Source organism: Motacilla alba, chromosome 2, assembly GCF_015832195.1.
Source record: "Motacilla alba alba isolate MOTALB_02 chromosome 2, Motacilla_alba_V1.0_pri, whole genome shotgun sequence".
In the NCBI taxonomy this organism is placed as follows: Eukaryota; Metazoa; Chordata; class Aves; order Passeriformes; family Motacillidae; genus Motacilla; species Motacilla alba.
The window spans coordinates 15,844,676-15,916,607 of NC_052017.1; the positions used below are offsets into that span (position 1 = coordinate 15,844,676).

Consider the following 71,932-nt stretch of genomic DNA (forward strand, 5'->3'; position numbering starts at 1 on the left):
AATAAATGTTTGTTGATAGCATATAAAAAGTAACCAGAACAACAGACAAAAGCAGCATTTTTCTGGAAGTGGACACCGGAATCAAAAGATGTATTTAGGAGCATAGATGGAACCCTACTGAACTGGTTTTGGATTTTCCCCTGCTCATGGCTAGAGAAGGGGGAAGCAGGCAGAGCAGCACTCATAGCCAGCCCCAGTGGTGCCATCTGTGGCATGGCTGCCCACCCCAGGCAGTGGGGCTGGGGCTGCAGCCCCTCCAAGGGCTGGAGCAGCGCTGGCACTCAGGAGCTCCATCAGTTGCAGCCTCAGGAGCATATTCTCCTCTCAGCTTGACAGTACAGCTGATTTTTTCCTGGCTCCTCCAGTGGGACCCATTAAGTCCCAAAGCACCGCTTTTAGGCTCTTTCTGCATGATATCCCTTGGAAATGTGCCTTGCTGCCCGTTTTTGGCATGCCAGCCTGGCCTACCAGCTGTCTGGAGCTGGCACATGAGCATGGGCCAATAGAGGGGTGTTGCAAAGAGTGGCAAGGAGTTTTTTGCAGTTCCAGCCTGGCAGGTGCCTGAAGTCCTGCTGTGCCCCGGGCTCCTGTCCCACTGTGGGATGCAGGGGAGCCACAGAGCTCCCATCAGCCGGTGCTGCATCCTCAAGGGAGCCGGCTGCAGGCTGCGGTATGCGGCCAGCAACTGTTGACTTCTTTTTCCGTGCATGGAAGGGTAAGAAACCTTAATTAAAAACATGAAGCCCACAGTTTGTATCACATTCACGATGTTAAACAAGCTCTGGAAATAGAAACACTGTTTTCATTTAAGCTTTCCAACTGTGATCTATGTAATAAAATATGGAGGGGGCGGGCGTGTGTGAGATTTACATGTGATGATTTGGGAGATCTCACTGCTTTAGAGGCTTGTGAGGCGCCGCAGTGCCAACTGCTCCTGCCACTGCCTCACCACGTTTGGTAATGCCTGCCCCACACACGCTTTTGTTTTGTTCCAGAACTGCTTTCCAAATGGTGATTTCTGCCCTCAGCTCTTGCTGCTGTGACTTATTCTGGGTGTGGGTGTGGGATCTGCCAGGCCCTCAGCGACCTGCTGCCCTGGCTGCCCATGCCCTGCCCAGCTCTGCACCGGCAGACGGAGCAGAGCACATTTCCACCACTCCTGGGGACCACACGTGTCCTTGGGGACAGCCACATACCCCGCAAGTGCAACGATCCTCCAAGCCCATACCCAAGCAGCGCCAACATCAGTGGACACAGGAAAGGAATATTCCTGCCTTCCCAGATCCTCCTGAGTCATCACACAGGGAATGAGCATGCATTCCACCATGGTGGACAGGCAGAGGGAAGGCTCTTCCGAAGGCACTTGCTCAGTACCCTGACAGTGCATGGATTGCCCCTTCTCCAGAGCCTGCCTCAGCCTGCAGGGCCCATAGAAACATGCCATGCCCCATCTGCACCTCCCCTCAGGCTCTGGGGACCAGAACCTGCGCCTGACCTAGCAGAGAGGATCACCCCTGCTGTGCTAGGGGGGTTTGGGGAGGGGAGTGGGATGACAACAGAGCAAACAATTGTCTGAGACTGTGAACGACTGAGATCACCTTTCCGTGGGAGCTTGATTTTGGTCAAACCTGTCACTTTCTAAGACTCCTTTTGCTGTGACATTTATAACAATGCTTCCCACATCATAAACAGTTCATCTGGGCATGGCAGTGTTCAGAGCCGCACGTTTTTCGTGAAGCTCCTAATCAGCATGTTAGCTCGGTCTAACAGGAGGCATTTGTCTCACACTGTTCCCCTATGCCTGTTTCTCCCCCACTGGTTCCTGAATGCTCTGGCCAAGTCATGTCCTCGGGGCAGCCTCACCAGGGCTTTGACCAAAAGTCTGTGGAAGAGCAGGATGCACAGCCTGCACAGGAGCACTCATGTGGTTATTTACATTTTTACACCTTCTGTTTTCTCAGCAGGGGACTGGCAGCAAGTTGTTCGTGTCCTTTCCTCCCGTTTTGGGGACAGTAATTTTTCTCCCTGGACATTGGAGCATCTTCAATGCATTGCCCTTCCCCATTGCAACCTCTTCCCTGCTTCCCATCAGCAAATGGAGAAATTACAATCGGGTCGGTGAATCCCGACGCCAAGCTGCCCCTCTTCCAGGAATCCTTTCCCCAGTGCGTGTGGCTGTGTGACGTCACCGAGAGCGGCCGTGACGTCACGCACCAGTGACGGCGGGGTGCGGGGATGGGGGTGAGCCCCAGCAAGGACCCACGGCGGCTGAGCCCCGAGGGACGGGGGTCCACGGACCACAGCATGTTGCCCCCTCCGTCCCCACCGCTGCAGCGCCAAGCCAGCGGAGAGCGGCGCAGCCTCCGCGGGGGCCTCTGCAGCCCAGGAAAGCGGGAGGGAACGAGGCCAGGCTGGTGGCAGGGGGCGGGGGGATACGAGTGGTAGCGGTATGCAGACTCAGGTACTTTGGGGCCACGCTTGCGGGGACAAGGACAGGGACAGAGAGGTGCCCTGGGGAGCGTGGAGTCGCGGCCGGTGCCCGCACAGGGATCCGCGCCGCGCACGTCCCGCCGGGCTCGCAGGCGCAGACGGCTGCTCCCGTTCACCCGCGGCGGTCAAACAACGTCTGAATTACATCCTTGTAAATATTGACTGTGGCCATCTTCTTCGTTCCTGCGCACACAAAACCAAAACGCTAAGCCCGGCGGGGCCGGGCCGCTGCTCCGCAGGGCTGCGGGGGTGCAGGGGGTGTGGAGCGGCGGGGCCGAGGGAACAGGGGCACATCCGTGGGAGCGGGCCGGGGGCGACCGTAGACATCGCCGGTAACTGAGCATCGTGTCTCCGCGGGAGCGCGCCGGCCGCGCCGGGGATGCTAAAGGCAACGGGCTGTCTCCCGGCTGGGACTGCGGGCTGATTTACAGCCCTTGGGCTTGCAGGGGGGACACACGACTCACAAGAGAAGACGGGGAAGCGTGGTGGGAGATGGTTCCTGGCGTGGCATCATTATACACCGCTGTTAATGAGCCGCACGGGGCTGTGGCTACGCCTCGCGCCCCCGACGGGGGTCTCTCCTGCGGTCAGCGTGACACCAGCCGGTGTCCTCAGCCGCCTTCCCCGGGAGGCTCCCCCGTACAGACGGTGAACTGCCCGGCCGTGCACTGCCGTACCCTCAGATGCCCCTGGCCGGACTCCTACCGCCCCTCCACGCAGCGCCCCTCGTCGCCGCTCTGCCCGGGCGGAGCCCGAGCCCTGGCTGGGGCTGCCGGGGTCCCCTGGCCAGCCGTGCCTCCCCCCGGGGATGGCGAGCGACAGTCCCGACAGTTTGAGTGGCTGCGCGGCGGCTGTGCCTCCGGGCGCCGGCTCTGCGCATTTGGTGGTCGTTAAAAACAATTTGTTTCCCTCCCCGTTCGGGGAGGGGGAAGGGGAAAATCATTTCGGGGGAGGGGAAGGGAGGAAAAGGGAAGGGAAAAGGGGGGAAAAAAGGAGTGAGAGAGAGAGCAAGCGAGACAGAAACACCAAAGCCGACAGAAAACCCGCGCTCCCAACTATTGCGACACAGAGCGAAGAGCACGGCGAAGGCTGGCGGCGAGGTGCGAGCGGGAGCGGGCCGGGCCGTGGGAGCGGGCCGGGCCGAGGAAGCGGACCGGGGCTGGGTGGGGGGGGGCCGTGAGAGCGGGCCGGGCCGTGGGAGGAGCGGGCTGCCTCCCCCCCGTGGGTGGGCAGGCGGCGCCCGGTGCCTCCGCGCTGCCCCCCCGCCGGGCGGGTCTCGGCCGTTCGGCGCGGCTGCCCGGTGACCGCTGCCGCCTCCCCGCAGCGCACAGCGAGCCCCCGCACCTCGGAGCCGGCGGCCAGCACGACGGCGGCCCCCAGCCCCCCACCATGAACACCATCGTCTTCAGCAAGCTCAGCGGCCAGGTGCTTTTCGAGGAGGACGCCAAGGAGCGGGAGCGGAGCGGCCGGTCCTACGTGGGGGTGGTGGAGGGCCCGCACCACGCCGAGGTGCTGCTCCCCGACAGCCCGTCCATCAAGGAGAGCCTCATCCTGCGCAACCGGCGGACGGGGTATGCCGTGCGCTCGTCTCCGCGCCGCGCACCGGCTTCGGGGGCGGCCCTGCCCGCGCTGCCGGCGCTGCCGGCCGCCGCGTCGCCGATCTGGGGTTGAGAGATGGGTTTCTAGCTGGGTCTTTGCCCGCGGCCCCGGGTTCGTGTTTTCTGGGCTTCTCATTCCACAGCTGCGGTGGGAAATTCCGGCAATAGGTGATGCAGGGGCGTGCGATTGGGCTGGAATGTACCAGACAGAGCGCTCCTGTCCTGCTGTGCTTGACCTCCCCCTCTGCCTCCGAACAGAAAGAAACCGGGTACACCGGGGCTCCACCGGCTTGTTCGGGCGCTTCATCTGATAAAAGTCTCCAGAACGGAGGCGCCAGGCGGGACGTGTGAGACCTGGGGGACGGGGCGGCGGCGCGGCCGATCCCCGCCGGCGGTGCCGCGGCAGCGGGGCTGAGGCGGGCGGGCACCGCGCGGCCCCGGCACTTGTTCCGCCGTTCCGCGGGTTCGCAGCGCGCCGAGCGAACGGGCGGGAAGGAGCTGCGTTGCCCGCGCGTTCCCAGGGATGGGATTTAGAATGATCTAGCGCGATGCCAGTCGGGGGCTGGATAACATGATATTAGGATCGGGTTTGCTAAAACGGCAGCTCAGGGTAAGCCGCCCGAAGCCTTTTATGTTTTGGGTTTTTTTGGGAGGGGGGTTTGGTTTGTTGGGTTTTTTGGGGTCAGGTTTTTTGGGGTTTTTTTGATGCTGGAACAGGTGAAATAGAAGGTGATGAGAGGACGTGCGAGCTCTGGCTCGTTGACAGCCGTAGCTCGGAGGGTCGATCGGGAGTGCGCTGACCAGACATTTCGGGTCAGCGTTACAAAGTAAAGATCGAGGACCACAGTCAGGCGGCTGCGAAACCGAGGAGTCCGGGGGAGTCGCTTGTGCTGACCAACTTCCACCGTAGCGATTGCGTCAGCTCGCAGTTTTACCGGCCGTGCTGGCCGAGAGGTCGCAGGTGTGTGTCACCGGGGCGCTGTCGCAGCCGATCGCGGCGGAGCGCGGCTGCCGCGGGAGCGGGGAGAGCGGCGCGGCCCAGCCCGGCCCCGTGGCGCCCCCTGCCGCCTCCAGGCGCACCCAGCGCCGCCCGGAGCCCCCTCCGCCCGCGCCGCGCTGCCGCCGGCCCCAGCCCACCTCTGGGCTTTCCTCAGCATTCCTCCGATTTTGTTCACTCACTTTTTATTGTAGGCCTTCATCTTCAAAGGGACTCTTTTTTTTTTTTTTTTTTTTTTTTTAACGGAACCCGGGTTTCGTTCCCCCGGCATACGCTGTTGCTCGGCAGGCGCGGGGCTTTGCGGGCTGACTCGCGTCGCTGCCGGCGGCATTGGGAGCGGCATGCCGGCTCCCCCAGGAGCACGGCTCGCCGCCGGCTCCGAGGGGGAAAACGATCCAGGAACTGCTCGGTGCCGCGGGTAACTCTTGAGCATCAGCGGGAAATAAAGCCGGGCGGGGGAATCAGGCTGGGCTGGCCCCGGGGTAACGCGCACCGCAGCCGCGGGATGAGCGGCGGCCGTGCGAGATGCGGCCTGGCCGCGCTGGGAAGCCCCTCTGTAGACAGACCGGCCACACTCCGGTCAGGAGCCGAGCACCGAAAACATCGGGACACTCGCACCGGCGGAGCCCTGAAATCCCCGCGGCGCCGCCGCCCGGGCCCGCATCATAACCGCGGCCATTCACCAGCTCCGAGTCCGCTCGCCCAGAGCCTCCGCGAGGAGTTCGGGGTGGCATCACCTTCTCTTGAGCAGTCGTCCGGGCCGAGGGTTGCGGCTGTGGAAATCCCCGAACACCCCCGAAGCGAGCTCAGGGCTCGGCTTCTCCGGGCAGGGCTCAGCCCGGGGCCGGGCACCCGAGCCGGGTGCCCCCTGGGACGGGGCGCATCCACCGCAGCCGGGCAGGGGAGCCCGGGGCCGGGCGGGGCAGCGGGCAGGGCCCGGGGCCGGGCAGCGGGCAGGTCCCGCCGCTCCGCTCCTCAGCGCCCCTTCTCCGCGGCAGGGCGCGGCAGAGCGGCGGGAAGGTGCGGCACAAGCGGCAGGCGCTGCAGGACATGGCGCGGCCGCTCAAGCAGTGGCTCTACAAGCACCGCGACAACCCATACCCCACCAAGACGGAGAAGATTCTGCTGGCCCTCGGCTCCCAGATGACCCTGGTGCAGGTAAGGACGGGAACCCCTTACCCCCACCTCTAAAAGCCGCTCCGAGGCGTTTCGTGGACGGGAGGGATGGGGACAGCATCTGCCAAAGCGCCTCTGTGAGCTGAGCAAAGGACATTGCTGGGTATCAGGGAGCATCGTGGCAGCCAGCAAGACCGGGGTCCTGTGCACATCCTTCTTCCATTCTCCCCTGGGCTCCCCCACCCCAGCAGAGCTGTCTCTCTCAAACAAGAGTTACCACATCTTAGCTGTCTTGGCTGTAAAAATGCTGAAGACAATCAGCAAAAAGTGTGTGCTTGCAGTCCTAGGAATAGATGGTCTCATCCTTTCATCTCATTCATAAATACAATGAAAAAATTTTTGCTTGTCTTTAAAAATTCTCAAGTAAAAAGTATAAGTAATGGGAGAATTCAGCACAGAACAGAAATTGTTGAGGAAATAATTTCAGGGAGCTACTCTTCCCTTTTGAAAAGGGGGTAGGATGGAAACTGCTCTAATATTCTGATAATAATTGTCATCACCTGTTGCACAGTCATCAGCGTTACCATACGCACTGTGTGCAGTGGCTCAGCACACACAGTCTTGCAGGAGTTATCATTGTGATGTAGTTAGACATGGGGAGTAATTGTTTTGCTCTCAGGTAATTCTCCCCTGAAAACTGGCAGTTTTCTTGCTGTAAGAGGCATAAATTTTGCTGCAAATGTCTATAAATCTCACTTCTTTGTTCTCTTTGCCATCTGGTACTCTACTGAAATACGAGGTTAAATGCTATCAGTTGCTGAGTGATGCTATCTCAGGTCTGGATGCTGCAAAGATTTATGCATTGTGAATAATCTAATTTCCTTACTGCAAGCTACTGCTAGGTGTGTAAAATGAAACCCATGTGTTTGCAGGATTGGGTCCTCATCACTCTGCCTAACACATTATGTGTCACTTTGCAAAGAGCACAAAGAGATCAAAGTAACCTAAAGTATTAGAAAAAAACAGGTGGTAATTCAGCTTTATTATTCTGAGTGCCCCTTCAAAAAAACCTGTGCTATGAACTTCAGTTCTAGTAATGGCAAAATGGGAAATTTTTACACTTCAGTACCTCACTATGAAACTATTGCACTAGGAAAAACACTATAGCTTTGACAAAAATAATATTAATGTCTCAGAAAATGCCAGTTATAACTGGAAGATATAGTTAAAACAACTTCTCTTGCTTTTAAAAATATATATGAAAGGTTTAAACTATGATTACATAAACACTATCCCTTCAATGGCACAATTCAATAGGAGTATTTTATTGGACCAAGGCTCTTAGAATACCCCTGCATTTTTACATGAGATTTAAAACATACATCCAGAGTATCTGTTGGGACATTTTCACATTAATGACACCTTGAGGAGTTCTACTGTTCTTTTAAAAAGTGCCTCAGAATGAACAGAGAAGGGAGAAGAACTGGTGGGCTTTTGCAGGATTTCTCTCGTGGCAGCTTTGATAAATCCTGATGGGGATAAGAAGTGTTAGCCTTTATAAAAGCATCAAGTGAGCCATGGTGACTTCTCCACAGAGTTTTGTGATCTACTTGCGGTGTAGAATAAAATTAAAAAGAATCCGTGAGGGCTGCAATTAGCTCTGTTAGACCCGTGTGACTCTAGTGGATTTATGCTGAAACTGAATTTGACCAGTTTCGTTTCTAGGAACTATAATATTTGAAAGAACTGTGCAAACAGGCATATCTATCTTCATTTACAAAAGCACAACATCAAAGAGAAATCCCAGGTGTTTTTTTCATCTTTTTTGTGCAGTGCTCTTTTAGTCCAGGAATTTGATAGCATCTGTATGAGATGTAAATACATATGTCTGGCACCAGCAGTAATTCCTGAGCCACAAAGAGCTAAACAACACACACCCTACACCTACTTTTTGGATGCTCAAAAAGAACAAGACTGTAATTCAGTTCAAAATTTTTGTTCTCTAAGAGTGAGAGAGAGCATGCCAGGGCGTGGTCCCAGTCACACTGAGTACATCTGAAATAGCTTTCCTGAAGGCTGTGCTCTTTCAGACGAGCAGTGTAACCAAGAGCAGGTTTGGGACTGGGCTGTGGGTCTGTTGGAAAGCTTTGCTTCTGTCCTAGGAGAAGCACTATGCAAAAGCATCAACCAGGGTTGCCTATAAATTGTTTTTCTAATCTAGTAATATTGTTGGACATCATTGGGGAACTGGGAATCAGCATATGATGTTTTCTCTGGGTTAAACGCCTTCACATTTGCTGACCTGTCTCATATTTCCTACGCTTTTTACATTTCTCAGTGTTGTTCCGTGGTGTTTGCTCCCAGAGCTTTCCCCTCCTGTGGAGGCTGTTGTCTGCTGTCAGCTGCTACCTCTTCCCAGCATCCCTCCTGTGCTGACACCTTGTCATCACAAGCCATAGGAAAGGCAAAAGATACTGTTGAATATCCCTTTGAGCTTCTGACAAAATCCCATTTAGGGAATGAATGGTTGGGGTGTTTTTTTGGTTTTTACCTGACTGACAACCTTGGAAAAGGTCTTCAGTGGCTGCCTGGAAGATGATGGTGGTCACAGCAATTTTGATCATACAGATGTAACTCCCCTCCCTGTGCTTTTCCTTCATCTAATGAACCTTATTCCAGTATGTACCATCTATCCAAAGGAGCTTTTTTCAGGACCATGGCATAGATAAAACCAATTCTTCTGCGAGACAAGGAGGTGAACATACAGCCCTGTTTTTTTACTTTTGTTATTAGGATAAACTAATTACATGCTAATGACTAATAAATTTTGTATCTGCATGACAAATCTTCCACAAATTTATTTTCATTAGTTTTTCTGTTGCTCATTTGGCTGATTTTAAATTAATTTGTTCTACTTTACTAATACTTTGGCCTACCCCACTGTTCTTGGGTGCAGTGGGACAGCAAGGGGACTATTCCAGATGCATGTCCAACTGCAGTGCTGAAGGAAAGTCAGACTCTTTCAAGGAGGTAGGATTTTGCAGGAATCATAAATCATCTTGTTTCTTAAGTAGTAGTAGCAAAACCTGGGGCAAATTCTGGGCTGACTTACTCCTGTGCAGGCCAACAAGGTCTTTGGGAGTCCTCAAGGCAAATGTTATTGCAGATTTCAGTCCAACAGTCCAAAGTTTTCTACTTCCACAACTGCCAAAGCAGGAAACCAAAAAAGCAATATAGTTTGAAAAGGCATTTTATATTTTACTCCAATTAGATTCCAATTCAGAATCCAATAACTTGTCCTATTAGTATGCTACATTTTCATTTGTATTATTACCACAGTGTTTGATTTATTTTATTTAAAATTTTGGTTTAGATGTTCTTGTGAAATAAAAAAGAAAAATGGCAGCATATTCCTTCCAGAAAGAAATATGAGTGCGTGTATTGTTGGAAAGGAGATTTTTCAATACAAAGATTTGTATATCAGTCATGTGCTGCTATGGATTTAATAATATTCAGATTTATAAAGGCATATCTGGATTACTGGAGGAGGAGAATCACTTGATGTCTGTTCCCTTTCTGAAAGTTTGGCCGCTGTTAAGCACTGAAGCAGAACAAATTACAATAAAATTGAAGATGTGTCTTCAGAAGTAAAGCCAGAGGGTCAATATTTCATGATGCTGATATAAGTACCTGATGCTCTTAGAGAACAACTGAACTGCTGTAAAAAAATGAATGCTGGAAAGCACATCTATTATCGTCCCCCTTGGGTTTTGTCTTTTTACTTCTCAAAGAACTACGGGATTGTTACTTTACAAGAATAGTGAGTTTCATCATGTGTTTTTTCAAGATACTTCTTGGGAGGTTTATGTGACAAAGAATTTCCCACTGGCTTTTATCTAAATAATTTTTTTGTTGGTTTTTTAAATTATTTTTGGAGATCACAGTAACACAGCTTGGGACCATGGGAAAGGTTGGATGGTTTTGGCAGCTTTGGCTGTTTCTTTTTGTAATGGTTTAGGTCAGTGTGTTGAAAACTGGCACTCTTTGTGAGTGGGACCTACAGCAGTGGACAGGCAGGTTTTTAGAGACCACATGGATAGACAATGTAACACTTGGGGCTGGTTGAAATGAGTGGTAAAATTGTTGTTGTCTTTGAAGGAGACAGGTGGTGGCTGGAGGTCAGGGTGTGCTTTCTGACTGGTACAGCCTGTGGCCATGCAGCCTGTTCCAGTTCATGCACCTGGGGGTTGTCCAAGACTGAAGAGTGAGAGAGGTGTTGACTCTCACGATGTCTTAGAAATCAGAATTTTCCAGCAGCATGCACCAGTGCCCAAAAGCTGGAAAGCAGCTAGAGATTACCACATCATAGATTAAGCCTAAGTACCTTGAATGGATTTGACTAACTTCCCTTTTTTCCAAGGCTTTAATGGGCCTTGTTGTAATTGCATTTGGGATAAGAGTTTCTCGAGTGAGTTTGCTGCTCCTTGGTTTAGTTAAAAGTTTCTCTTCTAAGAGCTGACTTGAGGTTCTTTCAGAATCACAGAGTCATTTATGTTGGAAAAGACCTTTATAATCATTGAGTCCAATCATTGACCCAGCACTGGCAAGTCCACTGCTAAACCATGTCTCTAAGCACCCTGTCTACATTTCTTTTAAATACCTCCAGGTACAGTGACTCAGCCACGGTAACTTTCACTGGGCAACCTGTTCCATTGCCTGCAATCCTTTCTGTAAAGAAATTTTTCCTGATATTTAATCTAAACTTCCCCTGATTCAATTTGAGACCATTTCCTCTTGTCCTATCACTTTTCACTTGGGAGAACAGATTGACCCCCCTTCACCTACAACCTCCTTTCAGGTAAAGAGCAATGAGATCTTCCCTGAGCCTCCTTTACTCCAGGCTAAACCACTCCCACTCCCTCAGCTGTTTCTCATCAGACTTGTGCTCCAGACCTTTCCCCAACTCTATTGTCCTTCCCTGGACTCGATCCAGCGCCTCAGTGTCCTTCCTGAATTGAGGGGCCCAGAACTGGACACAGCACTCAAGTTGCAGCCTCGCCATTGCTAAGCACAAGGGTACAATCACTGCCCTGGTCCTGCTGGCTGCATGTTATGGTCCAGTTCTTAAAATTGTTAGAAATGCCTCTGCCTGAATTAAGATGCAAACCAGACCGTATGCCAAAGGATTGCAGTCCCTGACACCACACTATTGCTGATCCAGGCCAGGATGCCATTGTCTTTCTTGGCCACCTGGACACTCGCTGGCTCACATTCAGCTGATGTTGATCAGCATGCTCGGATCCTTTTCCAGCAGGCATCTTTCCATCCAATTCCCCCAGCCTGTCCTGCTGCAGGGGTGGTTGTGACCCAGGGGCAGGCACTTGGCTTTGCTGAACCTCGTACCTCTGGCCTTGGCCCATGGATCCAGCCTGTCCAGAGCCCTTGCAGAGCCTTCCTGCTCTCCAGCAGAGCAACACTCCCGCCCAGTTTGGTATCTCTGCAAACTGACTGAGGGTGCCCTCGATGCCCTTGTGCAGATCACTGATAAAGCTATTGACATAACTGGCTCCCAGTACCAAGCCCTGGGGAACACCACTGGTGACTGGGGACCAGCTGGATGTAGCTCCCTTCACCAACACTCTCTGGGCCTGGCCACACAAACTGTTTTTTACCCAGCAAAGAGCACACCCACCCAAGCCATGGACAGCCAGCTTCTCCAGGAGATGCTGTGGGAAATCGTGTCAAAGGTTTTACTGATGTCCAGGTAGACACATCCACAGCCTTTCCCACGTCTACTAAGTGAGGCACACTGTCATAGATGAAGATCAGGTTGGTCAAGCAGAGCCTGCCTTTCACAAATCCTTGCTGGCTGGGCCTGATCCCCTGACTGTCTTGTATCTGATGTGTGATGGCACTTAAAATCATCTGCTCCATAAAGAGCAGGAGGACAAGGTGCAATACATTTATCTCATTATGAAATAATGATCAAATACTACTATTCCCTTCTCTCATAGCAGAAGACTTAAAATCTGACTCATCTTTTCACATTGATATGCAGAAAGCAAAGCAATGGCATGGGAAGAATGAGCCCAAAATAAACCAAGAGTACCAGGCAGAAATCACTCCTGCTGAATTTAAATGCTTTTATGTATGAATCACACTAATACTACCCTATCTTTTCTGTAAATGGCACTTCACTGATGAAAAATTTCAATATGTAATAAAATGAAGCAGAATGAAATCTTTATGGTGAGAGGCTGGAAAGCTGTCAGTTTGGTAAAATGCTATCCTGCAGTGCTGTTGATTGGGACGCTGGATTGATCCATCTCTACTGTTAAATACTTGGTTTCAGAATTACACTGTCATGCAGCAGGTGACTGCTGCTTCAGCTGAGCAGTCTGGCATGACTTTGCTAACAGCATTAGGAAGTGCATGGATTCCAGCCCACCCTATCTCATTTACTGTAAAAATTGCTGTGTAAATATGAAGATTACAAGCAAGTAGCCTCAAAAGAGAATTAAAATTACTTTGCCAGCTACAGTTTTGGTTTTCTAACCTGTCATAGTAAACTACATGGCTTGTAATGTTATGTGTTTGCCATCTGAGCACTGATCCAGTGCTCACCGTATTTTCAGTGGAGCCCTGTTTCATGTAAACGTGATTTTAAGTAACATCAAAGTGACAGGCATAAGGCACCACTGCTAAGTTCTAGGTGAGGTTCTGAACTGCAGCTTTGCTTTTTCTTCAGGCACGTAGTGTTTATTTTTCTCATAATCACTAAAGAAGAGATTATTGATCCAGAATAATTGGACAGATACTTCTGTGTGATTTATACAGTAACCTTAGCTACAACAGACAGATGACAAAACGAGGACCAAAATCCAACACTAAGGTTTACAATCTGGCTCTCTGTTAGGTGGGGATAGCAGGTATTGATAAAACATGTGCGAACTTGCTTTGCAGGTTGATGTAAATTAAATGATGTGATTGTTCCCAGGTCAGAATATGACAGCAATCTGGCTTTCTCTTTGTGCGTGTTCACAACACAGAGATGCAAACAGGCCTGTAGGCTGCTAACATTCTTTACATTCTCCTTTGCAAGTGATGCTACTCTGCTCCTTCTTGCCGAGGTCATGTCAAAATGCACTTATTCCTGCCAGGGTTAAAGAGTACTTTGAACACCTTATTTATCACTAAGTAAGTATCATTAGAATGTAGGTCACTTGCCTCTGCTCTTGCTCACGGTAAAGATAGAGTTGCCAGTATTTTCTGTCTTTTTGAGTGGCAGTAGAATCAAGGCCAGTATTTTCTCAGGTGTGCTTTCATGCAAAGCCACTGCAAGTACACACATCCCAGTTGGTGGTTTAATTAGCAATGCTGGCACTGAAGGGTAGACTGTGCCTTTTTGCTCAGTCTGTGCCTAAAACACTGTGAAACACCTGTGTTTGAGGCTGACTTTGTAATGAGCCTGTATGCTAGAGGGATACCAACATGAATCCATTTTGCTAAGTCAAACTCTAGAAATGCTTTGAAGTTGGGAAGGAAGACAAAGCAGACTATTGTTTTGTAGTCACCTTGTGAGGAATTGCATCTTTACTATATTTTAAACTGTCCACAACAAAAAGAGTTTGTAAAATCAGCTTCTCTGTAGACCAAATGGTGGATTTCTGCAGTGAGTCAAAGTACCTTGTACTCTCTGTAAGACTTTCCTGATGCCCACAGCTTGTCAGACTCTGAGTTCTGTTGAAGTAAGTACAAGGGAGAATTTGGGCTTTTATATATACAAATTTAGAATGTCTTTTTCTGTTCAATGGACTATATAAATGTCAAAGGAAATTCTTGAATATTAGATATTAGTTTAATTTAGGAAGTTTGTAATATATTAAAGGTCCATATTAAAAGTTCAGGGTTTTATCTTTGAAATTTAAAAAAAAGAGATTAATATGAAACTGGTATTTGGGACACCTTAATTGAAACCTTGTGATAATGTGGTTTTGCTAACACTTGGGAAGCATGGGAAGCCTGAAATTGCCTTCCTGTATTACCACTGCTCTGCTCAGTGGTAATTTCATGGACTTCTGTTCATATTTCTCTTGTTGTGGTCCCCTTAAAGCATACATAAAACTTTTGAGGACTCTGTGGGTTGATTGATTTGCCTGATTTTCAAGGGAGGCTAATACACACGTTTGTATGCAGGTATCAAACTGGTTTGCCAACGCAAGACGTCGCCTGAAGAACACTGTCAGGCAGCCAGATCTGAGCTGGGCTTTACGAATAAAACTGTACAACAAATATGTTCAGGGAAATGCTGAGCGACTCAGCGTGAGCAGCGATGACTCATGCTCTGAAGGTTTGTTGATGCTCTTTTATCGATTTTAAACTGATTAAAATGTATTTAGAAAGTATTAGATACCCTAAGTGAGCTGTAATTTTTAATCACAAATACCCTCAGTGGATCTGCCTTTATTGTTTTTGTGAATTAGGTGCCTCTTTTGGCTCCCAGCTACCACACAGCCTTGCAAAGCAGGATTGTGTAAGTTGTTCAAGGTGGCAATCTGGCTGTGTGTTGTTATATTTCATTGTTGCTAGAGAGATAATTGTTTGTTCATTACATTCTCCAAGCCTATTCCTTTAGTCTGAATTAAGGGAAAAAAATGATTACATTTGTTGGCATAAAGAAATGAGAAATCACTTGACTGTTACTTTCCTCCATGGAAGGGCGATAGCAATAGACGTCATTAAAGGGATGATTAGTGGGGCATCTTAGATGGTAAAATGAATATTACTGTTATTTATTTGATGTATTTTGCTAACAGCTGTTTTCCATAAAGGATGTACTGGAATTCCCTTTCTTACTCAAATTAACAAAAGCAGGGGTTTTTTTTAAGTACCTTGTATTTTTAACAGAATTCTTGTATTAATTCTGTCTGTGAGTGCTTTTTTTAGACAGTTGTGACATGGAGATACAATGACAAGAAGAAATCCTACAGAACATTGTTAGTTATCTGTATGTGAATTTTTAGAAGAGTATGTCTTAATCTGTACTCAATTTCAAATATCTTTGTTCCAATTTCACTCTGTACTCACATTTCTTGAAAAATGTGGGAATGTATTAACATTTCTACTCATTTCCCTTGAAAAGATTGAAATTAAAAGAGTACAGTTTAGGCAAATGTACCTAAATATTCTGCAGTGTTGAGGCAAGCCAAATTTCAAGTTATGATAGTAGGAATTCAGCCTATTGACACAGCTTTTTAAATGCATATCATCGAGTTAGGGCACTTTACAATTTTTTTCTACCTGTCTTGTGTTACTCATGAACAAATTAGACTCAAAGACTTTTCTATAGCTAGTTAATTTAGAATGCCTGGAACATCTGAGGATCATGGGAACTACTATGAGCAATGTGTGAACAGAAGAAATTGAAAATCAGTGTCTAATGCTGAAGTTACTGTCTAGTTTTAGTTATATTTATCACAATAGAACAAAACATGGAGAGAAAGCCTCATGTTAAATATTAAGTGCTCAATGTATTACTGTATCTTTGTTCTTTTGTTTTCAGATGGAGAAAATCCTCCAAGAAACCATATGAATGAAGGGGGATATAACAAACCAGTTCACCACACTGTGATTAAAACTGAAAGTTCAGTAATAAAAACAGGAGTGAGACCAGAAGCAAGTGCCAATGAGGATTACGTGTCACCCCCCAAATACAAAAGCAGCTTACTGAATCGTTACCTAAATGACTCATTGAGACACGTCATGGCTACTAATGCAGCTATGATGGAAAAAACAAGGCAAAGGAATCATTCTGGTTCATTTAGTTCCAATGAATTTGAGGAAGAACTGGTGTCTCCATCATCATCAGAGACAGAAGGCAATTTTGTCTATCGGACAGGTAAGGGATAATTTTCTGCATGATTTCTATTACAGAAATCTTCTGTAGACATTGGCTCCTGGAATGAGTGTCACCTGATTGTGCCTTTTATGAGACTTCTGTCCATCCTCTCATATCAGAGTGGATGAATCCTGTCCACCCTTTCATTTTCTGGAGAAGTTCTACCTGCAGTATTACAGTTAAGGGCTGGTATTCATCACTAATGAAGCTGGTTTTCTTTTCAAATGGAGCAATGGGAATAATTTTTGAAATGACACTTACAGGCCACTTTTTGTCAGCTCTAAGATGAGCCTAAGGAAGGAGAAAACTCTTTTGTATTCTATTACAATAAGGGAGGACTAGAGGACTGAAGTTCTCCAGGGCCGCAGCTGGGAGGAGGAAGAGGTCTTTGAAATTTCAAGGAGCCTGTTTGTGACACTTACATGAGTCAGATGTCCTTCAGTGGAGTGCATGTGAGCACCTTCCCCTGTTGTACAACTCCTTTCTGTCCTCAGAGTGCCTTGTCCAGTATGTGACCCTTTGGTGCTCATGCTTCTCTTAAGAATACAAGCATTAGTGAGACTAATTTCTGCATCACTCTCCAGAGCTAAGGGGCCACAGACTTGGCCATTAAATACCTTGTCTTGCTGGTTTTTGAAGGGTTACACATAGTTTATGATTTTAATTTAATCAATAAAAACATGCAAGTGTGATGTAATGTCATCCACTGTGTTACCAGTCAGAGCAAGGCACATGGGAGTGCCTGGTTCATGCCAATAAATTGCTGTAATTCAGGGCAAGATCTGGACTTGCTGAAGTCCCTGTGAGTCAGTGGCTGCTGGAAGACTCCTCTTGTGAAACTTCTGTATTTCTATGGGACATAAGTTAAAAAAAAAAAAAAATCATTTTGAAAAATATGAAGTTTTGTACCCCAGTCTCTGAAGGTCTCCATCAGTGTCTCAGGGTTTCAACTCATTGCAGCAGCCCCTTGTGTTGTCCTGGGCCTTTCTTGGCAGGTTATTCTGTCTGGGACCACATTGAGGGCAGCATCCTTTGGGGATGGATATTGCTGAAAAGTACTGGAGGATTTTGCAGTAAAGTTAATACAGATTTAGATTTTGTACTTGGTTCCCCTTGGCTTCCTTGGCAGGCAGGTTCAGGTGCCTTTGCAACTTCTCCAGTTCACAGCCTTTGCCCTCTCTTTTCTGGCTGTGGGGTTTCTTGTCCATGTGGAGGGGCCAAAAGGCTGAGTTCTGTTGGTGGAGATTAGGAGGATGTTTGTGTGTGCAGATTGCTGGGAATGACCAGAGAACGAGTGGGGACCCTGTAGAGAAATGGGGTCTCATGGAAAGAAAGAATAGTGCATGCTCAATTAATAAGTTTCAAAATAAACTCTCTCTGCTCATGGTTTTTTTGGGTTTTTTTTCCTGAACATACCAAATGCATTTGGCCTGCATTATAAGTATATTGTCTGCCAAGCTTTATTTTTAAGTGAAAAGTTACTCAAGAGCAGATGCAGAAGCTCAGATATGTAAACTTCTGTTTTTCTGTACTTCATACCATAACCTAAAAATGGATGCAATGACTTTCTAAAAGTTATAATAAATTTGCTACTGGATTAAGTTCTTCTTGATGAATTTTAAGCTGCACTGAAAAATATGGTCATTAATGTGAAGCACACTGTAACTGTGTAAATTCACCAGCTGTGCTGGAACGACTAAAAACTAGTATACTTGTCCTTAAAGTTCCTAAGTGACATTCCTGGAACTCATCTTGAGATTGTATTTAATTCAGTTCCTAAATATCTTCCTTAACATTTTCACATTTTTTGAGAACAGACAGCAGCTCTTAGGATATGGTTTTATTCTTTTTGTACTTCGAAAGACAAGCAGTATATAGAAAGAAAAAAAAAGATAATAAATATACACGATATACATATGATATTTTTTGCTATATTGTTGCTATATATGCATGCACATTCAGGAAATATAGGTACAAATGGGCTTTTCTTCAGTTACAAGATTACTGTCCCACTAATGATTTTTTGATGTTACACATGCAGGAATTAAACTTTAATGAAGAAAGCATATATTTTCAAGGCATTGTCCATTTATGAAAATTACCTTCAAATAGATTAAATTATCCACATGATTGTTTGATAGGGAGGGATAAATAAGGATGATATACTTTTAAAATGTTTTTTCTTTGTAATTTGAATACCTGGGTTGGCAGATCCCAGCTCAGTACAGTACCAGACCTGTATCTGTGTTTTCATTAAAATAGCTGTAATACATTTTGGTTAAGCAAATAACAGCATATGGCTGACTTTACCACTCATACCCTCCTGAAAGTGGCAAGTGTATTTTTAACTGAGATATCACCACTTACAAGAAGTTCCACACTGCAATTTTTTGTAGTGCAAAACAGCTAATTTTTAACACAAAGGATCTGTTGCAGGATTGTCAAGTCCCTTCTAGATGTTTTAATTTATTAAGACATTTTAAGCAGCATTTCAGAAAGCACAGAGTGAAAACTGATTGATGTTTTATTTTTGAGAAATATTTGGCAAGGTCGTTGTGCCTGTAAAGACGGGAAGTCACTGGAGTTTAAACTAATTCTGCATTGTGCTTTCCTGGAAAGGTAACATTTTGTAGCAGATCAGGAGTAAGAAAGCTTACTCGCCCTGTCTGGTAGTGATTAGGGGCCGGAGGCTGATTTCAGGTACATCGCTGTGTCTGGAGCTGCTCTGTGTGCCCGGGGTCAGCGCGGCCACGTGTGTCCCGACAGCCTGCCCCGAATTAACGGTGTCCAATAACAAAAACAAGAAATTGCAGTTTAACGTTTATAAGGAAAACGGGTTGTAGAGGTTCCCATTCCAGTCATTAACATGCTTATAAACACGGGACCATATGCTACTCCGGCTTCATGCAACGGGGAAATCCCACATAAAGATCAAGGACGGGCTGTATAGCTGACTGTCGGCAGAGCAGCCTGGTTTTATACCTCCCCGCAATTACCGTGAGCTCACGGGAAGCGGTTTCGGTGCCGGGGCAGGAGCAGCCAGCGCCGAGCGGGAGCCCTCGCAGGTGCGGTGCCCGCCGTGCCATGCCCCGGGCCCGCGGGGCCGGGGAGCTGCGGGAGGCGGCGCGGGCAGCGGGGAAGAGAGCAGCCCCCGCGGCTATGGCACAGGCTCCCGTCAACCCTGCTGTCGTAAGCTGATATTCTTCTGTATATAACAGGACATACACAAAGCGTGTTCGCTTAAAGCAGAAAATTTCAGTTCGGATCAATCCTGGTGCAAGTATAATGTATAAGTATGGATAATTGGTCAAATATGCATCTTAAACTGGTGGCTGAAAGGCTTGGTTCAGTGTTTTTGTTTAGTTAAAAAGCCGTGTTGGAGAACTGGTTTTCACTAACTGCTTGGCACGCAGTCACTCACAGCGGGTTCTCTGTGTGACAGGAATAAGTGAAAGCAGGCTTGTCTACCCGTATTTGTTGTACAAATGCATGCAGAAATAACAGTCTTGACTGCAACAAGCACTCCAGAAATCTACAAGGAAAAGATCTAATGTTTGTAGTGAAGCTGAATTTTAATCTAAAGAGGCAATGCCAGTCTTTGGTTTACAGATCACTAAAATGCTGACTTTTCTGTAATCAAGCTGCAGTGCTCCCTGAGTACCCTGTTGTCAGTCACTTGCAGAAACAAAATGTTCTGCACCGTTGTAGCACAAGGAAATGAAAAATTCCCACTTTCTGGGATATTGTTGTCTAGTGAAGGAAAGGAAAAATTAAAACAAGAGGAAATGAGACGAAACAGCAGGACAGGGAGTCTTTTTTCTGTAGGCAGATTTTTCATTGATTTCACTTTATATGTTACTTACACCATAGAAAAACCAGAACAATTAAAAACAGCGAGGAAACTCATGACTTGCAGGCCTGGAAAAGAGAGTGGTTTTAAACAAGCGCTTGAATGACTGGCCGATTTTTGAAGATGTTTGATCTCTATTTTTAGACATTTATACTCAGGAGTGCGCTCTGTTTCTGATGTTTTCATTACTACTGACTTTTTCTTTCTTCTCGCCTGCCTTTCTTTCTTTCCTTTGGATCTTGCAAAGTTGGTGATTTATGAAGCACTATCCTGGGTCATTTATTGCAGCACCCTGAGCGCCTCTGATGAGACCCTCGGCACTCTGCAGGATCGGGCCCACATTCCTACTCAGCCCTTGAATGTAAGGGTGTAGCCATGCACAGAAGTACTGTAGAGACACACAAACTGCAGAACAGTGCTGTGATTTTGTGTGGTCCTTGCCAAATTTTCCTCGCAATTTAACATTTTTAGAAATTAACATGTAATTTTAAAATAAGCTATAAAATTTGAAAGCATAATATGAACACAATGGAACCTGTTTTCAGAAACAACTCAAGGGACCTACAAAAACTGCTCACAGCAGTGACTTTTGCAAGTTGGATCTAAACAGTGCTGGAGACCTTGGGGATACTTTGAAATAAATGGTAACCTGGGAAAGCTGAAGGAGGTCTTTTTTTGCAGATCCTAATGTCATCCAGAAGTGAAATGTAAAAGGTGAATGTCAAGTACAGTATTAAATGCACACAGCAGCGTAACTGCAATTTGAAGGTTACAATTTAGGATCGTATTTCTGCAGGAATTTTATTATTACATGACCTGATTCGTCAACTAAAATAGCATGGAATTGAGAATTGAGGAGAAGATTGTGTTTAATTTACTGTTCTGTTGTTTTTTCTAAAGAAAGAATAAAAGGAAATGGCTTTACTGCACGGGAAGCGTCAGGTTTAATATACCAGATGTGATAGCCCAAACCTGAGAACTTTAAAGATCCCACCCGCTCCCTGCTAGTTTGGTTCACTTACTGCATTTCTTTCAGTTCAAACACCAAAAATCAAATAAGCTGGTTTTTCATTTCTCTTTAGTTTCTTGATTTCTCAGTACCCGAGCTGCAAGGGGAATGGGTCAGGATTTTCTCCACATGACCCCAGAAAAACAGTGCTTCATCAAAACTGAATCTTTTTTGTGGGAAGGTAGCAGTTCTAACCTCTCTCAAGTAGGAGAATGGAGGGTGAGAGCACTGGGTGGGCTGGGAACAGCAACAGCTGGGGGCAGAGCACTATCCAAAAAGCCTGGGCACCTAGGGACTGCCAGCCAGCAAAGGAGAGCTTTGCCTGGAGCCAGCCCTGCTGAGAGGGGAAGCAGCACCCCGGGCACTGCAGTTTTCCTGTGCCACTTTCCTCCACTCCATTCTTTCATTGGAAAAGAGAGTATTTGTTTTCTCACAGGTGCTGGATGCGAAAGCTGTGCATTCTTGGTTTATCTGTTTGTTTCCAGATGCAAAAGGTTGTGAATGTTTAAGGCTTTTTTTTCCCATTTAAACCCAAAATATTAAAGATTCCAGAGATCCTCCTCTATGCAGACAAGATGTGCTTCAAATAGCAGCATATTTGTGCCTGTTCTATAATTCAGGTATAATTGCTGTGGAGACCCCACAGAGCAGAGGCGGACTGTGGGCACATCTTCTGGTTTTGCTTCTGTTGATGTCATGGCAAATTTTCCACATGCTTCAGTAAAAACTGTCTTGAGCCACTTATTGGCTGCAGAGGATTTTCTTCAAATCAGCTTGCCTCAGAGCAGCACGTGTCAGGACTCCTGACAGCTTTATCATTGTAGGGAATGGGATGTTCCTGCATGAATGATTTGAAATGGAACAGATTACAACATTTGACCGAAAAATCAGAGAAGACACCAAAAAAATCAGGGCACCAGCCATGTTTCCATGGCCACAGGCTGTTGCTGCCTGTGCTGGTACAGCAAGCCCTCCTTTGTTTCTGCAAGACCATTAAAATTTTCCCAATGCAAATATTCTCAGCAGTAGCCAAAAAGCATCAGATCCCTGTGCTTGCCCAAGACCTCTCTCAGACACAGCAGGAAAAATGCATGGTACTGTCACCAATTTCTAACAACTATATATTTTAATACTCCTCTTCAGAGTTAGTTAATGCTCCAGGCCTCAGCAAGGGCTGTTCTCTGGCAAGCCTTAGGCTTCACTCATTTAGTGAAGGTGTTTTCAAAGAGAAAAAAATATTTATCCCCATTTTCCCATTGTTCCGAATGTCTTCAGAATTATGCTTGGTTTTAAAGCCTGGGGCCAGCCAAAATGTGAATGTTTCAGGAAATTATGTGCATGGAAAAGCACATAGCCATAAATCAGACTGTTTTCCAGTTTTAGCTCTAGACTGCATGGTTAGTAATGAATATAATAGGGAAATTAGTTAGAAAATTAGCAGTTAATTTAAGGATATTTAAAGAGTGTGTGAAACTACTGCTTGGGAAAACTCGTTTAGTTAAATGGATGTGATTCCTTCTCCCCTTCCACTGCCTGAGCAGGATTTTCCCCAGTAGCCAAATTAGTGTGCAGATCTCCTGCACCAGAAACGCCAGGCTCACGTGCTGCCTTGCCATGGCTTCTGCCCTGATTCAGGGGTCCCTCAGCCTTGCAAACATCAGCCAGCTGCAGCCATTGCTGCAAAAAGAAACACTGCTCAGAGAGGAGGGCAGAGTGGGGCTCAGGGGAGATAACTAGACGAGGTAGATGAGCCATGTACCAGCTGATGCAGAGCAGCAGAAAGCCCTGGGTGCTGCAGCCCTGGTGCAAGAACCAGGGACAGGGCAGGGCAGCACCAGGCAGGAGCAGTGGTTTGCATCCCATGGGATGTCTCTGTAGCCTGGCTGCCTCACACTGCCTTGGTGTGCATGCAGAGGGGCCCTGGCACTGCTGCTGTCCCCCAGAATGCTTGTGAAGGCACAAAGGAGGGTGTATGTGCTCTGTCCCTTACCCAGGAGATCCAGCAGCAAAATGTGAGTATCAGCTTTTTTGCCAAAGGGGAGATGTATGCCAATGAACTTTAATAATATGGCATGATTTTATACATGGAATAGCGAAACAGAGGAATAAAACACAGAGATGTGTGCTGTCACCTCATCAGAAGTGGCTCAGAAATCACACACAGCTTTATATCGGTGATGGGGTAGCACTTTTGAGCAGAGAAAGCCATGGCTGGAGGCAGATCACTGGGTTGTGAGCAAGACTTGTGCTGGCTCCAACACTGAAATGTGCCTGTTCTGCTCCTCAGGGCTCTTGTGGCACTGCAGCTGACTCTGCTCCTGCACCAAGACATCTGCTCATGGCACCTGCATGAAGAGAGAGAAATGACAGGGACAAACTTCTTCTTTATTGCCCAGTGGATCCCTTTTACATATGAAATCTATAATCTTCATCACGAGTAGCCACTGCCTTACTGATATACCAATCTGTGTGCAGTGCAAGCAAGTGTGACCAGGAGGGGACAGGCTGCAGACAAGGCAGGCACAGGCGAGACAGGGTAGTAGCAGAAGGGGAAAAAAGGGCTGGACTTTTCACATTCTGGCTGGAGCAGTAAACTTAAAGGAATGGCAAGCCCATAAAAGTTTCACTTCTTTCTGGAAAAACATCTGAATTGAAACTTCACACCTGGCATGGGTTTTCTGCATGTCCCAGCCTCCTTCCGCCGCTGCTGGGGAGAAGTAATGCAACTTTGGGTAACTCCTGGTAGATTCTGCTTGTAGTGCAGACTGTCCCCTGTGCAGTGTTAGTTACCTTGCTGCTGTTCATGTTGCTGTAGTTAAGGTTGTACCTGTGTTTCCATTAGAACCCTTTTAATCTGCAAATTTATGGCCCAGCTGTAAAAATTCAATCCAGACTGAAACTTGGCATGAGCAGTGTTCACTCTCCCATCTGTGGAAGGGATTTAAGCAGGTACATCCCAGTTATAACCATCTGAGTTAGGCTTGTAAATTTAGAGCATGATGACTGGTGAATAAAACTGTGAGCTTCTCAGTAGTCCTGGAGTCTGAAATATTTTATGCCTGTGGTGAAACTAGTGAAAAAACAGCTTGTTTGTATTCAGTCATGTAGCTGTAAAGAAAGAAAATGGTTTGGGTCTTTTTGTGTTTGCTCACATGCACAAACACACACGTTTTCCTTACCATGGCGAGATTTTGATATGACTGGCAAACACTTGAATCTCTCCAGTCTCATGCATCAAAGCAATGTTTGATGATTTTCAAGCAGATTAAGAAATCGTACTCGTGCTGCTGCAAATGGTAGAGTTTATCTATTGATTGTAATAGAAAAAAATAGGGAAATTAGAAGACTGGATTGTTTTCTTTTGAGTGAGATTTAAAAAAAATTCTTCTTAAAATACTGTAAAAATGGATACAGTGTTGAACTGCAAAATTAGTTTTATTTACCATTGCTTCCTCCCATTTTAATTTTCTTTTCTAAAAAGCTACACACTGAACATGCCTGACGAGATAAACTGGTGATCTTATCTGATCCAGCAAATCCTATTTGCCTTTGCAGGTTTGTGGGTTTTGAAAGTAATTCTGTAAATTGAAAAAAACCCAACCCTCCTATATGTGTTTAACTGAAATTTTTTAGGTCATTTGTCCATAATGTGAATACCAGAAACATAATGATGAAAGCAGTTTAGTGAGACCAGACTTTTGATATTCCATGTATACTCACAGAGAAACTTTTGAGAGGGCTTTGACACCATTTGAGAAGTGGACTGAAGGGATATCTGTGTGGAATAATGCTGGGCTGTGGATGCGTTTCTTCATGCAATTCACAAAATGTCAGGAACCTGTGGGTGTTGTTTGCAAATGAGAGTTTGTCAGCTTGAAGGAGAAAGGGGAGTGCATTTAAAAACACCTGTTCTGCAAAACCTTGTCTAATGTTCATCTGTAGAGTTCAATTTCTAATTATCCAGAAAACCAGAGTTGGATTCAGTGATATTAAATCCACTTCACTACAGACTTAAAAATTTGAGTATGAGATAAAGAGACAGATGTGGAAATTACCAGCGATTACTAAAGACTTGTTGAGATCTTTTATGCTTTATGGCATTAAATTGGCATCAAATCACCACTTTAGATCTGCTAAAGGAGAAATATGTCCTAACAGGAAAAGCATGCAAAAGGCTTGTATAAGTGAGTTTTATGTGAGCTAAAAAAAAGAAAAAAAAAGGACCAGAAGTTTTTTTAAGGAGGGAAGAAATTTGGAGAGGTAAATTACATTGTAGAAAATCTGGAAAAGTGAAAAACTATTTAAACAGAAAGAGATCAGATAAACATTTGAGTCTGGAATAACTGTAAAGAAACACAAAAATAGGTAAAGCAAAATTCCAATGAGGCATGAAATCTGTTTTCCTTAATTTTTCACAGTGGCCTTGAAACTCGATGTCAGAGACTCTATCTCTGTTCTTTCACTGATGGCCAGAAATCGAGGTTAGGATGACCAGATCATTTGCTATGGCACTGACATTTCAAGTTACAAGGGATTGCCAAGACTCTCAGTTATGACACTAAAATATACCACTATTTCTAGAGCCAATTTTCAGTCCCTCCCTCATGCCTCCACATTGATTTAGGCAACAGATGCACGAAAAGCAAAGCAACATTCAAAATAATCCCCTAGCTGAGGCTGGGGGAAGGCTGGCTAGTGGGCTGTAGCCAAAATTCCTTAAATGTTACAATGTTTTACATTTCTAAATGTAAAAACTTTCTTTCCAATGTGAGGTACCAGCCAAATGTCTTAGTTACGGTATCTCAGAGTGAAAACTGGCATGTGGCCTTGTGGTCATTTGTGGGTATTGACAGATTTACACCCTCGAAGATCAAGTTAAACCTTGTCGGTTTCTCCATCTCCCCTTACTTTGTCAGGGTGTTTTTTTTCTCTCTGTTACTATTTGTCAACTTAAATCCATTTTTTTTTCCCTGGAAAAATGAAGGCTCTTCACGACCTGGCTCTTCAGGAGCAAATTGCCTCAAATTCTTTCTGCTAGCCAAGGTATTTTGTAATGCATTGCAAAACAGCGGCAGGACCGCGCTCCTTGCACTGGATGTTCTTTGTGGCCCAGACACTGCGGGCAGTTTTAATGAGGTCTTGGTGTGCTGGAGAATTCGTCTCGGCCCTTGACTTCAGGGAGACTTTTATCCCAGGTCCCTGTTTGTCTAATTGCTCCTTCTACCCCAAGGAGCAGGATCTGGCTTTGTCCCATTGTGGGATGCACCGTGCGGAGTCTGGACCGGTGGCTGCTCATGGAGCAGGTTCTGGATCTGGTGTGCAAATCCAATGGTCTGCTCCTGACTATTTATGGCAGCTTTGCACTGTTGTGGTGGATTGTCCTTTACACAGACACACTAAATCATTGTCCTGCTTTTCTCCCTTCCATGCTTTTTAGCTGGCGTAGCTGTTGATTTTTGCATCAAATAATTTCCCTGGGATCATCTTCAAATAGGAGCTTCCTCCAGAAGACAGCAGCCTTTGTTCCTTTAGCAGGGAAAGCTCTGGGTTTCTGCAGCACTGTTTGTGCCAGCAGTGTCAGAGAGAGCCGCGTGCAGCCTGTGAAATTTATGTCAGCTGGGGGAGCAGGGCTGCAGGGTGAAGCCTGGAGCCCCTCTCTGTCTGCGATGCTATAACTACAGTAGTTCTGGGCCTCCTACTTGTTGAATTTCAGTAGTGCTGGACGTTTAGTGACACTTTCTGAAGTGAAGAGAAACCAAAAAAGCTGTCCTGCTCTGGCCAGCGTTTGAGATTGTGGTGGTGTTTGTATGATATACACTGTTTCATATATACACATGCACAGAGATGCACATGTATTTCCTTAGTGCTCTGTTACAGTATTCTCTTGCTGTTTTGCTGTGCTGGCACCTTCTGCTCAGAGCTGGGCGGAAATTTACCATGGCAGTGAATTTTGCAAAGACAGAGAAAAAGAGGCTCCCAATTGTATTGTCTACAAACAATGACATATCTTGCTTTCAAGTCCCATACCTTGCTGAGTTGCTTAGTCCAGATTGCTCCTGCAAAGCTGAAAACCCTTTTCATGAAAGTCAGCAGAGATAACAAGGTTGACCTACAGGTATTGATCCCAGTAATCCTTTGTTTCATGCAAAGGCTTTTTTTTGCTGTCTAAACTGAAGACATACTTGTTAAGACATTTAAATGAATAAAAATGGCAGGTGTCTTTCTAAGCCAGTTTTCCTTTTAGTATTTTGTCCCAGCCTGTCTGCTGCTGTTTTTGCTCCTTGTCTAATGAGACTGTGAGTGATAATTTCTCCTTGCTACATGTGCACATAAGCATTAATTTGTGTTTATTGCATTTGCTGTAAATCTATATGGGGAAAATGTCCTTATTATTTCTCATTTTTCTATACCTCATTCAAATCTCAGATAGACACATCTGATTCTCTTCCCTCTTACTTCAGAAGGGGTTGACAATTATCTCTATACCCAACTCAAAGGGCCTTTATCTTCACCTGATAATTGAGGGACAGGCACTCAGATATGTTTTAAAACCAACCCTTTGGAAGTGATTGGAAGTGCAAAAATCCAATTTGCCAAGATCTGGTCTGGGTTTTGAGTGTTTTGGCCCCAAAGCGTGCTACATGATTTGACACACAATGTTCATGTGTTCACAAAGCTCTCCAAACTTCACTTTGTGAACTCCTTCTGCTTTCAGTGGGAACTTTGCTCACACATCAAAGACTGTGAGCCTTAGAGAATATAAGTGCTCATATTTGGGTACTCCTTATCCTTCATTCCTTGCACAAAGTAGGAAAAATAAAGGCTGTATTCAGTGCTGTGGTGCTACTGCATTTGCTGAGGTTTGGGGAGCTCTGATACCTGCCCATGGGCTTTATGGCTGCTCAGAAACCCCCCTTCCCTGTCCAGAGCAGTGGCAGCACTCAGCCTGATATGAGCCCACCAAACCCTCTCCTGCCTCATGCCTGTGTTATCTTCCCATCGTGTGTGGACAGCCTCCAGACAGCGGCTCCACACTCCCCACGGGACCAAAAATCCTTTTACAGAAGGTATGGGAGACGGGTCTTCTGAGGTAAACTCCTCATGAGCCACTGGCTGCTGCCCACCATTGCCCATGGGGAGCCTGTGTCCCACCACGCAAGACTCCAGCCCACAGCCAGCTGGGAACAGGAGGTCTCGGAAAAAGCCAGGTCTAGGTGAGCTGGTCAGAGGGTGAGAGGCGAGCGTTGGAGCAAGGTGTCTGAAGGAGGCAGCAGGGAGAGATGGGTTTGTGCTGCCCCTCAGGGTGTGAGGGACATGTGTGCAGCGGGATATCCGCTAACAGGGCTCAGCTTCGTCCTTGGTGAGCTCTGCTTCATCCCAGGATATTGCTCCCCTGGCCCCCGCACATCTTACAGCTGGAATAGGGGTTTAGGTAAGCCAGACACCCCGAGCTCACAAATACAGGGTAACTGTGTGGAGAGGAAAGGAGGGAGAAAATCAACAAAGGCCTTTGATATATTGTATGTCATCTGTACGTGACACTCCGAGAACTTCAAATGCTTAAACTAAAAACCTAAATATAATTTAGTTAGTAAAAATATACCTTAGTTATAATAAAATGATAATAGTGGAACTTGGCAACAGAGCAGCTAATAAATACTACACTTTTGAAATGTGCCTGGGATCCAAGTACATACTCTTTTACTGTGTAGTTAAAGCATGTGGCAGGACATGCTAGACCAAGATTTTCTTTTTGTCTTTCCAGTGGAAAACTAAAGTTCTTTGTTTAAGTGAAGCCCGTTGGGAATTTTTCTTAAGTAAAACAAGGAGCTAAAGAATTCCATTGCCTTTTGCCAACTTTTTTTTTTCTCCTTCAAGCCAAATTATCGATTAATAGAGCATTAAATAACAAATACTGCCTAGTTAGAGTCATACACTTTTTACTTAGGCTCTTTCAATACTTTCTTATTGGTGCTTCAAACACAGCTGAATTAAATGATGAGATATTTTATTGGAAAATACTACCCTTTCTAAACCTTTTTGACCTTATAAAAAGAAAGGTCAGTAATCTGAAAGTCATTACATTTGCATCCTTACCCCTATTTTTGAATTTTTAAATGAAAAAAAAAAATCTGTACTCCTTTAAGGTCTTCTTTCTGAGATTCATTCTTTGCCTTCCTCATTAGCTGTCTCCATTTCGGTACCCTATCGTTTTGCCAGCAGAGCAGCCATGTGAATGCTTGACCATATTTTTGTCTGGCTCTAGTGAAACCGTGATCTGACAATAGAATACTTTTCTCTGGGTTTTCCTTCTTCCCCCAGGGAACCATACTTCAAGGGCAACCTGCTTGTCCAGCATATGAACATGTGGAAAATCCACTGCTATGCACTAATGATTTTCAGATGGGCAATTGTTGCTGAAAATCATCCCAAGAGCAGCAGCTTCTCCATTGTAGCACCTAACCACAGTGGGATCACATTGCTTGTAGCTGCTCTGGAATAAACCCTTTGCATTTGAGTACGGGGTGGTGACATCTGCTGCATCACACATATGTGGTGACAAAATTTAGGGGAAGAAAAGGAGGTACAAGTTACACTTGTGGTTCTTTTTTGGCCATTGTAACATGCATCAAAATCTGACACTTATTTTAGATTGAACGTATAAATGTAGGAAAAAGTTGAGCTCTGCCAAAGATTCACAACAGCGTGGCAGAAGCACCCTAAATATTGTCCATAAGTTAATAGCTTTGAAACTTGTGTTTTAAATATTTACAAGGAGACTTGTCACACTCTGGGAGAGAGAAAAATGAGTTTTAAATTTTAAATAACTTCTATTACTGTTCTTAGAATATGCATTCTTCTTAAACAACTTTCACTTTTAATCTGTAATTAAAGCCAAAGTTTTCTTTTAATTTTAAAAGCTTGCCCTTGGACTAAAACAACATGGAACATTTTTAAACATTGATCCAAGCTGCTGTAGATACATTTTATTTAAACCACAGAGCCTGCAGTTGGATTCCTTGCTTTGCCAGATCGGCTATGAACTGTAAGTGTGGCAGTAATGATTGTGGAGTCCTGGATGCTTCACTAACAGAGAGGAGGGTTGTTTTTCTGGAGTTGTTCCTCCCTTTGGGCCCTATTCATGAATGACTTAATCTCTGTCTGTGATCAAATGTCGTGCAAGTTACTGCGCACAGAAAAATCAAGGAATGCTTCTCTTTCCTGCGTTCCTTACATGGAATTGCTGAGCCTGCCCAGCAAGCAGTTGGAGAGTGGTAAGGGTGGGAAGCAAGCAGCAGCAAAAACACACAGAGAAAACCACCAGAAGCAATATAAAAAGAGTGAGACAAAGAAAACAGAGAAAATTTTGTAAGATCTAGTGTGCAAGTTGGATTGAGCCATGCACAAGACAGCTCCAGCTTGTCCAGGCAGCACCAGCTGGAGGGGAAACTGGGCTTTCAACTGGGGAGCGTTACAGGGGCAATTTATTCACCATGAAAAACAAAAGTGTTCCCCCATAATTTGTCTGCAATGTTGGCCATAAAGATGATTTTTACTGCATGTTTCTGTTAGCTTGTTTTGTCTTGAAAAACATTACTGCTTTGATGGGCAGATCGCAAGAATTTCAGGGAGCGAACGCTTCTTAGTCTTTTTATCCTCTTGACCTAATTGCTTGTGTGGTAATTCTGTCCTTTGAGACGATGTTACACCACTTTATTTGAAGCCAAGAGTAAGACTTTCATTAGTAGTGATATTGATTACACAATGCATGCCATACAAGGAATTTTTCTTGTGATGTTTTGGTATTTTGTTAGAGATCCAGCAGAATACCGGGGTGAAGTGGTGCATTGCTGTCTCCATATTTATACAAGTCTCTTCCTTACTTTTTAAGTCTGAACAGTTTTCACTTGAGTTAGGTTCTGTTCTCAGTTAAGAGTGAGGAAAGGACTTACATTATCAGAGTTGTTTTTCTCATCACCAACACCCTGCAGCCACTGCATGAAATTCTGTCTGTGTCTCCATGCCCTAGTGTGAGGACAGATTGCTATAGCAGGACTCCCACGCCAAACAGTCACTGGTGGCAAATGGGAAATAACTTGACTCAGGTGCTGAACTCCTCCAGCTGTTGATGGGAGTTACACTTGTTTGTCCAGGACAGTGACTGGAATAGTCATTTAGCTCTTTTTGAGATATTTTCCATCCCTTTAGTACTGACAATGGACTTAAAAGATGTAACTCTCTTTTCAGGTAGGTCACGGCTGGAGTATCATTTTAGCTCTAGGAGGGAAAAGATAGAAGAAAGGATAGGGAATGAAGGGGAAAAGAAAACTCAGAGCCAGGAAATAAATACAGATAGGAAAATAAAGAGCAGAAAGTTTTGGAAGATTGTAAAGAGAAGATAGTTTTGGTAGAGGACGCAGAAAGGGGAATGCAAGATTAAGGATAAGAACAAAAAGGAAAAGGAAAGAAAAGGGATCAAAGTGATGAAGGCAAGAAGATAAAATACTGAGGATGCAGGTATGGAAATAATGGTAGAAATCTGGAGTGTAAAAAGAAAGGGTTCTAGAATAAATTAGAGAAAGGTAGGAGATATCTGCATTTTTAACAATCAAAAATTTAAAGCCTGATATTTTCCTTTTCAATGTGTTTGAGAAATGAGGGTAGATAAGCATTCAAGATACTGCCACTCTTCTTGGAAGGAACCTTCGAGTCCAGTTGTGGTGTCTTGGCATTTCTTTCCATGTTACACAGGCTAAGAGCAAATACACTTCCAGGAAAGGGTATGACCTTGCTTAGGATACAAAGCAAATTAATCCAAACTGTTGCTCCACAACTTAGGGCAAAAACACAGCGTAGTCTGGGACTGGGAAATACTCCAGTGTTAGTGGCAGTGGTGGGAGTGATGGAGGCGTCTGTTTATGTGAGGTGTGTGGGTATTAATTTCCCAGTCTCTTGGTGCATCTGCAGTCCCTGACTAAGCTGGACACAAAAGTATAGAATACTTCTCATACTTTGGCTTAATCATACCCAATCCAGACTTTGGCGGATTACACCAAGATCTGTTTTGAAAACTGTAAGTAGTTTTCAGGCTACTGTGAGACAATTTGGCCAAGTGTGGAGGCTTCCTTGGCCCAGTATTCCTGAAAGTTTTAACTTCTTTTAAGTCTGCTGCTTTCTGTAATTTTTTCAAATCAGATATTCTCTTTGAAATTTTTTCAAGTCATCATCTGTAAGTTAAAGAGAGAAATCTTCTTAACCTAATGCATGGTTGGCTGGGGGCAGTGCTGTGCTCCTCTGGGATGATAATCTGTCAGTAGAGTAGAAAGGACATCACCTGGGATGGACTGGTTGTTTGATCCTGTGTGTCAAAATATGCATTCCTATGCAGTTCATGGTATATATGAACCTAAAATATGTCATGCCAGATCTGATAATTACACATATAATTTTCAAGTTCAACAAAAGGTTTTGTTTCCTTTTCCCTCATCATTTTTAAAGAAACAGAATGTATCTGAATTTAAAACATGATTGGTGATGGTGAGTGGGTGGTTCTGTTTACCCTGCCACACTATATAGTACCACTTTTACTCCTTGTTTGGATAGCAGTCACAAGACCCAGATATCAAGCTGTGAAAGTATTTTTCTTGCAGCAGCCTCTCTTTTTTTGGCAGGCAGTGGCTTTGGAGATGCCTCGCATTTTGTCATGTGATTGGACTGCTGATGAGGTTTGTGTGTTGCCTCATTTTCCTGGATTCCATCTGAATTAACTCTTCTTTGGGTCACAGTCATTAGCACACTTCTGAATGAGTGGGGCTTTGCATCACAGTGTAATGAACACTAATGCTTAATCTCTGTAAGGAAACACCCTGTAAAGAAGGAATTTGCTGCATTTGTTCCACGTGACAGAAATCTGTTTTCTGTACCTCCAGCTGTCCACATTGAAAAAACATTCCTTCTTCACAGTAATATTCCTTCGTGAAACTAGGGAAAATGAGGGGAAATAACTTGTATGTAATTGTTCCATCTAAAAATACTCAGCTTAGTCTTGTAAACACATAAACTAGTTCTTTGTAAACAAGCCTCTTAATTTTCTTTAAACTGAGTATTTAGATGTCATGTTAGAGAAGCTGGGTGTATCAAACACATATGGTTCCTATTGCAGCAGGGGCTTTCTTAATTTTGGTGTTCTAACTGAAGAGACATTTTTGAAGTCATTCTAAGTTTACAGAAACTAATCTGACTCTGTTGGGTCTAGGCTTTATTCTTCTATCTATCACCACACTCTGGAACCATTTTCCACTTTAAATGTGCAGCAGTAACAGAATACCTCATGGACTTTGAATTGCCCTCAATGCTTCTAGTGTGTGATGTGGAAATATGGTTTGGGGTAGTTGAGGTTGGGGAACTGACAGGGGATTACTTGAAGGGGAGAGAATTAGGAAAAGGCATCAGGGAAGGAATGAGAGGAGGGACTTAATTTATTAATAAGATTTTTGCCTTATTCATGGATAATTTATAACACAAAATACCCTAGACCAAGTAGCATCTTTAACTGGACAAAATTTCTATCCCCATCAGAGAAATACTGCAGGTCTCCTTTAAAGTATAAGATATTCCATAGATGTCATGAAACAGCTATTTCCCTCATATAACACAAAATTTCACTTTGGCATCCAATATGTATTAATTTTCCCTCCTACAAATAATATGCACAGAACTATCCAGTTTCCATTTGAGGTGGGAGAATTTGAAATAGAAAACACATTTCTATCTCAGGTGGTGCTGGTATGGTTTCTGCTAGTGTGGGTTCCCACTGCAGGTGCATGCTCTGCAGAGAGCTGAGCAAGGCCCCTGTGCCTGCAGGTGCTGCTGGGGTGGGATGTCTTGTAGAGCTGGGTTAGAGCCCCCTCTCCAGCAGCACCCTGAGCCCTTTGCACTGCACCTGCTGGCTCTGAGCTGAGGCTGTGAGTGCACCAGGTTTGCCACTGACTTGGGTCTGAATTCTGGGTAAATCCACCTTTCCAGACTATTTAACAATAAATGGCCTTTTTTCCTTTTTTTTATTTTATTATACAACAACATGTACAATATAAAGCCCACAAAGGTCATAGAGGTAAATTTATTTATTAAATGGAAATACTTGGGTCCAGAAACCATTATGAATCATTTTGGTGTTTCAAGTTCAGGATGCAGGGTAAATTATTCCAAAAATAATGGTAGCCAAATGTCATTCCCTCCAAGTGTTTGTGTAATATCTATTTATCTGTGGGCAGATGACTGCTATGTATAATCAGAGGCAGACTTTTGTCAAATTGAGACTAAGTAAACACAGCTGAACACAAGCAAGTTGGACTACAATTTTTTGAGTTCTGCCAGCACTGTTATGACCTTGAAAATGAATGTTTTTTCAGAGCAATCTGCTTTCAATATGAGAGAATTTTTAGTGTTTCAGATTAACAAGTGTTGACTGAAAATTTGTTCTGTTTAATTTTAATATTTTTGTCCAAATGAAAAGTGTGTATTTGTCCAAAGGAGGGCATCCTTTCTGCTGCTTGGAAAGTAGGGATGTTTTGTACAGAAGTGTTTCTTGCATGTATCTATGAGAACAAGAACAACAGTTAGAGCTGTAAACTCATCTGAAACGTCATCATATAATCAGAGAAAATTTTCTATTGTTTGCTTGAAACATAAATGCTTTTTTTTAATGTTCTGTACAAGTAAATGTAGAATTCAGGCAGTAGATTTTATGCCATTACAAATTTAGATACTGTTTTCATCATCCTTGAAAACATAGGACTCCTATTTATAAATTTGCCCATTTTTCTAAAGCTTGGTATCCTTCTAAATTTTTGTACAGACCTTGTTTTTCTCTGATACCCAAAAAAACCCCAAGTCTGATTTTACTGCCGAACAGTACAATTTAAATCTTTGCTTTAACGTGGATTTTCTGCTTTTACAGTACCAGTCATTAAAACAGAGAACATTTTGCTCCCTTGATTTTAAAGGTCACAGCATTTGGAGCTCAGAGAGGCTTTGGAGAGAATTCAAATAGGCGTCCTGATCAAAAATTTGTCTTTCAGTAATTACAGCGAGTGTCATCCATTGCCAATATCTGTGTTTCAAGGCGCTTCTTTCAAAGGGATTTTTTTCCATTTTAAATGCTGTATAGAAACCAGCTTACATACCAAACTCAGGAGTAGGACATGTGCACAGAGTTGTGGCCAGGGGAAACTTTCACAATGTCTTTGTGCTTCATATTCACAAGCAATTCTTCCCAATCTGCCTCTTTGGCAGGCAGCAATTATCAATTTCTACCCAGTTCTTACAGAACAAGGGTTTAATGCCAGCAGCTGAACACGCTCTGCACCTCGTATTTGACGGGTTGCTGCAGTGTTTGCAAGCCAAGTGCCATCCCAGCAGGTAGTCTTGGATGTTTTTTGAAAGAACTCTTCTTGCTTCAGTTTTCTCTTCCCCTATCATAGCAGAGAAAGAAAAAATGAGGATCCAGTTGGAAATGGGGAGGAAGTGGAAAAAGACAGATGTGACAGAAAAGATGACAACACAATTGAGAAGCAATTTTGGTTGACAGTTGCAATCAGTGGGTACGGATGAACATTCCTATATTTTGTTCTGTCTACTGAAATGCAGATTTCACAAATAAAGCAGAGGGTGTTGCTCCCAGGTCTATCTGAGCAATGTGGCATCTTAATGTTAACCAAAATAATATGGAAAAGTCCTTGATGCCAGGTTTTTACACACTTTGTTGTTTCTTTTGGGCAGCTCCTCCCTGGGGTCTAAGGGTACGGACACTCACAGTGTCAGTGTCCTGGTTTGTATTCTGGAATCTCTGCTTCTCCACAAAGGCTAAGGAGACTTACAAAAACAAAAAAATTAAGGAATGGGGCAGGTGTCATCTAAGCCCCCAAAGTGGGTCTCTGGGTGTTTGAAGGGTGCAAGGCAAGTACTAATTGCAAAGCTTAGGACCACTCAGGCAGAACTCACCTTGTGTTATAACAGCCTGAGGCAGCCAGCTGGGTTTGAGGTGTGAGAGGAAGGGTGGGTGTTGCTGCGGGTGGTCAGCACCCCTCAGGCTGCTTTGAGCAACTCTCAGGATGCTCCTACCTGAGACAGTAGTTACCTAGGCGGTGCTATCCAGAGAGAATTTTTTAAAAGATTTGCTGAACCTGGAGTCACAGCTGGGGTTGATGGTGTCTGCCAGCACTAGCCAAGACCTGCCTACAAGCTGGGTGAGCCACTCCCAGTGCTGCTGGACGGGCTGGTTTTGCCAGCACCTTTCTAGTTTGTTTGTCTGAAGTGACACGTTGGTGCCACCCAGCTAGGCTGGATTTTGTGCATCCTGATGAATCCATACTATCAAATACAGCATTTGCTGGTGGTTCAAGATCTGTTTGTCCTTTGTTGGAGAAGGACAGTGGGCAGGAATTCAGGCACTGTCCACACATGGGATTTGCTCTGTCTGCTTTGCAGACCCTTTGCAGAGCCCCATAAACTTCACAGACTGTGATGTATAGGCAATTGTTCTATGGGAAAGCTTTGGCTCACGGGCAAAAATAAAAAGTTCTTGCAAAATTAAAGAAAAAGCCTTTCTTGTTATAAAAGTGGAAACAGAAGTACTACTAATAATAGCAGCAAGTTAATTAAAAAACATGAAACATTTCACAGAGCTTAAAGAGTTTGTGTTGTAGCTGTCTGGCTTGCATGGCTGCTGAGAGTCCTCCTCTTATCGTCTGTTCAAAAGCTCAAAGCCTAGAGTTGAACTGTGTTGGAGGGATCAAAGGATCTCACTTTCTTTCACCACAGTTATTTCCTAAAAAATATAAATGTTCTCTATGTCTGGAGCCATGGCTTTGTGTGTCGTTGATTTTCTTTATAGAAGTAGAAATTCAGGATCACAATTCTTAAAAGGCAGGTGAGAATGCAAGGCTATCTGTACAAATGTATGATTGTTGCAGATGCTGCTTACCCTTAGGAAAACATCTAAGTAGATCAGGCAAGACATATTAAAAAATTCCGTAAGTGTGACTTGCTCTAAGATAAAGTTAATTTAATTGCTCCTTGAACAAAAAGTTCACAGTTATTTCCAACTGCATCTGTGTAAGGAATTGTGTTCTATGAATGCTGGTATTTTCTAAATTTTTATTCACATATCTATAGCTCAGTTTCCCATTGCAAACCTTGTGGGGGAAGAATTATTGGGGTTTTTTGTTTGGATTTTATTTATTTATTTATTTATTTATTTATTTATGGTAACATGAAGAAAGACCAATTATTTATAATGCTAATAAAGCTTCTGAGCTGGTTTTGATTTATAGAGCTTCCAAATTAACCAAAATTTATATTTTTTGAAGTATGTTAGTTGATTTAACCATAAATACCATATGGTTTTACCATAAATATGTATGTGTGTTTTAAGTCTGATATGGCAAACAGTTGCAGCAGAGAATTCCCTGGCAGAAGTCTCCTGGCTTCCAGGAAAACACGTATGAGCTAATGTAAAACAAATACAAAGTAAATATGACATGATCACCTTCTGCAATTGTCTTACATGTTTTTGAAGCACCTTATGTCTGTGCTAGACTGATATTTTTAAACAGTATTCACCCTATTCTGAGGAAAAATTGTACAAGGGCTACTTTAGATAACATTGTCTGTTATCTTGGAAGCTGATAGCCAGCAGTTCAGGTAGGTTTTAGAGGAGGCTATTGGCTTTCACTGCTTTTAGATCCCATTCACTGGTCAGTGTGTTGCTGCCTTTTTGGGAGAAATATGTTCAATACCTATGGATAGTATATTTTTCCCGTGGTAATAATACACTGTGCATGAATAACTCATAATCATATTTTGAAATTGTATTAATACACTTATTACAAAATAATTTTATAGTATGAAGAGAATGGATTCCTTTTTATCACTCATTATTTAAAGGATATGCATTACTACTGTCACAATTATTAGTAACACTATTTTAGTCCGGTGTCTCTTCAGGTACAGCTTCCAGTGGCTAGAGTAGCTTTTTCAGGTGAGAACTGTTTGCAGTGATCTCAGAAAATCATCTTCACTCGAGAAACAGCCTGAGCGTATTGCCCGTAGTTATAAACTCTGTTTGAAAGCAAATCTGTTTGCCGTGAAATGCTGTGGCTTAGGGTCCTCCACGGCTCAGCAATTGCGTCTTTGCGAGCGGCTCTTCCCGAGATGAATGGCGAAGGCTTTGAATGAGCCTCGTTGTTATGCAGCGTGTCCTGCAGCGAGAGGAGCCGGGCTGAGCAGAGCCGCTCTCTGCATGGAGCGAGCTTTGCAGAGCCTCTAAAAGCCACACAATTGTGCCATACCAAGTAGAGCAGGCAGCATCTCTGGTCGGGATGAGCTGTAAGCATCGTCTCCCAGCAGTTTTGCTGTGATGCAGGTCCATTATCGCAGCGCAGCGCTGCTGAGCGGCTCGGGCGCTGCTCTGTGCCCCATGGATGCTCGGTGCCCTGCCATGCGCTGCTCTGTGCCCCATGGATGCTCTGTGCCCCATGGATGCTCCGTGCCCCATGGATGCTCGGTGCCCTGCCATGCGCTGCTCCGTGCCCCATGGATGCTCGGTGCCCTGCCATGCACTGCTCCGTGCCCCATGGATGCTCGGTGCCCCATGGATGCTTGGTGCCCCATGGATGCTCACTCACTCTGCCTGCCGCGGCTGAGGCCCAGAGCGCAGGGAAGTCTGAACCCACTCCCTGTCTTGTTATCGGCTGACGATGCTTCCCCGCCGGCTTCTTGAAAATCACTGTCTCCAAAAGCAGCGGTGTGTGTTGAATAACAAACCCCTTCACATTCAAGCTCTTCAGGTTTGGGAACAGAGCCAACATTCTTGAAGAATGATTTAGTGGCCAATAAACATCTGCAAGGTCTGTAAGACTGTCAGAAGCAGTAACATTGAAAGTAAAGATCATATCGGTAGCAATTCCCCTGTCCTGACAAGGCATTCAGTGCAAATATTTGTTCAGTCATCCTCGCTCTTATTCCTGTTATCACAGACGGTTTCATACATTTTGCCAGAGAAGCAATTTCATCTTCTTCCACAAAGCTGTTCGCATCCAAGGCCTCTGCAATGTTAAGTACTGGCCTCCTACTGTTTCAGGACCTCCCACACGTGCTCCTTCAGAGTGCAGGAACCTCATCTGTCTCAGGCAAAGGCTCCGCTGTGAAGGGCATTACAACTTTCAATTAGTCAGCATCTGCAGTGTTAAAGTTTAGCTGCTCCTTGAGAATTCAAGCCCAGTGTGGCTGATTTATTCCACTGCACCAATCTCCATCATAGCCCAGAGAGGCTTTGAGCTCTTCTTAGTATGATTCTTCTGCAGGGTTACTGGAATTGCACTGCATTAGGACTCAAATAATTTTAAACACAGGAGGATGTTTAGAGTATAGAAGGCGGTGTTTCTGCTCCTTCAAAAGCTCTTGGCAAATAGGCACATCTTCCTGAATAACTCTGGGCATAATGTTCTGATCCAAGAGCCTTCCGCCTTTTAGTGCGCTGCCTCTCATTCACTCAGTGAATAGGAGCACTGAAAACACAGCCCTTCTTGATAGGCCTCCCAATTTACTAGAATCTCTGAGGGCCTGTTTAAAAGGTGCTTGGGAATATTTAGGTTTGGGAAGAAATCCTGTAATGGAAATAATAACACTGCAAGTTGTGGAGAGCAGGAGCATGAAGACTGCAATAGCTTCACAAGGGAAAGCAGAGGAAACAAAACTGAAGAGCTGACTCAAAAACGATGCTGTCAAACACTAAAATCCCTTTTGATCAACTGGAGATGAGAATAATCCCCAGGCAGCTCCTTCCCTTGCAGCTCACTCAGCACTTTCTTTCTGCTGATTATGCTGTGTGTGGTCAGAGAGGTGTGTGACTTCAGCTTTCTGTCTATATTGCTGTTATTCCTCAGGATTCTGAATAAAGGGGTTCCCATCACATTTCAAGCTAGATGAGGAAAAATATACTTTTCTGGCATATATGACCTGGCCTAGTTTGAAAGATGTCTCAAAACCTATCTTATATCCTCATTGGCTGCTCACTGCTGGTTCTGAACCATCAACGCCATAGCATGAACGTAGCTGAGCCCCTCTGAGGACAGGATGATTTCATGATGTGCTGTTCAGTGCCACTTGATACATTCTATCTGGCCCTTTTCAAAGTTTAATAAAGGTGTTTTCATAGAACATCTGTTGGATTTCACAAATGGATAAGTAAGGTACCAAATAATTACGATTTGAAGTAACTTTAGCTGCGTAAGACCTTGAGGATGCTCGTGGTTTCATGGCTTTTTATGCATGCAAAGCAGCACTCTTGTTAACCTCATTTGCACCTGTTAGTACTCAGCCATGAAGTTGAAAGCCCAGGCTCTCAAGCCAGAATCTAGAGACCAGGGAACATATGGTAGCACCTGTGAAAAGGTCAGTTAGAATGACTTATTGAGCCCCACACAAACCTGTAGCACAAGCAGAGAGACTGACAGACACTAACATGATGTACTTAATGTGTGAAGTCCATCTGACTGTCTTTTCTCTTCTTGTGTCCTCCTCCTGCAACAGCCTTGGAGCTGCTGTGTCACGGCACCGAGGTTGGGCAGGGAAAGGTGTCACTGACTGCTGCAGGTTCAGCCCTGGCACAACTCTGTCATGTGCCTTCAGGAAGTGGTGACCACAGAAAATACCGTGTGTGATTGTACTGCTGTATCTCATAGTATACTTAGTGTGAAGGCAGAATGCTTAGCCATTCCCATTTTTATGCAAACATAATATAGAAGCAGATACAGGTAGGTATATATTTGAAAATATCTGTATCTCCTTGGAGATATAAACAATCTTAAATTTCACATGTAATCCCTGGATTTGCAGGATCTGTTGTGCAACAGTTGTCTGGGTTACCGTGAGGCTCTTTTGCAGCTTACAGTCATTTTTATAGCTGCTTGATTGCTGGAGCCCTTCTGATGCACCTTTCTTACAAGCTCCTTGAATTTGTAAGCTTATGATCTCACAGCACAGTAGGTTTGGGACACTGCTTAGGTGTCTGGGGTTTAGTATTTGCACATGTGTCAGCAGTAGTTTATGTGGACATTGGGAAAAGGTTCTTCACCCAGAGGATGGTTGGGCACTGGAACAGGCTCTCCAGGGAAGCAGTCACAGCACCAAGCCTGCTTCAGAAGCATTTGGACAATGCTCTCAGGCTCATGGTGTAATTCTTGGGGCTGTCCTGTGCAGGGCCACAAGCTGGACTTCAATGATCTTTGTGGGTCCAGCTCAGGATATTCCATGGTTCTGTGGTAAGTATTGTGCACATTTCAGTACCCCATGCAGTGGGTGGAAGAAGCTGATTTTAAAGAGACCATATTTGTCAGTTCTTTATCTTGCAGATAAGTGAAAGAAACTGAATTTTGTCTCTCAGATACTCACTCATTCTTTACTCCATGCTTCTGGCTAAACACACCATGGAAATCAGTTCTGACATTCACTGAGAAGTTCCTCCACTTGCCTGAAAATACAGCACCTTGTAATTTAAATTTTCTTTGTACAGCATATGCTTGGCTCCCAGGAGCAGGAGAGGAGCTGGCTCCTGCAAGCAGGGCTGCAGGAATGGGCGGCACGTTTCTCTAAATTCTGCAAGAAGCTTCTGAAAATATCCTGTGTGCATGCACTCATATCATAACATTACACTGCATATATAGGGTCTGCTCCCAAACCCACAGCCAACTGGCATAACAAAATCAGATTTTACTGCTGTCGTGTCAGCCTAGGGTTGAAATATGGCTTTGAAACCCTCCCTTTCACCCTGCTTTTTTAATGAAAAACAATCGTGCTGGAGTGTAATAGTGCTTACCCTGGCTGCATTTGACTTTAGCTTTTTATTTTTAAAGCCTTATTTTAGTCTTTAAGAGCACCCAATTAAAATCTTTAGATCCAGAATGAAAGACTGAACGTGCCTGCCTGCACAACAGCAACTTTCCTGGGTGGGAGAAGGATATTTTTGTATTAAAAATAAAGAAAGTTTACATAGTGATTTGTTTTCTCCCTTTATATTCCTTACTCCTATTTTTCCTGGTGAATCTTCATTTGCCATTTTGTCATTTTCTTTTTTTGTGACATCTCCCATAGTCTTTCCTTTATTTCTTTTTTTTCTTCCTCTTCTCCTTTTTCCTCTTCTCTTTATTTAACCCTTCCCCTTACCTGCTGCCTGATGTGGTTTTCAATGTTAACTCCTAATGGTTTGCAACAGAAGGGCAAACCACTTCATCTGATGGGTCAGCACAGCACATGTTGTAAATCCCTTCCCAAATAACACACACACACACACACAAGAAGCCTATGGCCCAGGTTAGATGTTCCTTTATGCATTGTGAAATGTATGTGGGAGACTATCACCAAGGAATCTGACAACATTGCACGACTCAATGAGGAACATGCCAACTCAATGAGAAAAAAATTTATTTCAGTCAGCTTTGCAGCAAACTTGTAAAGAAAATAAAACCGTATAACCATCAGTTAGTTAACAGCTCACCTCAACACTCACAGCCCCAGCTCCCATTATAGGCTCTGCTAAGGTCTGACTAAGCAAACAAGACTCCCACAGTGCCCTGAATCTCACCAAGGAGAACACATTGTCGCTGGTCAGTGGAAATCTAGAGTCAGCTGTGACAGCCCGAACAATAAAGTGATTTACACTAATTTTTATCTATTTTGCTAACTCATAAATTCTTACATTCATGTGCATAACTCAGGACTCTAAGACCATTTGCACCAAGCCTACTATTATGTGGGGCTTTCAGTGCACTTATTAATGCAAATATTAATATAGACTTGCAAGCTCAGTTCTCTTTTATGATTTATAAAATACACCTATCGCAGTCTCTGTGGACATGTACAGTCATTTTATAAAAATCACATGTATTAAAATGGAATTAGATGCCTACTCCCACTGCAGCAGGCTCCAGGCTGCACAACATAAAAAAGTCTTTGGATGCTCAGATATTCAGCAAAAAACTTGAGTGTTAGCAGTCCTTCACAGTTAAAGCTTATATGTGAAGTCTGATGCAAGAAACAAATTGCAAGGAAGTATTTTCACAGAAAAGGTTTGGTCTAGGGCATGATGGAAAAGGGATGTTTCTAACATAGGCGAGACCCACCATACGGATCTTAATAGAAGATGTCAGACCAGGACTATAGCTGCTCCTGGGGAAAAACCCTCTGGGTGAACAGGGAAAAATATTCACTCTTGTGGTCGCTGTGAACATAAATTGTCATTATGCAGTTTGTTCATCTGGAAGGACATAACAGCTGATGACAGGTCAGTTGTTGTACTTGGTGTCCCTGTGAAGCCAAAGGAGTGAGGTAACAGGGTTATAGGGGTGACTTCATTACAAGCTGCTCTGTAACCTCCTCCTGGAAGAAAGAGAGCAGTGGTAAAATAAAGCTTTGCTGAAAAGGAGCTTTCTCTAGAGCCTGGGCCCAGAGCTCATTCCTGCAAGTTTCTGACAGCTTTCCTCCTCCCACCCAACTAAAGGACAAGGCAATAAATCTTTGTCAGTAGAAATCCAGTACCCCCCTGAGATCTGACCAGCTGTGATTGGTATCCTGTGCTCTCCCAGGTCACACTGCCATGCTGTGTCTGCAGCCACAGGTCACCTGAAACTCCAACAGGGACTTTCATTCCTCCACCAAAAGGTTCTGCTGCAGGAGCGCTGCCAGCCTAACCAGATAGTTTCACACAGACCTTCCCAGCCTAGGACCTGCTTTGGGGCAGGAGTGGATTCACTAGGGATAGCACTGATGTGGAGGTGGCCTGGGGTCTGCAGGAGATCAGCCACCAGGGCGTGTTTGGGGAATATTTCTGTAGGAGACTCTGCGGTTTGGAGTCTCTTCCAGCATGAGCTTTCCTGTCTGCACTTCTTCATAATTCATCCTTAATAGGTCTACTGTCCCTGAGGAAACTGGGAGGATGGTGCAAAAGGAAAAGGGTTTTAGGAGTTTCAGTGCTGGGTGGGATGAGTCCTGTCTGTGTGTGGAAAGCCTGTGGTATAGTGTGGGTCTCTGGCTGAGCAGTTATCCATGTTTACAGGCTCATTTGTCTGTTTACATTAGGCTCAAAATGGGAGGCTGGAAGTGTAAATATGGGATGGCCAGTTCCTTCTTCCTCCAATTCAAGCTAGAGAAGCTGAGGTTTTCTTGTTTTTCAAAACATGCTGTAGTTTTTGCACCAAGATTAAATGACATTTTTTATAAGAGCCCTGGCCTGCTGCTTCGGGCTACAGTTTCCCCTCCTTTGCATTGCTGAGCAGCCTGGGCTAAGCCACGTTCCCTCCCCAGATGTGGGTGAACATTAGTGGTGTTGTGTGGTTCACAGTTTACTTTGGGATCCTTCAGGGGTAAAGGAGCTGTGTCAATGCAAAAGAGCACAGGCGTATTCACTCAAATTAACCCAACTTTGTTCTTGGAGAAACAGAGATCTGAAAGTCTTATGCACCCTGAAATTGTGGTTTGGAAAATACTGGGGTCAAGGTGTGTGTGAGTATGTGACCTACAGAAAGACTTCATCTCCCCACTAATTTACTCACACATGTAACGTTCATTTTTCTTTCAGCTGCTCCAGTTTATTTCCTGTTTCTCCTTCTTCTTCCTCTTCTTGCTTGTTTTGAAAATGCTATTCAACACATGTTAAACCAGAGTCTCCAAAACCAACAAAAGAAACTTCAGGAGAGGCAGTGAGAGAAACAACTGAGTAATGTTGCCAATTTTAAAATGAAGATAAGTTATACAGGACCTTTTATTGAACTAACAAATGTTTTATAGTGTTCACCATTTGAGGCCAGCAGTTCTTCCCCCCCCCACCCCCCCTATTTTAAGCTAGAATAGAAGATGTGTAATTCATCAGGAATCTGTACATGTTTAAGTAGCTTCAAAAAATACGACGGTCATGTGAGACTGACCTACTGTGCCTTGACTTCTACGTCCATTTTTTCCCCACTACATAATGTTCTGTACCCTTCCATCTCTGTCTCATTCCCTCATTCACACATTCTTTCCCCTGTTGGGTCCAAGCCATCTTTGCTTTGTCAGTGTTACCTGATAACACAAAGCAGGGTTTAAGCCAGTTGTTGTGGCTCAGCTTGAGCCGGACAGCGCAGTGAGTGGGGGAGCAATGGGAGGCTGCTTGGTGCTACGTAAGGGCTCAGTCTTGCCTTCACTGTTCCCAGCAGGGCCTTAGGGTGTATTTCATCACTGCACACATGCAGTGCTTAGTTTAGAATTCTCAAATCCAAATGATAAAATCTAACTGTAATTAACGTTATTTAGCACACCCCTGAACTCATCCAAATATATTAAAATTATTAGTCTGGATCAGCGAAGAGTAAGGGTCTGAGTTGTTCTGAAATATTTGAATGTGCTGCAAGCTCTGTGTCACCAGAGACCTTTGTGCAGAGTAAATTGGAGGTATGTGATGCTATTGTGCAGTTTAAGGTTGGTTTGCCTGCAAGAACCCTGGGCTTCATTTTCTTTTGAAAAGAAAAGAAAGTTCTTTCTGATAGCAGAAAGAACTGCTATCAGAAAGATATCAGAAAGAAAGCTAGTCCTTTCTGATAGCAGAAGAACAAAGGAAAACATTGTAAATATAAGAGAAATCCTGGAAAACTCTGTTCTTAAATGCTTTTGAAATAGTCAAAATATTGCCTAGGCAGTATTTTGATTTTGGACTTTTGAGTTTCATTTACATCTCTGCTAAAATGGGACAGCAGGCTACCTTGCAAGAGAGTTGTCAGGATCAGTGAGTTAATATTTATGAAGAAATTTTATGGTAAAAAAAAAAGATGCCATGTATATTATTAATAATTATGTGAGTCCTGAAAAATACCACGCTATATCACAAAGCTGGTATTGTCTGGTGTCTACACTCTTGGCACTATGCCCTACAGTAAACTGTATACTGAAAACTCATACTAATGGAAAGGTATACAGAATTCCATTGGTAGGTGATTTATAGTGACTTCCTATTATAAACAAGAGGGAACAAATGTCCTGCCTTGCTGGTTTCTTTGGGTGGATGTTGAGAGCAGAATGAGACTTTCTTGGCCAGGCAAAAGTGATTCTCTGGATGCTTACGGAATGAAGCACCAGAAAGTGAGGCATAAATGACAACTCCTAATTTTAAATGATTAAGTTTCTATTTTCACAGTGTTTTAAATTTTCTGGCTACAGAGCAAATGATCACTGTTTTAAGTGATTTCCAAGCCTTTAGCAAAAAGGCATTTCTGATGTTTAATATTAAATAGATTTATTATAGGATCTCAATATATGTTGAAAGCCTACCACCATCCTTTGACAAGAAGCATAATCCTTTCTGAGATGCTACAAAACACCTTCAACAGCAGCTTCTTCTGGGTTCAATCACTAAATATGCTATTGAGAACTACTGTTGTTTGTTTAGGAAAATAATTTGTGCTGGCCAGTTGTATGCTGTTAAAATGTATTTACGTCTGTGTGTAGTAGGGTAAACATAATTTTTTAACCTATCAAAATGAGTCTTGGGAACAGTGTGGAATACAATAATTCATCAGTGCTGGCTTTCCCAGGAGTCACTTGAGACACTGATCTAAGCTTGGCCAGTCTGTAGGGGTTTAAATTTGTGTGACAGCTTGTCTTGGTCTGATTACTGAGAGAGCCACACTCTTTAGGAAGAGACCAGAGGTTCTGCCACCAAAGGTGCATGAGGTTAGAGGTAAGCACAGTGCTTGGAGAGAACAGCTCTGGTGCAACTTCGGTACCTCAAGGTTGGTGAAGTGCTGTTTCTCATGTAGTAGAGAGAGGGTCATGAGTGGAGGGTCCATCAGCACTTGCTCTGGGGTGAGTCCTCAGCTGAGGCTACTTGGTGAGATTCAGGATACTCCATTGTTTTTCCATTCCTTTCATCTCCATTTCCAGAGATGTTACCCAGCTCCAGTGCCATTTCCTAATTGCCTCAGAGATGAAATATAAGGATGTGGTGTGTGATGGTCAAGCAAATGAACACTTTCCATTTTGAGAACTCAGTTCTTTGACTATTTTCATGGAGCAATCTCACCAAAATGTTGCTTTTACAGTTGAAATATACTTTGCAATTCTTGCGCAGGTACCTCAAATATTAAAAGCTTCAATTATCAAAATCTTTAATTAGCAGTTGGAGGCAGAGCAGATAGATTACAAAAGATGAAGAAAAAGCAAAATATTGGGTAAGACTCACCATTTTGCAATTTTTATAGTCTTGATAACATTTTGTCATCTATGTTCTTTCTCTGGGGAGTGAAGAGCCAGACATGACCAACCTGCATTTCTTCCAGGCTGAGCTAAGCCATTAAGGCTGTAGTTACACTAGCAGTGTCTAATGTCTCTAGATAAAAATAGATATGAATCATTGATATACTGAATGGTCCTCCCCCCATCCAGCTCTCAGCATATCCACATGGATGATAATGCTGTCCAAAGGACAAAGTGTGAGGGAGGGGCCACAGAACAGGACTCAGGGATTTGGCTTTGCAGCAGCACGCAGGGATATTGGCTGCAGTGTTGAATAGAATGGCTGAATCCACTTGTTGGAGGACATCTCTGTTCTTTATGATTGGAGTCCAGACAAATATAGATACAAATTTATGTGACTTAGATGGCAGTTTCATGTGAAGAGAACCCCACTTTTGCTTTGAGTCCCGTCAAGTTGGTTTGACTGGCAAGATGTCAAGGAGAGCATAAGGAGAGGTCTTTGTCTCTTTCACTGAGGTTATCCCAAAAGGCTGTTCCGACACGAGGGAGCTGCTTGGATGCTGTGGTAGTGCAAACTGGTATATGCTGTCAGAGCTTTGGTGTAGCAGAAAAGAATTTTTGGCAAGAAAAAGAGGGCCTGTTCTTTGAAATTATGTATTTTCAGACTTCATTGTACTAACATGCTTTGAAAGCAGTTATTAGACAGAGCTTTGCAAATTATTAGTGATGGTTTTATTTTAAACCATTTTGAGTTTCTTTGACATAAATTATTTGTTTGTAAAAACCATAAAATACGAACAGAATAAGAAAATATGTGTGATTCAGGAAAAATCTTCAGCAAAGTTAAAGAAAGGGCAGTTCTTTCCACCTGGATTTTATTTTTTAGTTTTGCTACTGCTTTTATATACCATGGGCAACATGCTTTCTTTGAGAGCTGGCTAAACACCAGTAAAAAATATTTGCAAATACTCCTTCAAATAAACGCTGGAATTGGAATGTGTGTCACCGTTCACACCTACTTCCCTCAGAGGTTTGTACAAGCAATTTTTTTGTTCACAGGAAATATTTTCCAACAGCAAAAGAAACTGACAGATGCTTGAGAGAGGTGTATTTATATCCAGGTTTGCTCTGGCAATGATGTTCTCTATTACTTACCATTTCCATTTCTATACCTACTGATCTATTCAGTCCTAAACATCACCTTGAAAATTGTCTCTAATTATAAAAAACCCAATGAAACAGGGCTGAAGAATTCTTCATAGCCAAGTACAGCATGCAGAAGGAGGCTTTTTGTGTCATCCAGTAGCTCTTTATGAATCAAATGTTTCTTTTTTCCTTGGTTCCTTGCCCTCTGCATAGGCTAGTCTTCCCCTTCTTGAATCCCATTCGAGCATTTTTCTAGGACATCTTAAGAGACACTGATTGAAGATGTGCACTTTTGGAACAAAGCTTAAATCTTGATCACCTGTGAACATTTATTTATAAAGCTGTTTTTCAAAAGGATGGAGGCCTGCTAGATCAGTTTGGCAAACAGCTGATCTCTGAAATTGCAACTGGTCTCCCTGGGCTTCTTTAGTAGGACATCAGTCTCCAGCAGTCACCTCCAAGTACTGGACAATGCAGCTGAGCTGAATTATTGGCTGTAGGAGACAATGGGCTGCTGGCTGTGGTGGGCAAGGTTGCTCCTAAGGGAAGGGCTACCAAGGTTTATTGCACTGGAAGCTCTGTTTAAAGACAAGATCAACTTTTAATTAACAATCTGATGGAAGTCTAGCAGTAAGGTTGATTTTATTTGGAAATCTGGCCTCGCAAAAATGTACATTACTTTTCGAGATTTATGTTGTGTTTATAGAGGCTTTTTGGGTCTTGTAGCCATTAGTGCTCATGCCATTGCTGTTTCTTTGGTTTGACTTGTTTTCCATAGGAATTGCAGTTGGGCATCGGCCTCTTGCTCCTCTATAATGCATTTCTGTGTCAGGATAGCGAACCCACTGAATAAAGTTTATACATTTCTGCCTGGTAAATATTTCTGGCTTCTCTGGGACGTGAGGACTTAGTGAATGAACAAATATGACTCTTGATGAGGAAGTATAGTTTATGCCTGTGATGCAATTTCATCTCTGAGGGCTGTTGACCAGGTGTGCTTGTTACTTGTGTCCCTCTCAGCTGCCTCTGTGACTGAGGCGCTGCCTGGGCCAGGGGAGCATTGAAAGCCACACACATCATGTGTGCATGGGGGAGAGTCCTATTTTTAGTGCATACTAGAAGGCATTCACTGAAAGGCAATGAAGCTGATTCTTATTTTTAGGTTTTGCAATTCCTTATGTCCTTGGTATTCAAAACATAAATATGTTTTGAAGAGCTCCTCTATTGCCCTGAAAAATGTAGGTGAACCTTCAGGAACGGCTACACCTTCAGTGTAGCTTTCTTCATGCAGGAAGATGCCTCCATGAAGCATGAAGCTGGTCCTTTATGTGTGTCAAAGCAAAGATTTTATTTTACATCTGGTAGCAAATTTGGAATAAATCTTGGGTTATTTTTCAATGTGCCTATTCCCTGAACATGCTTGTTTTTTAAACTATTAAATAAAATAGACTTTTCTTTTCCTGTTTTCAGAAAATCTGGAGAATGGACCAAATAAGTGTGAAAGGTGAGTAAGGGACTTCACAGTTTCCCACAACTATTGTTAATGTTACAGTTTTCCTGATACCACGTAGCTATGTAAGATGCGTGTGTAAATATTTATTATTGCTTGAATCTAGTGCAGCTAACAGAAGGGGACCCAGCAAAGATGAGACGTACTGGAAGGAGATCAACGCAGCCATGGCCCTAACGAACCTTGCCCAGGGGAAGGATAAACTGCAGGGAACCACCAGCTGCATCATTCAGAAATCATCACATATATCAGAAGTAAAGACTGTTAAAGTGCCATTAGTTCAGCAGTTTTAGGGGATGGGTTCCCTTTCTTTTTCACGTCAAACAGACATTTTCCTCACAGGATTTGTTTTCAGCAAAATCCAATTCACAGACGGGGGAAAATGTGGAAAATGGGTCCCCTTTTACAGAATGGTCAGTTAAAAAACTAAGGTCCCTTCTGACTCAGATGTTTTCATTGTATTAAATGAAATGTTCAACTGCTTCTATAAAAGGCATGTAAATTATAAAAACCCTGTTTTTATCAAAACATTAACTTATTTTATGTTAATCGAAGTGCGCATAAGATGTTTGCATTGCTATTACAGTAAGTGCCTTGCTTTGAAAAAATAAGCTATAACGTGGGCATAGTACAACAGTGTTATGCCTCAAAATGACAATGCCATAATGCTTAAACTTTGTATATTATTCCAAGTGGGCTTAAGCAGCCGAGGGCTAAACACATTACTGCTGAAGGCCCTGGAGAGTTGTGCTTGTTTGACTTGTACAAATTGATGAGTCTTAATGAAATTGTTACATCATTCTCACTCTCTTTTTTTTTTAATCAACAGTGTTATAAAAATTGTACAGTACGTTTTGTCAAAGTGACGATAAGGTTGTTATGCATGTTTCTTACCTGTATATGCAGTATATTAAATACCAAAATCATTCCTTTGAGAAGTGCAATACTCTAGAACACACAAATTTATGGAATAAGTTAATTGTTCAGATTATTTTGAACTTATACATATGCTGTGTTGCTCATTAAAGATTTCTAGTTGAGAAGGTTTTAGTCAGACTAGTTGTAAATTCAAGTTGAATTTCTATAATTTTAAAGCTTTACTAGTGACTTACTGAAGTTTTGATAGAAGTAAAATTGGTTTCTTCTTGTACAAAACTAAAACTATAGTGCCATTCACAACTGTTTCCATGGTGGAACTTACTACTTTAATGTGGTTTAAACATTTTTATTTTGTATGTACTGCATAAATGAGGATAGTTGATTGACATTTCACATTTCAGTAAGAAAAGTCTATAATATAAACTATCAAAGCCCAAACAAGAATCACAGAAGGAACTGAAACATTGAAAAATCTCAGCATTTAAGGCAGGAGGGTTTTAAGAAGATACTAAACCATGTATTAAATGTCATGTTTCTAAAATTGACTGCTATTGAGTGTAATAACTGTCATAAAACCAGGTTTATTTTTAAATTTTATCTGGAGGTGTACAAGTTATTCTTAAGTCATATAACAATAGTCTAATGAGGTTTACAGCGCTTGAATAAACAGTGGCAAAGCCAAAACCAATTTATACAGAATCTGTTACAGAAAACTGGAAAAGAGCTGATTGTTGGTAGGATTTGGATTTTTTTCCTGTGGGTATTCTGTCGGGTTTTTTCCTACTTATCCCTTTCCTTGCTTCTCTTTCTGGTGAGCCATCAATGAACAAGACTTCAGTTCTGCTCCTGCTGAGTTTAATGGCAGAACTCCCACATCAATGGAAGCAGGACTATGCTAATGATGTAACTAACTTGCAAATAGAGGCTGTTTCAGTTGCACTAAAATAGTCAAGACACATTGCAAATATCAGCCTTGGTGTGACTTCTTAGGAAACTTCTTGATGTAACATAACGTTGTTGGTTTTATTTAGTGTACAATGAAAATTATTTGATATGAAAATATTTTGTACATATATATTTTTACTTTGTTTTCTAAATTGCTGATTTGCATTGACTTAAAGTGCCAAGCAAGAAATGTATGTTGTGACTGTATGAACAGTTGAAGTATGTTTTACTGACTTGCATCATTATATGTCTAAGATTCCATGACATTAATTTTTAATACTTTACTGGATTTTGGCATAATAATGTGAGTTTATAACTAATAGCAGAGAGTTAATACTTCACTTTTGTTCATACTATTATAAGTTATTCTGGTATTAAATATTTTGTGACAATAAATTCATGGTTTTGACAAACTCCTCTGTTAGAAATATTCAGTGTTTTTGTCTGTAGAAACAACAAAATTTGTCTTGTAGAAAGGGTACTTTTGGGGACTTCTCTGAAGTAAAACTGGAGAAGGCAAGCCATTGTATAAACAACTTGTTAATGGTTCTCTTTTCCAATGATCAAAGCACAAGAATAATCTGTAAAACACATCAAGTGGATTTTAAATTTAAGAAATACTTGGCCTAATTTCTTGTTACTGTTTCCTTTAATTTATTTTTTTTTCTACTGCTGCTTTAGAGTTTTCTGAAAACACAAATTCTGATGAATTATGTGTGTGTCTTTTTTAAATAACGAAAGTCATGATCAGTGCTGAGCCAACAGCTAATGAAAACTCAGTAATTATTTATGATATTGGAAAAACAAACATTATTACTATTGCTCTTCTTTGTTTCAACATATGTAACCATTTTAGTAAAATAAATAACTGCAAACAACATCTTGCTGGTTTGAATTAAATATTCATTTATCTGTCCTTAGGCATTTGCATTTCTGGTTTCCTGTAATAGTCAGGGTTTCTCTGCACTGGGACACAAGCCTGTGATAGGCAAGGACAAAACAGAAAAGTTATTTTGATCAATACATCTTGTGTAGTTGTGTGAAGTAGTTTAGCTCCTACCAAATGAAAATGACTGCAGCAAGGTTTGTGTAATGACTGCTGATGACAACATGGCATGATGCTAATAAATCCTCCACATTGGAGGAGTGCAGGGGGAAGCCATAGCTACTCACTGAGTCCCTGGAGAAGGTCCATCAGTTGGGAAAAACTTTGGTCATTTACGTTTTTTTGGGAGCACAGGCTACATTTGCCTACATTGCCCTGTGTGGATGTTTGGCTGGGGAGCCTTGGTGGAGAAGGAGATAAAGTCAGCCCATCCAGAAGCTCAGTAGTCACAGTAGAGAGCCCAGTGCCGGTGATCTTTTAACTTCTGTGCCTCGGCAAAGCTGCTCCACTTGCGTGGGAGGGGGGATAGCTCAGATTAGGTGGGCAATCAGCACTTTGAGGTTTTATGTCCTGCTGATTTGTGATAAAAATGTACTGCTGCAACACCTCTGGCCACCCAACATGTCAGTGGAGATGTGGATATTCAGCTGATATGTGAGTTCCTGAGGGAGTATGTACAGCCTGACTTTTGCTGTTGGGAATGTGTAAAAACACCCACATCTTAATGATGCTGAGCTACTTGGCACCTCCTTTGTACCCGAGTCTGACATGAAGACACCAACTCAATCTGCTCCCACCTACTCTGTCACATAATTTGCCAGAGCAAATGAGCACTCCGAACTGTTATTAACCACTGAGTAAGGGGAGCTCCAATTTTCAATTCAGTAGTTAGAATATTTCTTGGGCTCAGGACTGCAGACTCCTCTCCTGGCACCACAAAACTGCTGCCATCACTGAGCTATAGTTCTCACTTTGTAGCCTCATATCCTCCACTGGTGACATAATGCACAAAGACATATGCCAAGTGTAGCATTCCACCAGGGAGACTGAGACCAAGTCCCAGGACAAAACATAGACCATTTTGAGGACATCTGATAACTTGGTGGCTTATGTTTTTACTTGGAGTTTGGCAAAGGATGGCACCTAGATTTGGATACCCACACACAAGTGCATGAAGTGGCCACTGTACTATGAGCTAGAAGGAGAAGATGGGGGAGGAGGTTGATAACATGTCTGTACTGTGAAAGGAAGAATGGATTTAGCTTTGGCTATGGGAAATGTTGTGCAGGCTTAAACCCCTTTCTGCATGATTTCTTTATTCAGAGAGATTTTCATTATACTCCCTGGATTTGATGAATTATATTTTTTATCTACCTAAATTATCCATCAGTGAAGATCAACAACACCAAACGTGAGCTGCTATTACAGGAAGCAGCCTTGGTTACAAAAATAATCATGAGCTTCTGGAATTTGCTGTACTTTTAATGCTCAGAAAATCCTTCTTTTTACCCTGTGTGTCGTCCCCAGCAATAGGAGACAGTTTAGGAATTGTTCTGCATTAGTCAAAAGGGGCCCTGCACCAGGGAAAGGCTTTGGTGACTTCCCTGGGGGATGCTCTGAAATGCCAGGGAACTGCCTTCTCTTCCTAATTCACCACAATGAGTGGTGAATGAGAAATCACTGGCATGAGGAATCACTCAGGGCCAGTCAGGGAGCATGCCAGTGGGGCACAATTCATCCTGCCTACTAAGGCATTGCCAAGTAGTGGGACCGCACTCACCAAGCTTGGATCCTCCTTCAGGAATCTTTCCAGAGGCTTTCAGGTTCTATCATGCCTCTGTATCTTTCAGTCTTGTAGAAGTCCTGGGCCATATTCCTCACATGGCTTCTAGGGGCTGGAGCAGATGGCTTTATCTGCTGGTGAGTCCCCTGTGTGGGGTTGAAGATGAGAATAAATGATGATTGTTTAGTCACCCAACTTTACAATGCTACAGAAAAGCTTCTATAAATTGAGCTCCACCAGGGCTATACAAGTCTTACACATAATTTCTGCATTAAGAAGAATACTGAGGACCTTGGACTAGCCCTGGCAGAGCCATGATCCCAATACTGCCAAGAGAGAAAAACAGAAAAGCAAAGCTTGCCACTGCTCCTGGCATTGCCTCAGACATCCTCTTGCTGTGTGGCAAAAGGATGAGTGCAGCTGTTTCTATCATGTTTGACTTTCACAGAATCACAGAATCATGGAATAAGCTAAGCTGGAAGGGACCCACAAAGATCAAGTCCAAATCCCATCCCTGCACAGCACCATTCTCTAGAATCATACCATATGCCCAAAAGCATTGTCCAAACACTTCCTGAACTCTGTCAGACATCACACTGTGACCACATGACTGTGTTGTCTTTCAGGTGTTCTTCAATACCTCCCAGAATAATCTCCATAACTTTTTAAGGCACTAAAGTGAGACTGACAGGCCTGTAGTTTCTGGGGTCCTCCTTCTTGCTCTTCTTGAAAATTGAGACAATATTCACCAGCTTCCAATCAGCTGGGACCTCTCCAGATTCCCAAGACTGCTCAAAAAACATCAAGAGAGGTTTTGCAATGACACCAGCCAGCTCTTTGAGGATTCTTGAATGATTCCCATAAGATCCCATAGATTTGTAGGGATCCAGCCGGGGAGGAAAATCCTGCACAGTTTTGGGGTTGAATGGAAACTGATCATTCTCACAATCAGGGTCCCCCAGCTCAGAGCACTGAGACCCCCTTGATCCATCATCTATGTTGAAGATAGAGGCAAAGAATGTATTAAACACCTCTGCCGTGTCCATGTCCCTCCCTCTTTGTGAACATCTTCACCCTATAATGGTCCAAAGTTGTTTTTGCACAGCCTATTACCATTAATACATTTGCAAAAAAAAAAAAATCTTTTTAGTGCTCCCCACATTTCTGGCCAAATTCAATGATTTCCTCACACAAACATGGTTTTCTTGCTGTGAAACCCCATGTTCTGCTATGGAACCTTCAACACAAGTGTGCTTCCATTCAGTCCTTGGTGTGACCACACTTTCTTAAACCTGAGCCTGGTACTTGCAGGAAAATAGAGCCTGGACTTGGCACAGATTGAGAATACCAGATCCTCCAGTGTTCCACTACCAGCTCTGAAGTCCAGTTGGCACCAATTCAGTGGTCACAGTGACAGCCTTAAGCATGACAATCCCCTGTTCTCATTCCTGTGCTACTATGAATGATCTGTGAGACTCTTGGAAAATTAGAAAGAACCTCAAAGGGTTTCAGGCTCCTAACCTAAGAAATTGAAACACTTCTGAAGGTTTGAGGGCCAAGTCATGTTTCCATGGCCAAGTGCAGGCAGTTGCATGCCTACTCTGAGCCAGCTGGACAGAAACTTGGGTAACCAAGCTTGGCATCAAGCCTGAGCTGCTCTACCAAGATCCCCCAAAGAGCATGAACTAGACTGAGTATGGTGTGAATATGTCTGTGCAGCTTTGGGGTCATTGATTGTTCTATGTCTTATTCACATCGTTCACAAATTTCTCTGTGCTTTGGCACGGTATTTCAAAGAGGACAATAATACAGCTTTGTGTGGCTGAGCTGATGTATGTAGGAGGACATTGGTAGTTGGAAGCTGCTCTGGTGACATCCCTGCCCATCCTAGTTAGGTAGGGCAGGAAAGAAAGGTGAAGCATGATGCAAAAGGCTGAATTGCCTGAGAGCACTGCACTGACACACTGCGAGGGAGGCTACAGGAATCCAGCCTTGATGCCAGCTCATGTTTTACAAGCTGATTTGCAAGTGCCAGGGTGTACTTGATTCTCATTAGCAGCAGAATTGAGACCCAAACCCACAGCTTTCACAGTGCTGGGTTGCTGAGCCAGTGTTTAGGTTTGGGCCCCATCTTGAAACTCCTCTTGTTTAACAAGAAGGGAGGTGGTTGGCTAAAATACAAGTACCTTGAGGGGGGAAAAAAATGAAGAGAAAAAAAAAAGAAGAAGTGGAAAAGAGACATGAATGCCTAATGCAACAGAAAAAAAAAAAAAAAAACCAAACCCAAACCTCCTTAATGTTGCTGTTATGTCAGCTTGGGTTATTGGCAGTGGAAGTGGTTATTGGCAGCGGAAGTTAGACCTGGCTCAAGGCTAATATAACTTGTGCACCTGACATTTTAAAAGGAGCTGAGATCTGGTTTCTTTATGGATGGGCTTTTTTTGTTCTTGGTATTGGTCCTTTCTCCAGATTTCCTTAACTTTCCTTTCAGCCTGCTTTGGACTTAATTGTCCTTCTATCTTTCCTCCTGCCTGAAAATCTCCTGTTTCATGCAGACAGCAATGGGATCCTTCACACCAAAGCTCATTCTTCTGGCTTTGCAGTTTCTAGGGCCATATGGGTGAACGATACATGATACAACAAGCTGGTGCTCAATGACAAAGTTTGGTATCTCCCTTCTCACAGTCCAGGGCCAATGAACATATGAAGCCTCAGGAGTGTGCAATAGAGGCTCTTCAACCAACAAGCTCACCATCTATCACTTCGCTCATAACTACTACTGCTTTTGGCTATCTTAACTCCCAAAAGGACTGTCAATTTAACCATAACTACCTAAGAACTGCCAAGTCTCATTTTATGAGCTGCTTTTGAGAGTTTAGCTATTTAAGGCTGATTTTAAACAATTTTTATTGGTACTTCGTGGCATGTGCCTGATTTACAGTGCTGTAAATAACCACAAATTAGGGACATTTCTTTCTTTACAGTAAAGGCACATTATCTTGAGCATAAGAAAGATAGTTTGTTGGTAAAGAACTGGAGTGCAGGCCCTTTTCTGCCACAGGCTCCCTGTGTGAGTGCAGGTAAGCCTTATCCTGAGTTTGGTCCATGCAGACAAGATGACTCTCCCCTGGGGATACTCTAAACACCAGGGAATGTCTTGAGATGTCCCTCACTGCTGAGGTAGGAGACACCAATGGTGTTTCATAAGTGGCACACTCAGTTTGATGCACTTAAGGAACTGTGGCTTTCGGACGTTAAGTGTAATTTAAAATTTCATCTCAGTCACACGTCCCAGTGCAGGCATCACCTCCTGCAGCACTTCCATCTCTCCCCTGGCTGCAGCAGGAGACTGAGCTACTGAGACCAGGTGTCCAAATATGACACAGCTAAAGTTGGGGAAGACAAACTGCACTCTCAAGAAACCAGACATTGGGACCCACACCACAAAGACTCTTATTGGGCCCAGGCCACCACTACTGACCTTCCTTTACAATATCAACCGAGGAGCCAACTGAAGCACCTGGATAACCTCATCCTAGGAAGTCTGAAATGTGTCTTTAAGAAAGACTTCTTGCTGCCCAGGAATTCATGGGTGTACAAGTTCAGGTGTAAGAGGAGATGTGTCATTTAGGACTGTCCCTGTGACTTGGGAATGCTCAGCAGAACAGTCTGGTTTTCCTCATATTAACTGGTGCAGGGAGGAGAATCTTCACTTTAAAAGGTTTAAAGCTCTGTTTTTGCACCTTTGAAAGAATTTTTCTCCCAGGTCTGAGACCTGGAGAATGTGCTCATAAGACTCAGAAAAAATAGAGAAGTCAGGCAGCACAAGATAACCCTGCAGTCATTTTGGGAAAGGACATAGACACCACACTGGGGTCTTCAATGCCATCACTGCACAAATGGGTTCCTTCCTTTTCAAGAATAAATTGAAAGTTTGTTGCCTTCACATACCAAAAGTTCATGTTTGTTACCTTCACATACAGAGAAAAAATCTATTCATAGGGAAGAGTGAAGTGTATAACTGAAGTACATGGCTAAATGCTTTGGGCAGTACTTAAAATGTTAATCTTAACTTTGGGAATCTTGTGAAATGGCCACAAAATATGTGGCCGGATTTTAAAATGTTCCAAGTACTCAGTGGCAGCCAGTGTAGTCATGAAAAATGGTCAGCAGCATTTCAGCTAAATCTTTGTGAATTAAATGCCAGGTCAGCAAATTGGAAACATTTTGTGGAACAGGACAACTGTGTTTCATTTGTTTGAGTTTCTTTTAAGAAAGCTTGGAGATGATCAATCCCCAATTTATATATTTTTTAAATATTTTTTTAATGAGTAAGTCTAGTTTTTTCAGATTTACTTTTTTTGTTTTGAAATGTAAGATAATTATAGTAAAAAGAATTGAAATCAGCACCAAAATAGAAATAATTTAAACTTTAAAAAAATTGAAGTTTCCAAATGATGTTTACTGACTTTTAAAAAATGTTTTTCTGGCTATTTCTCTTAATTTGTTTATGTATTTACACTTTCTAACCAATTTTAACACAACAACAACAAAAATGTTTTATCATCTCAAAAATATCTACAGGCAGGGAAAATACATTCTCCATAGCTGCGCTGAAGAACTTTTAATGCTCATTGTCTTGAAAAAAAGACCACTTTTGCGTGGTGACCTGTGGATATAAAAGTCTGTATCTCAGTACTTTGTTTGAAAGTACTGGTTTTTATGCTGAATCATTTCAGCCAGCACGATGCTGCTTTTGCTGTAGGTCACCTTTGTATCGGTGTCCTGTTGCCTTCCAAAAAATAGGGTTTAGGAGAAGCTGTGAGGTTTTTTCTGCTTTCTGGGATATTGAAAGGAATTTGCATTCAGATGGAAAATGAAGATAGTGAGCATAGCATTTGCTAGTGCTCCTCAGCCTTGGAAAGCAGACACCCACTACAGTAATGCACCAATCTATGTGGTGTTCATTCATGTGTGTTGATCACAAACAATAGAGCAAGCAAGAGTAAGCAAGGGGGTCAGATTGAAGAAGGCATCTCCATAACTTAAAAAGAGACTGCAACAGCAATAATAAATATATTTCTCAGTGAGAAGTGTAATGGCAACCAAAAAACTGAGCGTGCTCCAAGTTTTGCACCAACCTTTTACTGGCAGTGAAACCACATGCAAAAAAAAGTGAGGAAAAAGCCCAGCAAAGAGCCAAGAGTGTCTCACCATGCTTCAAGATGTAGAACAAAAAAAATCTTGGTAATTTCCAGTCCTTGAAACCCTTGACTACAGTCCTGACGCTGACGTCTGCTAAGCAGGGTGTCTGTAGGTGGGCAGCAGAAAGAGCAGCCTGCCCAGACTGGTGTGACCCCATCAGGCCATGTCCAGTGCCAAATTGGAAAAGACTGGGCTGGAAAGCCTGGTGCTTTTGTCACTTTAATGTATGTGAAGTGTTATATAGTTACAAGTTATATTTATCTCTTTCACCTTTTATTTAAAAGCCTTTCCTTTATGGTCTGATCACATCTCCCTTACTGCTATCTCAAGCAAGGCTGCTTGCAACAAGTGTTTACTGTGAAAACAACAATATTGGCACTGCTGTATAATCCAGTCAATATCAAACATCTTCTAAGACACATCAATCAGATTATCCCTCAGGAACAAAAATACAAGAAGGTTGCAATTTTTTTGAGATTTCCTCGTGGGTAGTTGGGGTGGGAACTATAGACATAATTTATAAAATGAAATATTCCCTGTATCTATTTCACAAGGACCTGTACCAGCATGAGTGTAGGATTTGGTGGTACCTGAATTTACAACTTGAAATTAAATCCAGGCATGTGGCAATGTTATTATGTAAACAAATACTAAGCTGCCTCTTGCTGCATTCCTTCAACAGCAACAAAATAGCGGCATGGAAACCAAAGGCCGAGTTAATTTTTTAGCTTGTTCTGTGAGAATGAAAAGAAAACCTATCCCATGTAGAAGAAGGAGTCATTACTTTTCATCTGTGAACTCTTAAATGTCACAGACCCTGGGCTGAACTCTGCTTTCATCAAAACCAATGGAGCTTTGATACTGGTTTCCACTTGAGCATGAAAGATCCCAGAGACTCCATTTTTCACCTTTTACTGAGAATCCTGGCAATGTACTCTGATGTCTTGCTTTCAGTAGTTTGTTCTGATGGCTCCTGCTGCTCAAGTAGGAAGTAAATTTCAGAGAAACTGTAGCTCAGGGACATCACAGCTCTGTGCTGGTGATTCAGCACTGCTCTAGCCTGAGGCACTGCTGCACCAACACAAACAGAAGGGCAAAGTGATCTAAGATGTAACCAAGCTACCTTCATGAGTGTTTTACCCACTTCTCCAGGCCCTGTAGATCAACCAGGAAACCACCAAAACAAACACTTGAGGCTTACCTGTGCCCTGATCCTGGCCACACCTTGTTCACAATAGCAGGGCAGTAAGGGGCACTTGATCCTACAGGGCAGGATAGGCAGCCCCATTTCTGGCTATTTGCACTATTTGCACTGGAGTGTCAACTCATCCGCCAAAACATGTGCTGCCCAACCATGTAAGGGACAAAGTGTGGAATTCCAGACAGTTGGCTGTCATCTCAGGGATCTGCAGGAGCAGCCAGTCAAGATGTTCACAAGGCAGGAAGGTTCCAAAAGTAACAGTGAGCATGAGCTTCTTGTAAACATATCACATAAACCAATTTGAATTCCTGCTGTGACAGTAGGGCAAACTCCACATATGGAAGATACACAGTAGATCAGACAGCTACTGGCACTCTAGTTAGACTTCTGGCAACCTCTCATATGACATTCTTATAAATAAGCAGAGGAAATGTCATGGAACTGAAATTACCATTCAGAGTGTATAAAACAAATGGAAAACTCAGGGAAGTTATTAGGGACTCAAAATGTCAAAATTATCAAAAGGAAAGTATCCATCAAGGACTTCCGCTGGGGTCTGTCCTTGGCAGTTTGTGTTGAGTATTTTCATCAATAGCTTGTCTAAAGGAATAAAGGAAAGGTTCCCCAGATATACAATAGGTGCTATTAGCTGTATACAACCAGCTCCTAGGGGGCATATAGCCTGGAAAAGACGCCTGGCTGCTGCTGCTGGGGCATGCTTCCCCTGCCTCCACTGTTCTTCATGGTGGTCTGGAGCAGGAAAAAAATTGAAACTCTTGCATGCAGAATCCTGATACTTTTTTTGATGTCATCTTGGTTCTCCTTGCAAGTCTATCAGAGACCAGGGCAAGAATTCTAAATTACCTCGATACATTGGAGAAATGGCCTGAAAAATAACATCAACTGTATTGCAAGGACCTGTGAACAAAAGTGATGGACTGTACAGAGCATGGTGAGGTAGTGTCCTGGTTTCCTCAAAACCACGACAGGAGTTCTGTAGAAGATGAAGGCTGATCACAAGGTGAAGGTGATCCAAAACTAAACTGTTATTGTGAAAAAAGAAATGCCACACTGAGTTGTATATGTAGGTATTGGACTATATGAAGTGTAAGTGAATGTCTTCTGATCTGTTGGAGCTGCACTTACAGGAGGTAAGTACCAACTGCAGGCACCCATTACCATACTAGGAGTGAACATGTTCTGAAAGGTAAATCTAATTGATCTGGTGTTATTAAGTGTAGAGAAGATTATGAACTTCAGGTACATGTGGTCAGCAGAGACACAAAGACAATAATCCATTCTTTGTACAGCAGTACACTTAATAATGGGTTTTAATTGCAGCAAAGGAGATGGTAGGTGAGTTCCTGGGTAGGACATGCCAGCTGAAGGAAGATCAGACAGGGGACCACTGGAATATATATCCTATGTGCGTAACAGACTTTCTATCAATGAAGCTTTTTTAAAGAAAAAGTTAGAGACATATTAATCAGGAATTAAATAGGTATCATTTATGGTACTTTGAGACAGAACCGCTTCTCAAGGTCACCTCTCCAACCTGATTTTCCATTTCAGCAATCTGCCTTATAAACATAGCAACATCTGTTGCTCAATAGAGGGTTAAAAGACTGAATAGCAGATGGTTCATTCCTCTGTTTTTGTGAGGTGTGTTTACATTCCAGGCGGAAGAGTGGAGGGGAAGGACAGCAAGTTCTGATCCCACCAGCCAGCCAGCCGAGGAGACTGGGCAGCCATCCATCGGAGGCTGTTTAACTTTCACAGCCTTTCAGAGTCTAACATAAGGGACAAAGGTAGCTCCCAGATAGAAGACAGGAGACTTGAAAAACATGAAACTCGACAGAGAGGGATGTACATTTAACATGTAAGTTCAAATTGCCAGAAGAAAGCAAGGAAATTTCCAACTAGGTGCAATGGAACAGCTCCTGAAGGATCAGTAAGTGCTTTTGGCCTCCATAGAAAATACTTGGGCAGAAACCCTCCAGAAGGTATGTTTGTTTTGAGCAGAACCTGGAGTTCCTGCACAGAGCTCTCTAAAGGCCGTGTTGCAGGATTAGCCCATATTCTCTCTACTCAATGTCATGGGAGACTGACTGTTTTCACTGTTTTCTGGAGCCTGACACAGGCAGACAGACCACAAAGAAAAACACGGGAACAGATCCTATAAGCCGCTTCAAATAACACTTGCTCCAGAGTATCTGATGAATGCTGAGAAGTTCTAGTCTCACAAAAGATGCCAACAGGGAAGAAATTATTTCACAGTTTGCCTCAAGCTTCAAAAGGGGTTACTGAATATGTCAACCAACACACTTTAGGACAGGCTGTTTTGTGGCTACTGCTGCTAATGAACAGGAAAACAAATGCCTGTAGTCTGAGCAGGGATTCACACTCAGCACCACAAAGCCAAGGAAATTGCTGCCACAGAATCCCCAGAGCTGCTCAGCAAGTGCACGCAGGCTGGTATGATGTGTGAAAAAACAGCAGGAATGTTCTTTATATGACAAGATGGATCATTCAGAAGGAAGACTGCTTGACTGCTTGGAATGTAAAGATTTGGTATATTGACTCAAGGAGACACTGAACGCATTCCTAAGTATGAGCAGCTGACTTCAGAAAGAAGCTAGATGGCAGGGAAATTGGCGGGGGGGGGGGGGGGGGGGGGGGGGGGGGTAGGAGTAGGAGACAAAACACAGTCAAGCTATATACAAAGACGAAGAATGAGCCAGAAATAGAAAGGGGAAAAGTAAATGAGAAGTTAAGAGTCTTGCATACATTCATTCTGATCTGGGGTTTTTTTGCAAGCACCAGCAATTCCATTAGCCAAAGAGATACACAGTCATTTTTGATACAAGAGAGACAAGAATTTTATTACCACTGTATGAAATCCAGTGAATACAGAAAATTCAATCCCCTTTCTCTGCCAGCTACATGATTCACAAGGTGTTCACTAAAGAGACTGACAGTCCTGCTGTTTGTCTGTGCCGAATAAGCTGTTCTGGATGCAAAGAACTCACATATATGGACAGAAACGCACAGAAGGATGATGAAACCTGAAACAGATCCAAGTACAGCATAATAGAAGCAGGATTTGGCTCTCAAGCTAGGAAAGAATATCAGAGATACTGCTAATGGGAACTGGTTATTAAACAAAACTACTGATCACTGGAGGATGGAAACCAGTCAAATGTCCTAAATCTGAAAGACCTGACCAATATAATAAATGTCACCTGTTAGTGACAGAACATGAATTCCTCCCTCCACCTTGACCTGGTGCCAGGGATTAAAGAGACACTGATTGTCACTTACCAATATTTCAGTAAGACTGCAAGTTCTTTTTTTAGAGCAACATCTCTTTTCTTATATTAAGATTTTTCTCCTTTAACAAGAGTTGCAAGACTTGTGAAAACATACTTACTCGAGGAAATGGCAGCAATGTCTCATGAGATCCTTGCAGGAACAACACATAATACTGATACTGTTGTCTGTCTCTTGACACCAACTTTTTATCAAATGGCTTTTGAGATGTCTGCCTGGAAAATATAGTATTAACTCCATAGCTGGAATTAAAGAGTGTGAAACATTAAGAATTAGAACATGTCTTTTCAGAAATTACAGTCTGATTGTGTGTAAAGACAGTATTTTTTCTCTCTTTCTTAGAATTGCCAGAGCAGGTATTTTTCAAATTGCCAGCATAAGCAACTCAGCAGCGAATGTTCCAGTTCCAAATTATAATTATTATATATCATTTAATTATTTTCTTTGAACTGAATTAAAATGCAAACTTCATTCCTCATTCCTTCAGAGTTCAAATTTCAGAGTTGAAATTAACTCTGCCCTTTAGACTAAGGGAAAACATGAAGTCCTAAACCACCACCATAGCTCTTTCTGCAACTTTTCCCCCTCCCTCCTTGCACTTCCCAATGCATCTTTACCATGCAGGAGATGAAATTTTTCAGGGATGAGTTGACTTTTACAAGACCTGGCTCAATAGGGCACAGGACTAAATTATGGCTTCTTTTCGACAACGTTTACTACTAAAGAAGAAGCAGCTACTGAATAAAAATAATTGTGAATAAGAATAAGCTTGTAAGGTTTGATCACATATTGATGTTGATTTACGAAGGCACTGGCTGTGCCACCTATTTCTGTTGAGTGGAATCTTTATTTTGTCACGCTGCGGGGAGCCAACACTTCTAAGGCAAAAAGCTATGAACTGGGTTCTGTAACTGCTGGGTAAGTCGATTTGCATTTTGAGTGCTGCTATTTGCAAAGACAAAAAGATGGTGCTTTTGAAATAACACTGGAGCTGCAGAGAGGACCTGAGAACATAAAACCCAGTTGTGAATGGAGCCTTGCAACATGAATGCAAACCCACAACCAGCATTCACAATCCCACTGAGAGAGTCTTTTTATTTACTTTTCCATGCCATTGAGAGCAACAATTCATTTACTCCTTATATATAAATACATATACACACGACACCAAGTAATATCCTGCTGATCTGAAATGCTCCCCTGGCCTCACACCCTCCCCACTGGCAGCCCCCCTTCCAGCCAGTTCTCTTCCGCTCTGCAGCAGCGCAGCCCTGGGGTGCGTAACTGAGAAACCTCTGCTTCAGACAAGGCAGAAAGCTTCATGAATCACCAAACAACACCTCTCAGGTGGGAAAAACACATTCTTTGTTCCTCTACGTGGAATTAAAAAAATATGTGTAGAAGTAAAGCCCTGAAAACCCCAAGAGAGCAATTATGCATTTTCTCTTTCCTTTTTTTTTTTTTTTTTGGGTTTGTTGAACTTGTGAATTTTGGGGTGGTTTAATTAAAGTCTTAAAATTTTTTAACACTAACACTCATATTTTTCCCCCGTACTTACAGAGTTTCTGTCCTCCTCTTTTTCTAGTGTCACTTTTACTCTGCAGTAAAACAATTGAATTACATGTTGGTACATAAATATTGGCAGATTTTTAGGTTTGCTGCTTCTTTCACTCAGCCTATTGGGCAAACAGCCTAGAAAGGCTAAGTTATTTGCCAGAGTTTGAATTTCTGGCAAACAGCACCGATCCAGTACAAATCTCAAATCATATTTTAGGAATGCCGTGCTTCTACCGCACCTTTCCAACTCTTCTCTCTGTGCTCTAATGACTATTATGGGGAAATGCGTTCCAGAAATGTGAAAATCAATGTAGTGGGAAATGTACCAAAACCACCTCTCCACTTATACAATCTCAGTTGTCCAAGAAACACAATTAATTAGTGTTATTGAGCTGTTTAGCTCCCCAATAAAAGCTTTTTGAGTGATTATATGAAGAACCATTGGTACTGGAGACTTCATAGTGAAGTAATTAATGGAAGTTGATTATATTCTGACAAGTTAAACACAGGTTGTTTGATATTACACACACATGGAAAACACATGCTCTATTGAGCTCACTACCTAGGAGTTTAGATTAATGGTGTTGATGAATTATGTGGAGATTATATACTTTGCAGACACATAATGGACCTGATTTTGAAAAGCAGGCTCTCATTTTGCTCCTGCAATTTTGAGGGTGTGAATAATTGCAGGTGATTTTCTAGCAGCTAGACATCTCGCTGCCTGGTAGAATTCCTTTGGGCAGAGGTCATGCCTGGTTTTGTGCAAGGCACTGGGAGGCACAGGGACAGCGCCCGTAGACAGTGAGGAACAAATCTCCACTGCTGCTGCACCCTGGAACCACAGGAGACAGCAAGGACAACTCCTCCATGTACAGCCGTGGCAGCCCACTTGGAGCTTTCAGGAAATGTGTTCTCTGTCTAAGTCCAGCGACATGTGGTGAGCTTGAGGCTCAACCACAGGAAGGGAAGAAGGAAGCTGTCACTGTGCTTTCTCCTGCTACCAGGCAGATGCTGGACACAGACCCGAGACTAAATCCCAGGACCAGCTGCTGAAGCTGCCTCCATGGAACATTACTTAGGTTCAGCCTAATATCTCAGCCTACCGTGTAGCATCTTTCTCTTGAGACTCTGTCTAAAGGCAACTGAATGTCATTGGGATGAGGACAGAGGTAGTAAGGAATGCTAATGTTTAAGGCCTGCAGTGGATAGTTGGGAGGTAGAAGGCCAGGTTCAAATGAATGGCTTGATTCAGGCAGGAAATGAACTCAAGGTTTTGGTTTGGTTGCACTAGCCTGCCATGAAGAGCAGCCAGCATAGAACACTCAGCCCAGATCTGATGCCTTCCCATGTTGCTTACCCACAGGAATACATCAAACCAGTTTTTACAGGACATTTACTGAGGGCTTGGATCACCACCCAAGCATGCTCCATCAGGACTTTCCTAGGAACCTGAGCAGAAGAAGCTAGCACTACAAGTATCCCAAACCCAAGCTATGAAGGCAGGCTGCAAACTGCAGATAGCAGTCTGGCTTTCACAGCACTCCTGGGAATGGCTTCTGGCTCCATGAGGCAGCTCAAAGATGGATGAGCATCTCCTTCTGAGATCCTGATGAACCCTGAAGATATGATGCAGTTCGAGACTTCAAATCTGTGAGTCAAGATGCAGATTTCTGTGCAAACCAGGCAGCTAAACTCCATTGACACGACAGAAATCTCACCTAAACAGCTGGGGAAGGATAAAGAGATATTCTGTCCCTCTAAAGCACAGTTCTCTTGCTAAACTGCTTACACCTGCTCTGTACCTCAGACTCCTGAGGACACCTACCACCAGAAACCCCCAATTAGGTGTCAGGCACCAGGTGAAACCCTGCCCTTTGAGATGTGTAACAGGTACAGCACAGCAGCAGCAGGCCATTTCTAGCACCTCTGTGATCACAGCTGTAAACTGGCTGCTCTGTCCAGACCTGTGCTGTCCCTTGGCTGGGACATGTCCATCCCCTGGTGGCATCCAATCACCACCAAAACCACCCAGCTCTATCCAACAAAGAAAAGAGCCCTCTGATTGCTACTGGCTGCAGAAGGATGGGATATCAGCACCCAGGGCAGGGCAAGAAGGAGCAGACCACCCTCCTCCTGGGACAAGCAAACCTTCCTCAAAATGTTAGTGTTCAGAGCTATAAAGTTATTTCATTTCAGGTCAAGCTCGCTGAGAAATGAGTGGGGACACATTCTCCATATTCAGTGGTTGTACCCAGAGACTTTCTTTAGGTTATAGCTCGAGGTATGTTGCACAGAGGGAGAAGGGGAAAGACATGCAGACCTGTTTCAGCTTTGATCTTAAAGATGTGGGGAACAAATGTGAGGCACCAGTATGTGCCTGCAGAGGTACAGTAAGCTGGAAGTTAAAGAGGGCAACACAGGAGGGTAAGTTTAAATTACATATTAAGAAGAAATTCTGTACTGTGAGGGTGGTGAGGCACTGAACAGGTTGCCCAGGGAAGATGTGGATGCCCATCCCTGGAAGTGTTCAAGGTCAGGCTGGATGGAGATCTGAGTAACCTGGTCTAGTGGAAAGTTCCCTGCCTATGGCAGCAGAGTTGGAGATAGATAGAGATGGAGATTGAACTTTAAGGTCCTTTCCAACCCAAACCGTTCTATGATTCTGTGATACCCTGGACAGTGCAGCTGTAACAGAAGAACTGAATCACAAAAGAGGCAAGGACAAGCTCCTGTGTCTTTGTCCCTTCACAGAGAAGACCTAACATGGAAGCACTGATATGAATTCTTTATACATCAGTTTGCTTGATTGTGCAAATACCTAACCCTTTCCTAAGACTCTGCTGCTTTGATCACTCACCTAGCTGATACCCTCTGAGAAAAACAGAATTAGAACTTAATTCTGCAATTATTTGCTGCCTCCAGGAAAGTGTAGTCATTGCTGGGAAAGGACTTTAAAGTCTCCCCCGTGCTGACTGTGTGCTGGAGGCAGTGGATGATCACAGAAGTAAACCCCAAATCTTGCAGCGCCGGAGGACAGGAAGCAGTCCTTTCTGAGCAAGGGGAAAGACCTGGCTTCAGCCTCTGCTTCTTAATTAGCTGCTGCAGGTGGAGAGCTGTGCAAGTCCCTCACATTGCTTTTATAACTATCACATCTTTATGTGGCTGAACTGTTTTTTTCCACTGTAACTTGGACATTTTTGGAAAAGAAATATTTTGGGTCACATTATCAATTTTCCCCCTATGGAAAGCTTATGAAAATTAATCTATAAGCAAATTGATGTGAGGAAAAAAGTTAGCAGAAATGTTTTCAAATGGACAACTTTCAAAGGACCTGAGCTCATTCCATTTGAATTACAAAGCCAGAGCTTTGGTCCAGCCACTCTTTGGTTCCCTACCTCTCTTTCCCACCCATGCTTCTTTGCATCACACTTGAACAGGTCTCCAGTGAGTGTGTTTTACCTAATGACTGAATTCACCATTGGTAGAAGGACTTGGTTAGATTATTCTTGGGGCTGAATGCTCCATTTGCTGCCCACAGCAGGCACAAGAAGCCTCTGAGCTGCCTTTTGGATGGTGATGTGCTAATCCCTCTCAGACAGGTGGAGGAGGGTACTCTTTCTCCAAGACCTACACATCACTGTGACTTTCTGTTAATGGTCCCAAAACAGTTCTCAGCTAGGACAGCAATTTGTCTGCAGACATCAAACTAACCACCCTAGACTAAGGCCACCATGATGATGACTGTGCACTAATCCCTTGCCATTTTAATTAGTGCTAAAGCAAATTAGCAATACTGAACTAAATGGCTGTAACCTACAAAAACACAAGCATGCCTTTTCTTTAAAGTGAGATGTCAATTGTGCAGGCAGACGAGCACTGAGGTTGTCCTCGGAGGAGTCAAGGAGGCCTGTAAGAGCCACCATGACTTTGGGATAAATATGAGACAAAAGCCTTCGAGATGCTTTGTGTAACCAGAAAAAGCGAAGCGGCCTCCACACAGACATATGCATTCCTGCAAGAATGATATAAAGAAATTACCTCTACTAACTGGTGTCTCATATCTCACTAGCTATTGGTTTTGTGTGTTTATGGAGAGAGCAGAGCAGATCAGAGAAGCTAAGGACTTGGCCTAAACAAACATCAGGATTATGGCTCCAACAACAGAGGCAGGGTGGGGGAGGAGAGAATTTTTGGCTAAGCTGATTAAAAGGCAATTGTAACCTGAAAAAAACCAGCTCCTAATTCCTCCCGTGCCTGAGGTCACTGCACATTCCTTGTAGACAGAGGACCATAATAAAAAAAGTCTGAGTCTACCATCACCTCCATCTCTGCTGTCAGTGTGTCTGTCAATGTTACCTGTATTTCCAGTGTGGCGCTGGAAAAGGACTGGGACAAGCCTCAGTACATTTGAACTCATTCAACTCCCCCAGGAAAAAGGTCTCCCTACAGCCAGCAGCATGAGGCATGGTTAAAGCAGAAAGCAGCAAATAAAGAAGGAAGAATCATCAAGAAGTCTCTTAGTAACAACGGAGAGACAACTTGTAGGTGGAGATGGAACTGCTTTGGGGGCAACATCTGCACGTGCTGCACACAGTGTCTAGCCAGACTGGGAAGCCCCGCAGTTGGAAGCAGAGACCTGTCTGCTGTGAACAAGGAGGATTTCCATGGAGCCAGGAGACTCAAAGGTGTCCTGACAACCCAAAATCTGCTAACAGACATGAGCAGCAGTAAGGAATGACAGATCTCAAAAAGTGTGTTGAGAAAGCAATGAAAGGGGCAGAGGTCAGAGCAGACCTCACTCAGCCACCTGGCTGCACAAGGGGAGCTAGCCAAATGGCCTCAGTAAAACTATTTTCTACTTCATTTGTAACCCTCAGAGGCCAATCAGAGAAAGGAGAGATTGTCCAGTTCAAATAATGCAAAACTTGATTTCTTTGAGAGAAAACTCCTTGACAGGCTTCTTGGCTCTGCTCAGCGTCTCACCCAAGCGAGTGGCCAGGAGGAGGAATAGGGGAGGCTTCCAGCAGGCAGCCTGTGCACGCCAGCCCTGTCCGTGCTGCAGAGCAGCCCGTGACAGACAAGAGTGCTCCAAGTTTGCAGGAGCTGTTGAGATGTGGTGCACAGGCAGCCATGAGGCAAAAAGAGCCAGATCAGAAAATTAGCAGCAAGGGGAAAGCTGAATCCTTTGGCCTGGCTGAGGACCAGACAGGACCTGTTCTTGGCATAATCTGGTGCGAACAAGGACTCCCAGGATAAATGGGCAGTGGAATAATTGATACAATTTATATTTAGCTGGACTTCGGCTTGCAGAGCCAGATCAGTGAAAGGAAATCAGACAGCCCAAGGGCTTGGAGAATTTACCCCATCATTTGGGTTTTTCTCTGCAGCAGCCAATCAGGAAAGGAAGCAGCTGCTAGCAAGATAGACATTAATTGTCATGAACTCCATAAGCACAGATATGTCAAATGGAAAAGGTGACTCTAGTCTGGTCTGTGGCATTTTGGAACAATTAAAAATAGTGATAGATTTGGTTTGTAAAACAAGAGAAGTTGGCAATAATGCAAAAACTAAAGAAAGCAGTTAAGTGCTGGTACAGAGAAAAAGTTTGCTATAAAATGTCAGCTTGTTATAACAGGAGCCTGGGCCAGAATGAAACATCACAAGAGCCTAGTAAAAATCCTCTTTCCAGTCTGAGGATTGCAAGGACACCACATTATGTCGTTGGATCCCAGAGGTACACAAATGAGGCCCCAGGTTTTTGTTTAGATCCTCAGAGTTGAAGAACAGAAGGAGGAGGCTGGTTACAAATCATCTGCTGGTATCTGTGAAATGCATGGAAAAAGTGGACATTGCCTCAAGGATAACCATTAATAGAGCAGACATGCTAAAAACAGCAAGAGGTAGACTGTCCAAAAGTGAGCCAACTAATTGGTCTCAAATGGAGACAGTGACAGAGAAATGTGCATTTGTCCGACAGTTGGGAAAATCGGGGTTGAAAATTGGACATCTGGAATTCCAGCTTTATTTCTGGATAATCCAGATAGTGGATGAGCTAATAAACAGTTTGGATTTCATTATGCCTAATAGCTGCGTAAGTGCCAGGAAACCATGTCTTACAAAGCCTGCCTGTGAAAATTCTTCTAAAATATGGATCACAGGTGAGTAAAATGACATGTAGACAACTGTTTCTCACAGAGCAGGGAATGGTACCTTGGGTAAGTGACATGCCATGGGAGCTGTTCAGAC

The 71,932-nt window shown here is 43.4% G+C and overlaps 1 protein-coding gene across 4 annotated transcripts; it reads left to right on the plus strand.

The window, feature by feature from the left end:
* Positions 1-3,467: 3,467 nt before the first annotated feature.
* MKX (mohawk homeobox) lies at positions 3,468-52,599 on the plus strand. 4 transcript variants are annotated; one of them, XM_038129324.1, is made up of 7 exons: positions 3,468-3,590; positions 3,815-4,061; positions 6,084-6,243; positions 14,398-14,551; positions 15,764-16,099; positions 49,858-49,891; positions 50,009-50,121. In XM_038129324.1, exons 2-7 carry the CDS (start codon positions 3,880-3,882, stop codon positions 50,010-50,012), a joined length of 870 nt encoding a protein of 289 aa, XP_037985252.1. In that variant the 5' UTR covers positions 3,468-3,590; positions 3,815-3,879; the 3' UTR covers positions 50,013-50,121. The 4 variants fall into 4 exon arrangements, with proteins under 4 accessions (XP_037985252.1, XP_037985253.1, XP_037985249.1 ...); XM_038129325.1 differs by lacking the exons at positions 49,858-49,891; positions 50,009-50,121 and adding an exon at positions 23,246-25,718; XM_038129321.1 differs by lacking the exon at positions 3,468-3,590 and having other exon boundaries at positions 3,729-4,061; positions 50,004-52,599.
* The last annotated feature ends 19,333 nt before the right edge of the window (positions 52,600-71,932 follow it).

What these genes read in the sequence shown, in the direction of transcription:
- MKX (XM_038129321.1), top strand. Translation starts at nt 3,880, where the DNA reads ATGAACACCATCGTCTTCAGCAAGCTCAGCGGCCAGGTGCTTTTCGAG. An exon ending in CGATGACTCATGCTCTGAAG is followed by an intron (nt 14,552 to 15,763) that starts GTTTGTTGATGC and finishes TTTTGTTTTCAG; the next exon opens with ATGGAGAAAATCCTCCAAGA. An exon ending in CAATTTTGTCTATCGGACAG is followed by an intron (nt 16,100 to 49,857) that starts GTAAGGGATAAT and finishes TCCTGTTTTCAG; the next exon opens with AAAATCTGGAGAATGGACCA.